Raw genomic sequence first — 70,104 nt, forward strand, 5'->3', positions numbered from 1 at the left:
ATCCTCCTCATACTCTTGTTACTTCCCCTTCTCACTTCCCTTGTGCTGACCTCCCCCATGCTGACCACAGGGAACCTCCCTTTCAGGAAAGAGGAAGGTGGGTTAAGTCAGGATGCAGAATGAAGCAATTATTTCAATGCCCATTCCACCCCATGAGGAGGGACACACTGAGCGTGCCACACTCATTTCACCCTTGTTGATCCTGTCATGGTAGAGAGTATGCATTTTTCAGGTGAAGAAACAGGCTCAGAGAGGTTCAAGTGACTTGCCCAAGGTTACACAGCTAGGAAGTTCATCTCGCTCCAAACTCCTATACTCCATTTCCCCTCAGAATTTGTTCAAAGAGCATTGATTGAGTGCTGAAGGGTTGCTGGGTGGGGCATGGGGTGCTGGGGATACAGTGACAAACAAAACAGGACCAAGAGTGAGACAGGAAGTAAGGAGGGGTGAGTAGAGGAGGTAGCTCATGGGCAGGCAGAGGTGACAAGGGTGAGGTGGAAGCTGAAAAGACCTGCCCTCCTCCCCCCTTATTACTCTTTGCCCTCCCAGTTCCTCCTGGCCCTGGTTCCTCTTTTCCCACTGACACCCAGAGCAGGTCAACTCACATAAAGCCAGGCGGGGCTGCAGAAGTGCAGTGCTCAACATGCCTACTCCAGCACAGGCCTCTTGGTTGCTGCTACTGCTGCCACTGCTGTTGTTACTCACCCTGCCAGCCACAGGTGAGTGGGTGAGCCTAGCTGGCCACCAGGGGTGCCCGGGCCCATCACACTCCTGACCATACCCCCTTTTACCCACATTGTTACAGGCTCAGACCCCGTTCTCTGCTTCACCCAGTATGAGGAATCCTCGGGCAAGTGCAAGGGCCTCCTGGGGGAAAATATCCGTGTGGAAGACTGCTGTCTCAACTCTGCCTACGCCTTCCAGGAACCTGGCAGCAAGCTCTGTCAGTCATGCAGGTTAGGGGGAGCCTGGGGTTGGGGGGAGGCAGAACTGTACTCTTTTCTTCTCTGGGATTCCCAAGGGTGATTCTGAGACCCTGATCACAACCATAGCTCTGGGTTTCTCAGCCTTGGTTCTATTGACATTTGGGGCCAGAAAATTATTACTGGTTTGGGGCATGGGGTGACCTGTGCATTGCAGGGTGTTTTGTAGCATCTCTGGCTTCTAATTAGATGCTAGTAGCAACTCCCCACACCAGTTACAACCAAAATGTCTCCAGACATTGCTGAATGTCCCCTTTGCTGCAAAATCACCCCTGGTTGAGAACCACTGCTATGGCTTACATATAATGAGCACTTCCTACATACTGGAAGCATTGAGGATGGAGTGTAGCTCGGGTATTTCTGAAGGTGACTCATGTCCCCTAATTGTGATGACAGCTTGTATTGAGTGCTTACTGTATACAGATGCATTTTGGAGGCTGGAGAGTTTGGGGAATTCTGAGGGTAGCTCCAGGCCCCTAATTATGGTGACACTTCACATATATTGAGCACTTCCAGCATAACAGATGCATTGCAGATGTTGGGTGCAGCAGGAGGATTTCTGAGGGTAGCTCTAGTCTCCTAATCATGATGCCAGCTTACATGTATTAAGCATTTACTGTATGCCAGACATATTTTCTAACTGCTTTATTAAGTACTTCCTGTTTGTACAGTGGTTGCCCAGTGGGTTTCTGACAGCAGTTCTGGGCCCCTAGTCCTTATATTTGCTTACTGCATGCTAGGCACTGTCCTTGGGGAACTTCAAAGGGTAGCTCCAGGTCTCTGATCATAAAAGTAAATGATGTTTATTAAGTGCTTACTGTGTGTCCATCTCTTCCCATTCAGTCCCCCAATATCCTTAAGAGGTAGGTATTCTCATTATTTCACACATATTTATCCCACACCCACGCCTATGCCTGCCCACATTCTGCAGTTCTGTACACTATCCTTGCCGGCTCTCACCAGGATGGGACATATATGCTTCTCTCTGCAGGTCCCCACGGTGGTCACTGTGGTCGAAGTGGACTCCCTGCTCAGTGACCTGCGGTGAGGGCTCCCAGCTGCGGCACCGGCGCTGCATAGGCTGGGACGGACAGTGCCCTGAGAAAGTGCAGCCTGGGGCCCTGGAGTGGCAGCTGCAGGCCTGTGAGGACCAGCCATGCTGTCCTGGTGAGAAGGATCAGCAAGGCAGATGTACACTGCCTGTTACCTGGCACTGGGAACAATCGGGACAGAGGCCCTGAGGGTGGGACTGTGCCTGATGTTTGTGAGGCTCTAAGGAGGAGGCAGAGTGTAGCTGGAGGATAGTGGTAGGAGGTGAGGTCAAAGGGAGCCTAATCCTTGTGGACCATGGTGAGTATGTTGGCTTTTACTTAGAGTGATATGGGTTATGGGCAGAGGAAAAACGTGATCTGACTTCGGGTGTGACCTCCTCACTGTCAGGAGGAAGACAAACTGTGGTGAGGGGTGAAGCAAAGAGATGAGTGTGCAGGTTACTATAATAGTCCAGATGAGCAGTGGTGGTGAACCAACTGTGACAGAGAATGTAGGATAGGATTAGCTGATGTGGGGTACAGGAGGAAGTGAGGACCCCTGAATGATACCCCCACCTCCATCCTTTCCCCTTCTCTCCCACAGAGATGGGTGGCTGGTCCGATTGGGGGCCCTGGGCGCCTTGCTCTGTCACCTGCTCCAAAGGGACCCGGACCCGTCAGCGAACATGTGATCAGCCTACCCCCAAGTGTGGGGGCCACTGCCCAGGAAAGGCAGAAGAATCAGAGGCCTGTGACACGAAGAAGGTCTGCCCCAGTGAGTGAGGGCAACCACAGGGCACTGATGCAGGCACCCAGGGTGGATCTGAGGGTTATAGCAGGGGACTGCGAGGGTAGGAGGACTTCAGCACGCATGACCACACTTGGCCTTTTTCCACCCTACCCCAAAACAGCACATGGGGCCTGGGCTGCTTGGGGCCCCTGGGGCCCCTGCTCAGGCTCCTGCCATGGTGGACCCAACGCACCTGTGGAAAGACGAAGCCGCATGTGTTCTGCACCTAAGCCCTCCACAGAGCCTCCTGGGAGGCAGTGCCCAGGGACAGCCTATGAGCAGCGGGACTGCAGTGGCCTGCCGCCTTGCCCAGGTACATATGGATAAGGCCTCTGACACTCTAATCTTAATTTGGGCACAGATGCACTGCCATTTCATGAGATAAATCTTAGACCATGTCACCATGTACCTCTTCATTTGGGGACGGTCTGCCTCGGGGGTCTAGGAGGGGCTGAAGCAGGGAGATTGAGGTGGCCCTTCCCTCACTTCTATTTCCCCCAACAGTGGCTGGAGGCTGGGGGCCATGGGGCCCAGCGAGTCCCTGCCCGGTGACCTGTGGCCTAGGCCAGACCATGGAAAAACGGACATGTGATCACCCTGTGCCCAAGCACGGGGGCCCCTTCTGTGTCGGTGATGACACCCGGATCCACGTCTGCAACACAGGCGTCTCCTGCCCTGGTCAGCAAGCACCTCAAGATGCACCATTTCCATGCCTAAGCCCATCACCCTTCTCTGCTGCCCTGTTCCTGCTGCTAACGCCCTGGTCCTGCCTCAAATCTGTCCACTCCTGACCCTGATGTCTTGGTTCCATCTCTGATCCCCCATTCCCACATCTGATCACCGCCATTTCATTCCCCAGTGCTCATTACTTCTTTTCAACCTCCTTCCTGGCTCCCTTCTTTATTGTGAGCCCCTGCTACCCTGTCTCTGCAGTGAATGGAGAGTGGGGGCCCTGGGAAGAATGGAGCACTTGTGTCCGCCCGAAGATGAAACAGATCAGCTGTCTGGAGATCCCAGGCCAGCAGACACGTTCAAGGAGCTGCAAGGGCCGCAAGTTTAATGGACATCGATGTCCCGGGGATCAACAGGATATCCGGCACTGCTACAACATCCAGCGCTGCCCGTGTGAGTGCTCCCCAGACTATGCAGTGAGGACGGGCAGCCCATGAAGCGATGGGGGGTTCTGACTCTCTACCCTGGACCCCATGTCCCTGCAGTCTCTTTCTTACCAACCTCCTGAGACCACTAATTCTGACTCAGTAACTACCTCTTCTCATTGCAGGGGAAGGCTCATGGTCAGAGTGGAGTACCTGGGGGCTGTGCACACCCCCATGTGGACCCAACCCCATCCGCACTCGCCAGCGCCTCTGCAAGGCCCATCTCCCCAAGTTCTCGTGAGTGAAGAGGCAGTGTCCCTAAGAAGGGGCAATGATATTACTATGTCAGCTTTCAGGGCGGAAGAGTCAGCTACCCCCAACCACTAAGGTGCCTGCCTTGGCCAGTGCCATTTCCCAGCTGTAGGAAGTGGGGGGACACTAAAGAAGAAGCTGAGAAAAAAGATATATCGATGGGAGAGCTAGTAGCCTTTGTGCCCTTAAGTCACTCATTCAGTCACTCAGCCATTCCCCCATTCACTCAGTCTTTCATGTGTCCATTTGCTCTGCTCTCTCAGTTGCCCATGCTTTGATTGGCTTTTTCAGTCACTCAGTCTCTCATGCCTCCATTCACTTATTCCTTCAGTCACCCATGCTTCCATGGGTGGCTCGGCTTTTTCAGTCACTCAGTCTCTCATGCCTCCATTCACTTATTCCTTCAGTCACCCATGCTTCCATGGGTGACTTGATGTCTCATTCAATATCTCACTGCCCCCAGGCACTCTAAGGCCTTTTTGGCAACAGTTGTAGGCACACACAACCCAGATCCCATGGATCTCCCAAGAGATCCACTTAGAGCCCTGATAGAAAGCATGTGAAGAATGGTTGGTATGTGGAAAAGGGACTGCCACCTAAACCTGGGTCTAGGAAACTGGGCCTCCCCTGACAGGAAGGGGTCAAGACTGTGTACACAGAATTCTGGACACAGATGATTGATCAGCCACTCAAAGTGTTTTCTGGTGGCCAGGGTAGCCCAGGTGTGAGAAAGGATTAAAATGCCCACTCATCCCTTCTTATTTCCACATAGCATACATCAAGCTACTAGATTAAATGGCTTTTCCCCAACTCATGGAAGGCCTACAGTCTGGAAAGTGGTTTCCAGCTGTGGGGTTTACAATGGGTCCTGAAGATGAGTTAGGGGTGTTAAGTGGAGTCATGAAGGACTTGACAAAATGAAGGAATGAATGGAGAAAGGGCTGATTAAGAAAATCAGGATGTGAGTGAATGGAGGGCTTGCCTAGTGGGAGAAATAACCCAGGCAAAGACCATTCTGGACACAGGACTGAGTTTGGATAAAGAAGAAGAGAGACTGATTGCCTTGAGGCAGAGATTTGGTCACAGCAACAAGGCCTTGAATGCCAGGGCAAAGCATTTGTTTTTTTTCTAGTGGGCGATGGGGAGAGAGATGTAAAAGGTTTTGGATGTAAGAGAAGGTAGCTTATGTCAACTAGTAACAATCACTGGCATTTATTGAGTACTTACTGTGTACCAGACACCACTCTGAGCAGCTTACCTGAATTAACTCACTTATCCTCACTCAGCCCACTGAGGTGGGTATTATTATTATTTCCATTATTACCATTTTTCAGATGAGGGAAAGTGAGGCATAGGGAAGGTAAAGAAATTGCCCAGTATCTCACAGTTAAAAAATAGTGTTGGGCACATAGTATGCACTGAATAAGAGTTTGTTGAATGCATTCTTGCCTTCCCTGAGCTTCTCCCCTTTATTCCCTCCTAATGCCTCAGGCCCACTGTTACCATCGTTGAAGGCCAAGGTAAGAAGAACGTGACCTTCTGGGGGAAACCATTTTCAGTGTGTGAGATGCTACAGGGGCAGAAGTTGGTGGTGGAAGAGGAACGGCCATGTCTACACGTGCCTGCCTGCAAAGACCCTGAGGATGAGCTCTAACACCTCTCTTCCACTCTAATACCCTGACTTCCCAGACCTCAATAAACCAGCCTCTTCCCCAAGAGTGGGGCAATTGCATCTTCTAGGCCAAAGGGTACAGCACAGGCAAAGTCGCAGTGGCCTGTTGTGGAAAACTGTATTTTCCACTGTGGCAACATTTTGGCAGGAATGAAGGCAAGTATCTATCCCTGCCGGAGCCCACTGTCTCCCCCCTACCCCCACCTCCCAGTGCCTGGGCCCACGCAGCACGTCCCTCTGCAGAGCTCTGAGTTACGGGTTTCCTGTTTGGCTACTCGCCCTTCCAGGCACTTTCTGATTGGCTGGCATGCTTGTTATCTGTTTCTCTGCCTCCTAAAGCTCCCTCAGTTCCCACCCGCCAGAGCTGCTGGGCTGGCAGATTCCATTTCTATCGTGGTTAACAGCAGCAGGCAGCAGAGGCGTGGCAGGGTTGGGCGCCCTGCTGCACCAGCACCTGCACCCACCCACTCCCAACAGCCCAGTTCCAACGCTGCAATTATAGGCAACAAATAGCTTGGATAGGGAGCGGGGGGGGGGGGGGGGGGGGGGCTATGAGGTGCTCTAAGCTGGGGCGGGGGGCAAAGAAGCTAGATTCAGCATCTTCCAGGAGGAGCCCAACCCAGAGACAGATTCCTGTTAGCATCTGTTCAATCATTCAACACTTATTAGCATCCACTGTATACTAGAACTAAGTCTGGGCATCTGGAGTGGAGAAGGGCTGGGTAGAAGGAGACATCTGAACAAGGGAACTGACTCAGAGTAGGTGATCCTTTCCTTTGAACATTTATTCAACACTTATCAACACCTACTGTGTACTAACAATAGTCCTGGACACCGTGGGGTATAGGAAAGAAGAGTCAGAGTGGTACCTGTCTCCACAGTGAAGGGAACAAACCCAGATACTAATGCCCACTCATTTAGCACTTAGGAATGCTAAGCCTCTTGCAATGAGACAAAACATAAGAATCATAATTATAGTAATAGCTAATACTTAAGAGAGTAACTACTGTGTGCCTGGTAGTATTTTAAGCCTCCATAGCATGAATTCATTTAATCTACAATGAACCTATGAGTGTCAGTATTGTCCCCATTTACCAAGGAGGAAATGTATATGAAAGGTAATGGATTGAACATTTCAGAAACACCATGTGAGGAGCAGAGTTTAGAACTTAGTGCTGTGAATGGAAGGACACCTCTGTGGGAGGGTTCGGATGGAAGATTTGTGACACCCAGAGTCTGTCAGGATACTTAGTTCTCTGGGTTCATCTCCTCTTGTGTAAAATGGGCCAGTTGATGGGTTGAGATGAAGACAAAGTTGATAAATGGTCATCTTGGGAGAAATAAGCTGAAGTGAGGGGTGTTGATTGCTAATACAGGGTATGAGAGAGGTATGTATGTATTTCTAAGAAAAGGAAGTTTGTGTGTATGCAGTGTGAGGCACATATCTTTTTGTATGTGTGATACACAGACCTATGGGTCTGTGCAAAAATTCAGGCTGTATTGAGTGTATGTGCAGTGAATGTGAAGTTACAACTGTGTGTGCGCCATAACAATGTTATAGGGGTGTGTGTGTGCATACACATTAGGGCAACATGGATGTGTGCGTGAGTTAGAAACATAGGTACACACAACAAAGAAAAGCATTCTTAGAGCCCCTTTTAAATTCCTGCTGGAGAAGATGGAGACAGTACAGAGGAGCCTTACCTCTGCCTCAAGGAGTTGAGACACTCCTGGGGAAATCCTCATTCTTCTGCAAAAAAAAATCTACAAAAAAATTAACTTCTGGAAATTAAACCACCTGGAGAAATGGAATGATACTGGGGTCCACAAGTACTAGGAACCTGGAAATGGGGCCCCTGGGAAGAGGCAGTCTGACGACAGATTCCTAAGGAGCCAAAAAGGTCTGTAGACCTGCAGCTGCTTTTTTTCCCCAGAGAGGGCACCATATGCCCAGCATAATTTGTTTGCTTCCGTTATTGAGCAAAAAACTGGGGAACACATACTTTGAAATGTTGGGGAATACCCAATCCTTGGGGAGTCCCCCAATGTGGGGAAAGCAGAACTGAAACGGCAGAGAAGGCATCTAGGGGCGGGGCAAGGAATGGCCAAAGCAACAGCCTGGAGGTAAGACAAGCTGGCTTGAATGGAGGAGGAAGTAGGGGACAGTTTGGAAATATTTGGCTTGAGGACTGTGGGAGCCTAGGGGGAGAGACGGATTCTGAGTCCTAGAGGAGGGGACTTCCTGAAGACTTTGGTTAAGGATGATCCTTGAAGCAGGGTGGATATTCCTAGCAGAAGTCATAGAATATGCAAAAGTGGAGGTTGTCTCTTCCCCATCCCCCTCCCTTAGACGAGAGTGAAGATCATTTTAAGTTTGAGGGTAGGAATTCTGACTCCAGAGTCCACACCATTACTACATTGTTTAAACAGGCCAATGAATAAAGAATGGACACGTGAATAAGTGGATGATTCACCTGAAAATCCTGCAGGCAGAAGAGACTCCACATCTGCCTACTTTTTTTTTCTTTTTCCTTTTATTGATTTCAGAGAGAGGAAGGGAGAGGGGGAGAGAGAAAAACATCAATGATGAGAGTCATTGATCGGCTGCCTCCTGCATGCCCCCTACTGGCCCTGACTGGGAATCAAACCGTGACCTCCTGGTTCATGGGTTGATGCTCAACCACTGAGCCACACTAACCAGGCTACATCTGCCTACTTCTTGCCATATCTTCTACCTCACTTGGTCTACCATCATCACTCACTATGGCCCACAAAGCCCTACCTATCTGGTGTCTGCTAACCTCTCTGACCCTATCTCCTGCCACAATCCCCCTCCATCAATTTGTTCCAGCCACACTGCCACCTCTTTCCGGAGCGTTCTTAAAAGAAAAAGAAAAAGTATGGATCACATAGTGAACATGGCCCTTTAGGAGTGAATTGGAATTCTTGGGTTTCTTCATCTGTAAAATGGAAATGATATTAACCATCCCATAGGATTGTTGTGAGGGTTGGATAAGACAATACATGTAAACAGCTCAGTTAAGCATTGGGTACAGTGAGTCAACAAATGATTATTTTTAAATGGATTTGTGCTTTCATTGTAGTCAAGATCTTAATAGGAGCTGACAGAATGGCTTTCACAGCCCACCTCTGTCCAGACTCTAAAGGTCATTTGCTCATGTGGCAACCATTTGGCACCTACTATGTATATGTCTTAGGATGAGTCCACCTCTGTGGAAAGTTCTGTGGTGCAGAGGGAGACAGCCATGGGCACTGATGATACCAGGTGATTATTGTGGGTTTTGGCTGTGTCCAGGACAGATGATCGAGGGGTGTACAGACCCAGTGTGTGTGTAGATGGGGATAGATGGACACACATCAGGGATAGAGTTCAGGGAATGTGTGTGACTGATCTAGGTCTGTCCATCATTGTCTGTAGGTATGTGTTTTGTCTGGTTGTGCATACTCATGTGAGTTTCCCTAATTCCCTGTGTGTTGGTGTGGTGCCTATGTGCATGTGTAAGTGTATGCATGTATGCATGTAAGCATGCATGCCCATGTGTGTTACCCTGGGCTTGCATGTGTGTATAGATACCTACATTAGTGTGTGTGCTCTCTATATATTACTCTGTTTCCTGTTGTGTATGTATATATGTATTTCCAAGTATGTGTCATTCCCTGTGTGTGTGCCTCCAGTACCCCCTCCCGGGAAGGGTGTGTACCCTGCTCAAGTGTCCACCTCCACCTGTCTAATACTGTCTAGGCCTCCCCAGCACCTCTCTGCCTAGCTGAGCCTGTGTGTGTGTGGGAAACTGATCTCCCCGCGGGGTACTGCGTGTGACCCCCACCCCTCGCCCTGAGGGCATTATTTCTCTACTTTTGCGTCTCCGGGTGTGCCTCCATTCCCACCCCCACATGCCTTCTGTGGTAAATATCAACACTGGAAATTGAGTATCTGCGAAGAGTCCTGCATGTGGGTGAGACTGGGTGTGAAGACCAGAATGGGGCGAGGTGGGGAGTTTGCCTGACCACTCAATCCAACCCTCCGAACAAACACCCACCCCGCCCCCACTCCCCAAATTGCGCATCCCCAATCTGAGGGGGGGAAGGGAACAGGATGCGGCGTGGCGCGTGCGCACTGCCCCCTTCAGCACCGCGGACAGCGCCTTCGCCCCCGCCTGCCGGCGCGCGCCACCACCGCCCCAGCCCTGAAGGCGCGCTGACGTCACTCGCCATTCCTCCTCAAACTCCCCTTCCCGGTAGCCTTGGTCGCGTCCGCGCTGCCGCCAGCCCAGCCGGACTGCACCACGCGAGGCGAGAGATAGGGGGGCACGGGCGCGACCAACCGCGCTGCGGCGGTGGCGACTCAGCGCTGCCTCAGTCTGCAGCGGGCAGCAGAAGAGTCGCATCGTGCCTGAGAGCGCAGCTGTGCTCCTGGGCCCTGCGCGGTCCGCCCCCGCGGCTCTTGACGACTGCTCCTAGGACCCCCTGACCCGCGCCGCAGCCATGAACTACCTGCGGCGCCGCCTGTCGGACAGCAACTTCATGGCCAATCTGCCAAATGGGTACATGACAGACCTGCAGCGTCCGCAGCCGCCCCCGCCACCACCTGCTGCCCCCAGCCCTGCAGCCACGCCGGGTCCCGCGACCGCCACTACCGAGAGGGCCTCCTCGGCCGCCCCCGTGGCCTCTCCGGCCGCCCCTAGCCCTGGGTCCTCCGGGGGCGGTGGCTTCTTCTCGTCGCTGTCCAACGCAGTCAAGCAGACTACTGCGGCCGCAGCCGCCACATTCAGCGAGCAGGTAGGCGGCGGCTCTGGGGGCGCAGGCCGTGGGGGCGCCGCCGCCAGGGTGCTGCTGGTCATCGATGAGCCCCACACTGACTGGTAAGCCACTGCTGCGCACATCTCCCTGCAAGCCTGGGTCCCCAGATGGTTCTATGACGAGCAATTATCGAGTACCACTTGTGTGTCCAGCACCTGACCCCCACCCAAACCCTTTTTCTTAAATTATTATGCTGGGTGCTTCCTGTGTGCCCCACCCCACCTCCCCCCACCACCACCACCAAGGCCTCCTCGATCCATACAGGGAGCAGTTATCGGGCGCCTGGTGTGTACCTCCTTCCCAAAAGCCTTGGCTTCCATGTATCCTATGAACATTTGAGAGCCTAATGTGCCCTTGCCTGCCCCCAACCCTCTCGTCAAAAGCCTGGTCCTCTAATGAATCTCGTGAGCATTTATCAAGTACCTGCAGTGTGCCTCAACGGGAGCCCTTCCCCACGGCCTTTGGCTTCCATGAATTTTGTGAACATTCATTGAGAGCTTGACATGTGTCTTGTCCCCCTTCACCCTTGTCCTAAGGCCTTCTCTCTAATAGATCTTGTGAGTATGTATCCAGAGTGAGTTGTGTGCCCCACCTCAGCCCTCTCCTCAAAGACCATTTAAACTATTCAGTGAACGTTGACTGAGTGCCTGCTGTGTATCCCACCCCAGCTTCTCACCAAAGGTGTTGCCTTTATGGATCTTGTGAGCCTTTATTGAATACCCTCTGTGTGCCCCAACACCAGGCCCCCTCTCCAAGGGCCTATTTCTCCAAAGAATCTAGAAAACATTTATTGCTTGATGTATGCCCCATCCCCAAACCCCTTTCTCAAATGTATCATTTTCCTCAAATAAGTTCCATGAGCATTTTTGAACCTTCTGTGTGTGACTCATCTTTGGACTCTCTTCCCAAAATCCTTTTCCTACAATGAATCTAGAAGGCATTTATTGATTGCCTCCTTTATCCCCCATTCTCAAGCTACTCCTTCAAAGACCTTTCCTTTGGTAGACCCACCTAGCACTTATCAACTGCCTTCTCTAAGGACTCTTTCCTCCAGTGTATTCAGCAAGCATTTTTTGAGTGTCTGCTGCTTACCCCATCCCCAAACCCTTTCCCCAATGCCTTTTCTCCAGTGGCTTCAGTCTGCATGTATTGAGCACCTTCTGTATGATCCAAACTTAGGCCCTCTCCCTAAAGACATTTGCCTCCAATTAATACAGTAATCAGATATCCAGCACTGTGTGCACCATTTCAATCTTTCTTTCCAAAGACCTTATCTTTTTAATCACTCCTTGGAGCATTTGTGGAGCACCTGGTGTGTGCCTGATTCTGTGTCTTCCTCACAAAAGTCTTCCCTCCCCGTGGATGGAGGATCAAGCTTACATAGACCAAGTTTCTGCATCTCCACTCCCCTTCCCCAAAAGATTTTCCTTCAATGATCCGGTGACTATATGCCCCCCCTTAGCCATCCCTTCCCAAATACCCCTTCTCTGAATGTATTCAGTGTTTATTTATTCCCTGTCTGCCAGGTGCTTAATTCTAATCACCTTCCCCCTAAGGCCTTTCCCTCCATTGGGTCCCATGAGCATGTATGGAGTCACTTCTGTATGCTCTATGTTCACACCTTCTCCCCAAAGTCCTTTTCTCCCAGTTAATCCAGTGAGCATGTATGCAGTGCCTGTTGTGCGTAGGGAGCACACTCCCCTTCATTATCCCTAGGAGAACCTGCACCAATCATAAAGCCTCTCTCCAGGGTCCTTCCTTTGATAAGTCTAGAGCCTTCAATGTCCTTAGGATTTTCTCTCCCACTCTTAAGTTTATGCCCCAAAGGATCTTCCTTCTATTTAAGCCACTAAACATTTATTGAGCACCTACTCTGTAAAGGTCTTTCCAAGTCTGGAAGTTTTGCCCTTGTCTCAAGTACTCCCTCCCTAGGGGTCTACTTCAGCCTAAATATATTGACTACCAGTTCTTTACTGGTTAGGTAACCACACACCCCAGGAACCCTTACCCAGCAGCCTTTATATTCAGAGCCATTTATTCATTCTACAGATATTAGATGCATACTCTTCATGTGCCAGAGTGTGGGAGGCATTTATTAAGCACTACTATATACTAGGACAACCCCTCCTTCAGTTCTTCTTACTTCTAATCCTAAACACAAGCTGGATTTTCTATATCTTTTCCTCCATTTAATGCCACCATTCTTGAATGAGCACTTATTGTATACTACTAAGAACCCCTTATTCAATGCCTCTTCTCCCCCTCTTGTAGCCCTAATTCCCCTTTCAATATTCTTCATCCTGCCTTCCACACTACACAATCCTGAAAGCCCTTAATGTGCACCTCCTATATTCTGGCCAGGTTCCTTCCCCCACTTAGTAACCATCTTCTCAACTGCCCCTTTCCCCAATTAATCCAAAAGTGATTTACTGAGTTCTGTTCAATCACATTCCCATCCCTACAGCAGGCCCTTCCAGTCTTTTCTCCAACAATCCATAAAGCATTTGTTGAACACAGGCTATAATTCCTTCACCAACACCCACTCACACAGATGCCATCTTCCTGGCTAAATTTGCTCCATTGACGTCAACAAACCTTCATGAGGCCCCTTCTGAATATTGGTAACCACCCTCCTTCAGATTTCCCTTCTCCACTCTGACCCTCCAAGTGGGGGCTTTGCTGCTTTTTCCTCATTCCAGCAAGCATTTATTAGTTACCTACTGAATATTGACAAGACCCTTCCCCTTTCCATAATCACAACTCCAGTGTTTTACATTTTTTCTTCTAATTTGTCCAGTAAGCATTTATTGAGAACCTACTGAATTCAGTAAAAGATTCTTCTCTTCCCCTTATGCATCCCAGAACCAGCCCTGCTTTATCCCAGCAGCTGCTCCAGTCTTTTCTTCCAGTCAATCTAGCAAATATTTATTTAATATCTGCTATAGGTGGAGTAGAATGGATAAAGGGAGAGAGCCTGTGTACACCAGGCTCAGTGTGGGGAACAAAGACCTCTGCATCATCAACTTGCAGACATTCAGAACTATGCAAGTTTTAGGGATCTCAGCCTGAAATAAAGGAGGAGTTGTGCAAACTCTAATGGATTATACACCTAAGTACAGTCTGACACACTTCCCACCAAACCTCATCGCTCTCATTCCTTTTTGGGTATGAGTCCCTCGTGATTTAAAGTTGTAAATTCTGAGTTGAGACTCATCTACCTACCCTTTTTAGAAATAATTTAGTCCAGTGTTTTCTAAACTGTGGGCCACCTATTGGCTTGTGACCAGCATTTCATTTGCTTCATGAAGTAGGATAAATAAAAATAGAAAATAAAATAGTATATTGCACATAGTAAGTGAAATTATTATTTAGCAAAACTGGTACTCCAAGAAGAAATACAATCAATAATATATGCCATGTATTATATGTGACATATACTATATAATACACTTATTATATAATGGGTTTATAGTGTATAATATATATATGTGTGTGCTTTTCTTCATGAAATGGAATAAAAAAGAAAAGGAAATTTCAGACTCCATTATACACAGTAAAGATAATTATTTATTGAAACTTCCATTCTAATTATGTATGTATATTTAAACACATTCTACTATACATTCTAGATATAGCTACACATAATATGTAATATACCATATATTGTACGTTATATATTATATAAGACATCCTGTATTATATTTGCTGTATAACATATTATATGTGTCTTATATAATATATATTACATATATAGGGTGGGTTATTATGCAAATATGTATATAGTGGGTTATATAAATTATTTTTCTTATCATGGCTTCTTTTCTGAGACTTCCCTGGAAGCAGACCTTGAGACTCTGAGATCTGAGTGCAGATTTCTTGGGGAGAGCTCTGGGAACAACACCTGTTGCGGGGGAGGAGTAGGTGAAGCAAGAGTTGGCAGAGGGAGAGGTTGAGCTATGATGCAGCATGACAGAGGCCTCAGCCAATCCTCTGGGGAGCTCTGGTGCTGGGAGGACCCTCCAGAGTTATCCCAGTGGAATTGGGGTAGCCATGCCTCTGAATTCCTGCATCAGTCAGTCATTGACCGCAGGCCGCCCCCTGGGAGGAGGAGCAATCTTGAAGAAGGCAAATTTGTGCTTCAGAGGGCAATTCGCAGGGCAGGGCAACATTGTGAGGCTTCAGTAACAGCTGTTCCCTGAAGCTGGGGGATAGATGTGAAGGCCTTGGGGGGGGGGGGATAAGGATCTGGGTAGAGCACACAATCCATCCCTTGTACTGCTCAGATTCACTTGCTTCTTAGAGTAAGTTCACCCCATCTAGGAACAGCATTTCCGGGATTGTAATTGGCCTTGTTTTCTGGAAGAAACTTCAAAAAGCATGGTTAGTGGGATTAAATATAGCCTTTACTGCCACAGTTGATAAATGCAGCATAAATATGTGTTGTCTTCTTCTTCTTCTATACATTCTAGACCCCCCCTCACCCTCAGCTAACACCTCTCTTGGTCTTGGTGGCTTACCTGGTACATGATCCATTCCCTCATCCTTGAGAGATCCCTGAGCCTTTGGTCCCCATGCTCTCCTCAGACTGTGGCTGCTGTACTTGTCCTTTTTGTCACCAAAGTTTAGCAAGGAGTACCAACAGGTACCCAAGCAGATCACCTGGATGCTTCCCTGCCCCCACTGTAACAGCAGCCCTGCCCCTTCTGATGACCAGGGTCATGTACCCCTGCCCAGACAGTGACTCCTCTTCATGTCCATTGGCATGCAAAACCTGAAGTGTCCAGGTAGCATTCAAAGCTTAGAATGTAATGGGATTCTTGCTGTGTCCCCTGGTAGCAGTCCCCTTGGAGAACCAGGACCTCTAACCTTGCAGAGCCCTGAGGAAACAGGAAGCACACATTCCAAAACTGGATCACTGGGATTGATGGTAAGCTGGGCCACTCCTACTTTCACCTCTGGGTTCCCAGACCCGTGTATTTTACATATTAGAAACACAGTACAGCCTGTCTGGGCATGGCTCAGTGGTTGAGCATCGACCTAGGACCCAGGAGATTGCGGTTGGATTCCTGGTCAGGGCACATGCCTGGGTTGTGGGCTCGATCCCCAGTAGGGGGCATGCAGGAGGCAGCTGATCAATGACTCTCTCATCATTGAGGTTTCTATCTCTCTCTCTCTCTCCCTTCCTCTCTCTGAAATCAATTTAAAAAACATATTAAAAAAAATAAAGAAAGCACAATGGTCATTGATTTAAGGTGTACACTGGGTTTTGGAGGATGGTGCCCCATTCTTGCACGGTATCACCTCTAAGCTGGCATCTTAGCTGTGGCTACAAGAAGTTGTTCCACAACTCTATCAGGCCAGCAGCTTCTGAATGGTGTGGTATATAAGATCATCTGTTGATTCCATGGTCATGGGCCCACTTTTGCACCTCCTTTGATGCTTGATGCAATGTCATGTGGGATCCCATACTGGTGGATCAAACACTGTGTAAGCCCTTGAGCAGTGACGCTGCCTAAGGTCCTGCAGTCAGGGAAGGCAAACCTATACATAGAATATTCCAGTCAATTGCCCGGCCGGGTGTGGCTCAGCGGTTGAGCATCGACCTAGGATCCAGGCGATCAGGGTTTGATTCCTGATCAGGGCACATGCCCGGGTTGCAGGCCCGATCCCTTCGGGGGCATGCAGGAAGCAGCAGATCAGTGACTCTCTCATCATTGATGTTTCTATCTCTCTCTCCCTCTCCTTTCTTCTCCCTGAAATCAATAAATATATTTTTTTAAAAATTAATCATTACTCTTTCCAGGGTGGAAAAGGCCACAAAGTAGCTGGTTGGCCTTCTTGAGGGATGGTGCTGTGTCACAGACTCACTATTGGTCTCTGTCGCGGGCAGGCTGAACATTCTGCAGTAATTCTGTAGGCCCCCACATGTAGCCTCTATCTCTGTTACTCTTGCCAGTTCATACATGTGCTCACCTTCCAGCACTAGGGCGACTGATTCAAGAGGCTGGCTGACTCATTCTGTCTACCTGGTTGCTTAGTGCCACTTCTGTGATGGATGCTGTCTGGTGGGTGTTAACATACAATACAAAAATTTTTGCTCCTCATTCTACTTCATCTCCACTCCTATATGTCCACCCACACTTTTGTGTCCCAGACCTCTTTGTTCTAATCTTTCAATATTTTTCTTTCAAAGCCTTTGACAAATCAGCCAAGCCATTCACCACTGCCCATCAGTGAATATATATTCTAATCTTGGACCACTTCTCTTTCCCCACAAAATAGGTTGCCAGCTACACAGCTCAAAGCTTTGCCCATTGGGAGCTCTGCTTTTCAAGGCCACTCTGAGTGGGGCTATAGTGCAGCCACTGTCCATTTTTGGCTTCCACTCACATACCAAGGCAGTCCATTTGTGAAGCAAGCTTAGGCTTTTTCTTCCTTTATCCCCTGGTTGTAAGGAGTCCCTTTAGTGAGCTGAGGGAGGCAATAGCACAACAGCATGGATGACATGGGCGTCCGGGTTACCTGCTCAGGCAGCTTGGTTGGTTTTGCTTGGGCTCAGTCCTGGCTGCTGGACCGTCAGACTTTATTACTTGGCAGGCCTAGCCTGTAAGGGACACTTCTGGATGCACCGTTACTTGGTACCCCATGGTCGAGCACTCTGTCTCTGTCAGGGCCCAGTACTACACCAAGATTTGTTTCCCAAAAGGCATGTAATTCTCTGCTGCAGATGGCATGGCCTTGTCCAGAACCCCAGGGGCCTCCCACTTGAGCTTCTCTTAAGCTCCACACTGTATCTTTTCCCTCTATTGACACCTCCAGTATCATAGGATCTGCTGTATCATATGGCCTGAGTGGCAGGACTGCTTGCATCACAGCCTGGATGTGCTGCAGAACACTTTGAGTCAACAGAGCATATCAGGAGCTATCTGTGTTCCACCCCTGACAAATAATGGTTCCTTGTTGCCTGCTGGGTGACTCAGCTCCAGAAAGGCATTAGAGTCTTCTTTGTAGTTTGATGTCGTTCTCTGGAAACAGGTTTGGAAACAGAAATTTGCATCTTGGAGGCTTATTGGGGAGTGCCTTTGGGATAAAGACCTGTGAGGAGAACAGGGTTGGGCAGAGAGAGAAGCTGGTCCACAATGTGGTTGCATCAGAGGCCTAAGCTGGTCCTAGGGCTAGCTCTGGGGCTGGGGCTGGTCCTTCAGTGTCACCCCACATTGGGGCAGACAGTTTGGCCTTTGTACTCACTCAGACAAGATCTAAGCCATGAGCTGCCCGAAGGAGGTGTAACCTTGGCTAAGGCAGTTCCCTGTGATATAAGACTATTACCAGTTGGACACAGCTGTGAGCTGTGATAGCTGATATTCAGAGTGCATTGGCCCTGAAGAGATCTGAGCCGACTACCCACTACACTTATGGTAAACAAAAACAAAAAAGTTTGAAAAATAGTGATATAGTCTGCACTTATCATTTTATTTAAAAAATGCACAAGTCTAAAAAAGATTCTCTTCCACCACTCATGAGGGCTCATTGTCAGTAATGGAGTGTGTGTGTGTGTGTGTGAGAGAGAGAGAGAGAGAGAGAGAGGGAGAGAGAGAGAGAGAGAGAGAGAGAGAGAGAGAGAGTGAGTGAAAGATGAAGGGAGAGGGAGAGAGAGGAGAGAGTTAGGGGGAGAGGGAGAGAAAGAGAGAGGGGTGGGAGAAGGAAATAACTGTTTGAGGTCTTCGGGGTATGTCAATCAAGTCACAAGAGCCCATTTGTGCTGCATGCATGTGTCAGAGACCCTGATTGTGTGCATGTAGGTGATCCCCAGGAGTGGCTTCTCCCCTCATCCCCTTCTATGAGAAAACTGATTGGGGATAAGCTTCTGCCTGTGGAGAAGCTTTTCAGGTAAGAAATCCTGGGCCTGGAGGAAGAGACCACTGGAAACCTAGCCCAGCTAGAGATGGGCCTAGGGACAGTGACATAGCTGTTCATGATTGGCCTACCGCTGCTCTTACCCTTCTTCCCTCCTATGGTTTCCATTCGTCCTCAGATGCACTCTTCCCCACCCCCATCATTGCAGTCTCCAGCTTCTGTAGAACCACCGCCAGCCTGTGCCCCTCCATCTGCTCCTCCTTTTCTGATACCTATGCCCACCCATGGCTGTCCTGTCCCTCACAGCACACAACCACACATGGTGAATGGCTCCTCCTTAGGAAAGGGCCAAAGAGCAAAGAGATGCTTCAGGAAATACAAGCAGAGACAGGCACAGAGACATACCCAGGCATACTTCATATATTTGTATTTTCTAAGGTTCTTTGCCATTTATAAACCTCCATGCAATTTCAAAATATGTTACAGTTTACAAAGTACTCATTTTTCGAAGCTTTCCAAAAACATTTATAATAGCAGTGTGATTAGCAGACCATACTTTAAGAAATACCTGCTCTCTGAGTTTTAAGGTCTTATTTTAAAGTTTACAGTGTTTTTTGACATTTACACACCTCCAGGAGGAATACTTTATTGTTTATTGTTTTTTTATTGTTCACAAAGCACTGTTAGAGTTTTCAAAGTGTTTCAACAATCATAACAATCACTTTATGGTTTCTCTAGAGGCACTGCAGGGGCAAAGGGGGCAAAGTACTGGCCTGTGTTTTGTCTTCCTGAGATTTGAGCATTGATGGATGTGCTCTGCTTTTCCTCTACAGGGCGAAATACTTCAAAGGGAAAAAAATCCATGGAGAAGTTGACATTAAAGTAGAACAGGTTAGTTGGAGCAGGTGGACCTGGGGATCGATTGTCCAGATTGCAAACTGAATGGTCATTTTTGTGTGATATGAATAAATCACTGATTTTTTTTCCCCTTTCCAGGCTGAATTCTCTGATCTCAACCTCGTGGCTCATGCCAATGGTGGATTCTCTGTGGATATGGAAGTTCTTCGGAATGGGGTGAAGGTTATGAGGTGAGTATAAAAAGGGTACCTTGGTGTTGTGGGAGAGGTCTAAGGACTCTCTTAGATGTGAGAGAGAATTTCTGCCTCCGCACCCATCCTTCTGTGTGTAAGAACTTAAACCCATTACAATAGCCAAGCTATGGAAACAACTTAAGTGTCCATGGATGGACAAATGGATAAAGATGATGTGATATGTATATGTGTGTGTGTGTGTGTGTGTGTGTAATGAAATATTATTCAGCCATGAGAGAGAAGGAAATCCTGCCATTTGTGACAACATGTAGGGACCTTGAGGACATTATGCTAAGTGAGATAAATCAGAGAGAGAAAGACAAGTACTTTATGATATCATTTATATGTGGACTCTAAAAAAGCCAAACTCATAAAAACAGAAAGTAAAATGGTGATTACCATTGGCTGGGGGCTGGGAGAATAGGAGAGATGTTGGTTAAGGGCATAAACTTGCAACTGGTAGATGAATAAGTCCTGAAGATATAATTCACATTATAGTGAATATAGACAAAACTATTATATCATAATCATCAAACATGCTAAGAGACTAGATCTCAATTATTCTGCCACAAAAACGAAATGATAATTATGTAACATAATACAGGTGCTAACTAATGCTACAATGGCAATCATATTACAATATATAAATGTATCAAATAAGCATGCTTTGCACAATGCTACCTGTCAAATATATTTCAATTTTTAAAAACTTAGGCACAGAATGTGGGAGATAGCATTTCTTCTGAAGAAGAGTCAAGGATCTCAGCAGACCACAAACCAAACTTTTTAGTTACTGAGTCAACAAATATTTATTGAGCATCTACTGTATACCAGGTGCTGCTCTCAGCATTTTACATTCAACAAACATTTATTGAGCACCTATTGTGCACCAGGCACTGTTCTATGTGCTGAGTACCTGGCAGTGAACAAAACAGGCCCCCAAAAGACAAAAAAAACAACAAAAAAAACCACAAAACCCTCTGCCCTCATGAAGCTTACATTCTACTGAGGGATACACACAATAAACAAATTTAAAGTGTAAAAGTGCTAAGAAAAAATATATAGCAGCAAAGATATATAGGGATTGTTGGCTGATGGAGAAGTCTGCATTTTGGATAAGACAGACCATTAGTGTAAGAGACATTTGAGGAAAGAGCTGAAGGAGGTGAAGGAGAGCTACATGCAGATATCTAGGGAGAAAATGTTTCAGGCAGAGGGAACAGCCTGTGTAAGGCCCTGAGGCTGGAATTTATTCTGGGCAGGATCTTTTGAGGACAGCTAGTAGTCTGAGAGATTGTGACCAGGGAGCTGCCAGAGCTGAGTAGGTAAACTGGAAGCTGACCTTGGTGAGGAGATGAGCAGGAAAGGCTTAAGGGGGTCACTAGATGAAGAAAAGGTAGAAAGGGTGCTTGTAGGGGAAGGAACAGCTTGTGCATGTACGCTGAGGTGCGAGACCACTTTACAATTTTTAGAAGCTGTGGAGATATGGAAACTTGCTCTTTGTTCTAAGGGTGGTGGGAAGCTTCCGAGGGGGGATCCTCAACACTCCTAACCCTGCACTGCAGGTCTCTGAAGCCAGACTTTGTGCTGATTCGCCAGCACGCCTTCAGCATGGCACGGAATGGAGACTACCGCAGTTTGGTCATTGGGCTGCAGTATGCTGGAATCCCCAGCGTTAACTCTTTGCACTCTGTCTACAACTTCTGTGACAAGCCCTGGGTGGTAAGTGACAAGAAGGGTGTTATTGGCAGAGGGACTATCTCAGGCATGCATGTGGGAGGTCAAAATCACTGCTTTTTGGGAACTGAGGAAGTTTGGAAGCTTGGAACCTCAGCTTGGAGACTCCCTCCAGGCGAAGGACTTGCTGACTTCTCTCTCCTGGCTCTCATAGTTTGCCCAGATGGTTCGACTGCACAAGAAACTGGGGACAGAGGAATTCCCTCTAATCGATCAGACCTTCTACCCCAATCACAAAGAGATGGTGAGTCTGGGGGAAGTAGAGTAGGCAGGAGGGAAAACATCATGCCTGCTGCAATAATATTGCCAATGGATGTGTTTCCAATGGTACACTATCAGAAAGTGCAGGTGGTATGTGCTTGTGGAGAGTGAAGTTGCTTTGGGAAGGGTTTATTAATACTGCAAATTTACTTATGAGGTAACAAGTGTGATTTATATCATTGATCCTGTTATGTATAGTATCTATTCTCACCGGTACTAAAAATCAATTTCTAATGTAAATTGACAGAATACAGTGAATCAGATTATATTACATATAGAAATTAAGTCATTGTTACTAACATTATCAAATATTCCTCTTAATAGAAATGTTACCAATGTTTCAAATTAGGATTGGCAATAAAAAATGATCGGTAGCAATTAAATTGCTTACAAATAGCAATTGAATTGTTGCTTACTATTATCATAAAATATAATCACTAATATTATAAATTATCACCAATACTGAAAATTATTGTCATTGATGTAAATCATGAGTACCAATGTTATGAATTAAATTATAGTTCCTAATAGAAATTGAATAATTATAATTAGTATCATCAAAGATTATAAGTATTATTATAATTATCAATATTACAAATTATGCTCTAATATAAGTTATAAGTCCCTGTTTTGAATTACATTATACTTAAAAATTATATTACCATTACTAATATCAAATTTTATAGCTAGCATTACAACTTATTTCCAGTGTTGCAAATTGAGACTATCAATATAAGTGATTAGTGCCTATGTTGTGAATTAAGTTATAATTACTAAAATATATTAAACTATTAATAAAATGTAAAATATTGTTACAAATTATTGTCAATGTTACAAAGTAAGATTACTAAATAAATTATGAGTAACTGTTTTGAATTATCTTATACTTACTAATAGAATTATTAATATAGTTAACATTCCAATTGTTATTATAAATAATTACTAATATTAAAGTTATGATTACTAATATAAATTATGAGTACCAAAATTATGAATCAAATTTTAGTTACAAATAGAAATTGAATCATCATTACTAATGCTGTCAAACTTTAAAACTAATTTTTAAAAAATTTAACAATGTTGCAAATTATGCTTACTTATATAACTAATCATTACTAGTTTTATGAGTTAAATTACAATTAAATATCAATATTGACCCAACATTACCAATTCGGTTAAATAACATTGGTACTACCGTTAAACATTCTTACCAGTATTACAAATTATGGTCACTGATATAAATTCACAGTGTTATACATTAGTTTTAAGGAAACCCAATTTGTTTATCATTATAACAATAATTATAATATCATTATAACAATAATTAATATAGCTGACTGTGATTAAGAGCATGGACTTTGTAGCCAGAATTTCTGTATTGGAAACCTAGCTACACAACTTATTAGCTTCCTAACATAAGAAACATCATTTAAATGTTTTGTGCCTTGGTTTACCCATCTGCAAAATGTAATAATAGTTCTTGCATCATAGAGTTGGTGTAAGAATTAAATTATTTAATGAATGAAAGTGATTAAACAGTGCACCTGTTCTATAGTAACTGCTACCCAAGTGCAGACAAAGTTCTCTTTTATTCCTAGTTTGTTGAATGTTTTTATCATGAAAAGATGTTGGACTTCGTAAAATGCTTTTTCTGTGTTTATTGATATGATCATGTGGGTTTTGTCCTTTATTCTATGAATCTGATGTTTACATTAATTGATTTTCATGCAAGTTGGGCCACACTTGCATTCCTGGGTCAAATTCCACTTGATCTGATATATAATCTTTTTACATGTTGTAGGATTCAGTTTATTAGTATTTTGTTGAGAAATATGGTATCCATAATCATAAAATATATTGGTCTGTAGTTTTCTTATGCTGTCTTTGCTGGTTTTGGTATGAAGGTAATAGTAGCCTCATAGAATGAGATAGACAGTGTTCCCTTCTCCTCTATTTTCGGGAAGAGTTTGTGAAAGATTGGTGTTAATTCTCTTTAAATGTTTGTTAGAATTCACCAGTGTGGTCCTGGGCCTTTCTTTGTATGAAGTCTTTTTTTTTTTTAATACATCTTTATTGATTTCAGAGAGAGGAAAGGAGAGGGAGAGAGATAGAAACATCAATGATGAGTCATTGATCAGCTAGCCCTGACCGGGAATCGAACCCTGATATCCTGGATCCTAGGTCGATGCTCAACCGTTGAGCTACACCCTGCCACGCTGTATGAAGTCTTTCTAAAATTATTATTTCTAATTCATCTCTTCGCTTATTATAAGTCTATTCAAATTTTCTATTTTTTCTTGAGTCAATTTTAGTAGTTTGTGTCTTTCTGGGAATTTGTCTGTTTCATCTAGGTTTTGTAATTTGTTGGCATACAATCATTTGTAGTACTGTCTTATAATCCTTTTTATTTCTGTAAGGTTAGTAGTTATGTCCCCGCTTTCATTTGTGATTTTAATAATGAGTTTTCTCTTTTTTTCATAGTCTAAAGGTTTGTCAGTTTTGTTGGTCTTTTCAAAGAGCCAACTTTTAGTTTCATTGATTTTCTCTATTGTTTTTTATTCTCTTCCTTCTTTTATTTCCACTTAATCTTTTTTTTAAATACTTACCCAAGGATATGTTTTTAATTATTTTTTTTTTTTTTTTTTTTCAGAGAGAGAGAAAGAAACATTGATGTGAGAGAAACATGCCTCCCTTATGTGCCCTGACCAGGAATCAAACACACAACATTTTAATGTATGGGATGATGCTCCAACCAACTGAGCCACCTGGCCAGGGTTTACTCTAACCTTTATTCTTCTCTCCTCCTGCTTGCTCTGGGCTTAGTTTACCCTTATTTTTTTAATTTATTAAGATGGAAGACTAAATTATTGATTTGATATCTCTCTTCTTTTTAAATATTTACATTTACAACTATGAATTTCCCTACTGGCACCACTTTAGCTGCATCCCTTATGTTTTGGTATGTTGGTTTTTCTTTTACATTCATCTCAAAGTATCTTCTAATTTCCCTAGTGATTTCTTCTTTGACCCATTGTTTATTTAGGAGCATGTTGTTACTTTCCACATATTTGTGAATTTTTTCCAAATTTCCTCCTGTTATTGGTTTCTAATTTCATTCAGTTGAGGTCAGAGAACATTTATATGACTTTAGTACTTTTAAGTTTATTAAGATTTGTTGTGTGCCCTGGCCAGTGTGACTCAGTTGGTTGAGCATCATCCTGTGCACCTAAAGGTTGACAGTTCTACTTCCAGTCAGGGCACATGCCTGGGTTGTGGGCTTGATCTCCCATAGGGGGCATGCAAGAGGCAGCCAATCTATGTTTCATTCTCATATCTATGTTTCTCTCTCTCCCTCTCCCTTCCTCTCTCTAAAAATCAATAACAAAAAACTTAAATTTAAAAAAAAGATTTGTTTTGTGGCTTAACATATAGTCTGTCCTGGAGATTATTCCATGTGTCCTTGAGAGAGTGTGCATTCTGCTGTTGTAGGGTGGAGCATTACATAGATGTCTGTTATGTCTAGTTGTTTTATAGTGTTGTTCAAGTTTTCTCTTTCCTTACTGATCTCTGTCTGGTTATTTTATGCCTTATTTAAAGTGAGGCATTGCCCGGCAGGGCGTGGCTCAGCGATTGAGCATCGACCTAGGATCCAGGAGATCGGGGTTCGATTCCCGGTCAGGGCACATGCCCGGGCTGCGGGCTAGGCAGCCGATCAATGACTCTCTCATCACTGATGTTTCTATCTCTCCCCCTCCTTCCCTCTCTCTGAAATCAATAAAGATATGTTTAAAAATAAAATAAAGTGAGGCATTGATGTCTCCAATTATTATTGTTGAATTGTTTATTTCTTCCTTCAATTCTTCCTGTTTTGCTTTATGTATTTTGGGGCTTTGTTGATAGGAGCATATGTGTTTATCATTGTTATATATTTTTGATAGATTAACTCTTTTTTGTTTGTTTTATTTTTGTTGATTTTTTTAGAGAGGGGAAGGGGAGGGGGGAGAGAGAGAGAGAAACATTAATGTGAGAGACAGATTGGTTGCCTCCCACATGCACCCCAACCAGGGATTGAACCTGAAACCTGGGTATGTGCCCTGACCAGGAATCTAACCTGCCACTTTTTGGTGTACGGGATGATGCTCCAAACAATTGAGCCACACCAGCCAGGGCTAGATTAACTCTTTTATTAGTATAAAATGGCCTTCTTTCTCTCTAGTAACAGTTTCTGTTTTAAAATCTATTTTATCTGATGTTAGTATAGCCATTCCAGCTCTCTTTTGGTTACTGTTTGCATGGTAAATATTTTTCCATCCATTTACCTTCAACTTATTTGTGTCTTTGAATCTAAAGTGTGTCTCTTGTACACAGCATATAGTTAGGTTATATTTTTTATCTATTTTGCCTACCTCTGCCTTTTAATTGGAGTGTTTAATTAATTTACATTTAATGTAATTAGTGGTAAGGTAGAATTTATGTTTGTAATTTTGCTATTTGTTGTCCATATTTCTTATGTCATTTTTTGGTATTCCTCCTTTAATATATACTTTTATGTTGAGTAGATATTTTGCACTGTTTTTTAAATGAGTTTTATTATCAAATGTAAGTATTCTACAAAAACTCAACAGTGTTATAAATGTTATGGCCTATCAAAGTCTTTCAGAGCTTTGGGCAGACAGCTACTTAAGGCATCAAGTATAAATAACTTTTTTCTGATCTTAAGTGCCAGTTGTCACCAATTTCCATGTTTTTTCAAAAAATTATTTCCTTAGTAGTTTCCCTGGAGATTAGAATTAACATCTTTATTTATACCACTCTCACTTGAATTAATACTAATTTAATTTCAATAATATATATATTTTTAAATATATCTTTATTGATTTCAGAGAGAGGGAAGGACAAGGAGTGAGAGAGATAGAAACATCAATGATGAGAGAGTCATTAATCGGCTGCAGCCCACAACCCGGGGCATGTGCCCTGACCGGGAATCGAACCCAGATCACCTGGATCCTAGGTTGACACTCAACCGCTGAGCCACGCCTGGCCGGGCTAATTTCAATAATATTTTTAAATTTCCTCTTCCTGGACAGGTAGCTCAGTTGGTTAGAGGGTTGTCCCAATATGGCAAGGTTGCAGGTTTGATCCCTGCTCAGAACACATACAAGAAGCAACCAATGAATGCATAAATAAGTAAAACAACAAATCTATGTTTCTCTTTCTCACTCAAATCAATAAATAATTTTTTAAATTTCCTCTTTATAGCTTTTTTTCTTACCCCTCCTTTGTGCTATAATTGTCATACAAATTATATCTTTACACATCATGTACCCATGAAAATAGACTTATAATTATTGCTTGATGCAGTTGGTGTTTAAATTAGATAGAGGCAAAAACTGTTACAAACAAAAACATGCATTCATACTTTTTTTAATATTTACCTGTATAGTTACTTTCATGGGTGCTTTTTATTTCTTCATATGCATTTGAGTTACAGTCTAGTGTCATTTCATTTCAGCCTGAAAGACTCTTAGTATTTCTTGTAGAAATGTGCTGGTGATGAATTATCTCCGTTTTTGTTTATCTGTCAATGTCTTAATTTCTCCTTTATTTTTTTACATTTTTAATTTTTTTATTACAATTTAATTTAATATTATTTTGTATTAGTTTCAGGTGTACAGCATAGTGGCTAGATAATCATATACCCTACAGAATGTTTCCCCCGATATTTTCAGCACCCTACTGGCACCAGACATAATTATTACAATATTATTGACTATATCTTTTATGCTGTACTTTATATCCCCACGACTATTTTGTAACTACCAACCAGTACTTCTCAATTCCTCACCTTCATTTTTGAAGTATAGTTTTGAAGGATATATAATTCTAAGTTAACAGTCTTTTTCTTTCAGTGCTTTGAATATGTTTCACTGCCTTCTGGCCTCCAAGGTTTCTGATGAGAAGTCAGCTATTAATCTTACTGAGGATTGCTTGAATGTGATGAGTCACTTCTCTCTTTGTCTTTGGCCTTTGTAAGTTTGTTATGATGCATTTAGATGTAGATCTCCAGGAGTTTATCCTATTTGATGTTCAGTGAGCTTCTTGGATGTATAGATTAATATTTTTATAAAATTTGGGAGGTTTTAAAGTCATTATTCTTTCTAAGATTCTTTATTGCACCTTTCTCTCTCCTCTTGCCTTTTGGTACTCCCATTATGTGTGTATTGGTATGTTTTATGGTGTTCCACAGGCCTCTGAGGCTCTGTTCATTTTGTTTATTTTTTTCTTTCTCTTCCTCAGATTGGATAATCTCAGTTGCCCTATCTTCATATTCACTGACTCTTTCCTCTGCCAGCTCAAATCTACTGTTGAGCCCCACATTTTTCATTTCGGTTATTGTATTTTTCCATTCCAGAATTCTATTATTTATCATTTCTATCTCTTTATTGATAATCTCTATTTATTAAAACACCATTCTTATACTTCTGTTTACTTCTTTAGACATGGTTTTCTTCAGTTCTTTGAAAATATTATAAATATCTGATTTATAGTCTGCCTATTAATTTCAACATATGGGCTTCCTCAGGACATTGCCTACTGACTGCTTTATTTTTCTGTGTTTGGAGCATATTTTATTGCTTCTTTGTATGGCTCGTAAATTTTTGTTGAAAACTTAACATTTTAAATAGTATAACGTGGCAGCTCTGGAAATCAGATTCTTCTCCATCCCCAGGGTTTGTTTTTGTTGTTCTTTGGGGGTTTTTTTAGTGGTGTTTCTGAATTAATTCTGTAAAAAGTGTGTTCTTTGTCATATATGGCCACTGAAGTCTCTGCTTCATTAGTTTAGTGGTCACCTAATGCCTGGACAGATATTTCTTTAAAAAACTAGAACCAGTAAGTCTCCAAGCTTTTCTTAATGGATTCTGTGTGCATGTTGGTGCATGCCTTCAATGCTTAGGCAGGCTATTTACAACTTTGCCTTAGCCTTTACTTCCTATTTGAGCAGAGTCTTGAGGTCAGCCAGAGATCCTGGGCATGCACACAGCCTTATGCAAATTTGTGGCTTTCTAGATTCCCAAGAATATGTCAGAGATTTTTCAGAGCATACTATGGAGATCTCATTACCCAACCTTTTTGTAAGGTTTTTTTGGTCAGCTTGTTGTTTGTCATAGCTGTAATCACTGCCTCAAGCACCTGCTATGTTAAACAGTTGCAGCTGATTGTTTCTACAAAGTACCTTCAGGCAAAACTGTTCACACAAGGTGAACTCTGAGTCAGATCAAATAGACAAGTGCTGTGATTGGAGTTTTCTAGGAAAGTGCCAGACAGTTCAAAGACAGTCCTCTGAGAATGGAACTTTGAAGGGTCTCCAGCCCTGTTCTGCCTCCTCCTGTGATTGCTAGGCTGCTGGTTTACATCAGGATTGCAAGGCTCTTGATTTTCAAGGTTGTTGTGGAAGTGGGGAGAAGGAGATGGGAACAGGAAAAGTTCAAATGCCACAAAACTTACTGTTCTCTCCCAAGCCGGTTTGACTCAATCATTAGAGCAAGAGAGGAAGGGAAACGGATAGAGAGATAGAAACATCAAGGAGAAAGAAACATTGATCAGCTGCTTTCTGCACATCACGTACTGGGGATCAAGCCTGCAACCCAGGCATGTGCCCTGACCGGGAATTGAACCAGTGACCTCTTGGTTCATGGGTCAGTGCTCAACCACTGAGTGCAGAACCAGCACTCAACCAGCTGGGCACAGCAAATATTTAAAGAAGATTCACAGGTGGAGTCTACTTCCATGGTCTCTCTAGATACAGTCCCTTCTCTGTATTCATAGTCCCTGTGCAGTGAGGAAAGAGAGAGTGCTTTGGGGTGGGAATCAATGGAGCCATGGATGCCAGGATTGTGTGAAAGAAAGAAGACAGTAGTGAGTGAGGAAGTGAAAGGCAGCACAGGAGAGATATGTCATAGTGTGGGAGGTTTTCTTTTGAGGGGCCAACTTCATTGAGATATCATAAGTATGCAGTTCATTGAATTTTTACAAAACAAGCACACTCCTGTCGTCTACACCCAGATCAAGAAACAGAACATGACCAGATAGATTCTCCAGCACAGTTAGAAGTTGGTAGTCTTTGGGATGATTGAGGGGACAGTTGGGGGAAGTTGGTGGGCTTAGGGAGGCTTAGAAGTTTGAGGAAGGTAGAGAGTCCCCAGCTCACTGTGGCTGAGTATAAGTTTGGGTCTAAGGCAGGAGTCTAAAGATTCAATAGCAGATATTGGGTCACTAGGGAAGGTAGCCAAGTTGATGGCTTCATGTTCTTCTTGCCAGTGCTCAGCCAAGCTCATGTCCCTCAATGGACACTGCAAGGTTGGATTCAGATATGTGGCTTTGCAAGGGTGGCAGGGAAGCACCTGGAGGTGGTTGGCGGAACATTGTTCCACATGCTTCTCCCCATAGTTTCTGCTCTTAGAAGAGAAAGGCAGCAGGGACTAAAGAAGGGCAGAAGGGCCAGGAAACTGGAAGGGAATAGTGAATGGTGAAACAGGGAGGAGTGGGGAGCAGGGAGGAAAGAAGACAGCAAGGAGAGGGGAGCAGGAGCAGGGAGAAGCAGCAGGGGGCAGGGAATAGGGAGCAGGGCAAAGGGCAAGGGACAGGAGAAGAAGTAGGGACTGACAAATAGGAGCAGAGAACAGAAATAACAGGAAAGAGCTGGCACTGTGGATGTAGGCATACCTGAGGGGCACACTCAAGGCCCAGTGGCATCCTTTCCTGTAGATATTCAAGAAGCCTCCCTGAGCCACTTCTAAAGATACACCACTCATTCCCAGAAGTGCAGAGTCCCATCATTCAAAGAGCCTAGAGGGGACAGATACCATGCCCTTATGGTCAGTAAAGTGTGACTAGATATCCTTTGGTTAGGACAGATTGCTGACCAAGAGGTCAGTCCAAAAGATTCAGGACACTATGGGTCAGGGACAGAATGTGCTGTGTTAGGCCTGCCGAGGAGGAACACTCGAGGCCAGATGAGAAGGTAATGGCAAGTTTATTAGGGCATCTGAATACAGATGGTTAAAGCATCTGAACACAGGTGGGTTGAGCCCCTAAAGGAAGTCTCTTTATAGGGTGTAAGGAGGGAACTCTTTGGCACACATGTGGTTTTTCTGAGCGGGAGTGGAGAGTTACCAAGCATACGAACAGGTTGTTGAGTTCATTTATAAGTCACTTTCTCATGCAGGGAAGGGGTGAGCCCTTAGGAACATTAAGTTTTTGTCGAAACCTAACACTGTGGTTGGCTGAAATTGGGAAACACAGTATCCTGGGGTGGGGGGCACTTTGTGGGACAATGCCCCAAGGAGGGGACACTATTCCAGGGTTGGAACAGAGGGAGACCGGAGGATGAAGAGTTCATGCAAGGTGAGGACAGACTGGCTGACCTGATGAATTCCCAAAGGGGAACCTCTTGGCATATGGTCACCAGAGCTGTTTTGGTGTGCGTGTAGACACAAACATATTGTTCTTTATATTCGGGTACTTCCATGAACCAGGGAGCAGCATAAGAGTACAGGGCAGCTGTTGGTACTAGAATTTGGTGAACTGTCAGGAGCTGCCAACCTTTTTTTTTTTTTAAATTTAATCCTCACCCAAGGGTATGTGTTTTTGTTTTTTTAATTGATTTTAGAGAGAGGGGAAGGGACAAGGAGGGAGCGAGGGTGGGAAGGAGAGGTGAGAGAGAAACATTGATTGGTTGCTCCTGTATGCATCCTGACTGGGGATTGAATCCACAACCTGGGTATGTGCCCTGACTGGGAACCAAACCCATGACTTTTGGGTTTATGGGATGACACTCCAACCGAGCCACAGCAGCCAGGGCAGGAGCTGCCAAACTCTTGTAAGCAGCTGAGGCAATAGTGACACGGCCACAAGGGCCAAACCAAGGTCTAGGCCCTTCTCTTACAGTTGTACCCATCAGTGAAGGCTGCCATTTACCTTTTGGTAGCCACGGTTCAGATTCTCCCCAGGGCATAACTGAGGTATACATGCTGACATAGAAATTGTTACTGCAAGGGGGTGTCCCCTGTGCAAGGGAGAAAGCACTGGGTTCTCAAAATCCACCCATCCCAATTTGGGACATACCTTGGGCCCTTGGGGAACCTCCAGAAATGCAAAAGGACAGGGCCACAGAAGATCCAGGGGGCCACGCTTAGAGGTCTAGAATACCCTGGAGGAGACCTGGGTTCTTACTGGCAGGAGAAGTGTGTGAAGGAGGCATGGGCTGATGTACTTGGTTCTAATTTTGAACCCTTACCTGCACTTCACTGCTGTCAAAGTTGATCAGAGAAATGAAGGGAGGAGAGGTAGGAGAAGGGGGAGAAGGGGATTTCCAGATCATACTTTCTGTCCATCTTTCTTATTCCCCAAACAACCACTTCCAAGGAATCTCTCACAGGCCAAGGGGGGAGGGGGCGCAAGGCTGCCCCTTCTTCCAGAGTCCCTGGCTGGGTTATGTGGGGGATGGGGGTCTAGGACCCCTGGGTTTTTCCCCTTTTACTCCAGTCAGACTCACAGTACAAAACCTAAGGGTGGGGACAGTAACACCCACAGGTGAGAATGGAGCAGGACATCCTCACTAGATGACATCAGGACAATGCCTGAGGTGAGGAGAGGTGTTAGCAATTGATAGGGCATTTGTCAATGAGCTTGTGGACTGGAGGGATTTGTGAATAGGGGAATTTGCCAGTGAGGTAGTGATTTGCCAGCAGTGTGTAATTTATGAACTAGAGAGCCCTGTGCAAATAGGATTTATAAATTAGTCTAATAAAATATTTTAAAGTATTGAGTAAAGAGATTATCCAGTAAGCTGTGGTTGATAACACAGGTTAAATTATTGACGTTGCAGATCACCAATGCTAATGCAATGTAGAGAATTCTTACCAATACCTCAAATTTTATGTAAAATATAAACATTTTGCACCCCTCATCCCCTCAGCATTGGTCCCTGGGTGCTCCCACCAGGTCATCAGTGACATGGGTTAGTTCCCAGACACTACACAGGGACACTGCCTGCTGAGTGGTAGGTCTTTATTTCATTGTCTTGAAGAAAAAAAGACAGGAGTGGGAAAGAGGGTGAACACTGTGCAGGTTTCGGCTTCTGCTGGGGGCAGGATTCAGGCAATCCGGGGCCGCAGGGACTGCCAGGTGCACATCCCTGGCTTCCGTGGCAGGCAGGCAAGGTGGCGGCTCTGGAAGCCCTTGTCAGAGCCTGTGAGCAGCTGGTCTGTCCACAAGCAGTGAGTGTTACTCTGCAGTTTGCAGGGAATGGATGAGCAGGGAAACACCTGGAAGAGAGCGGGGAGGCACATCTCTGAGGACTTCTTCTACCCCTTCCTCCCCTATGGAGAACTTTGCCCTCCTCAGCATTCAACATTGAGCTACTAGAGAGACCTCATATCATTCCACCTGGATACAGACTCAAGAACAGTCCCTCCCATTGGGGGAACACTCACTGGACTCAGTAATCCATTAAGTAATCCATTAAGTAATCAGTTCTTAATGGTTGGGGACAGTTGTGGTGATCATTCAGATGGATCTCCTGAGAACTGTCCCATAGGATAGGGAATAGCTAGTGGGTGGAGAACTTAAGCATAGGAAGGAGCTGTGGGGCTCTCAGATACAGCCACTGGGTCAGAGGACATTCAGGGACATCAGGGAACAACCCTGGAAGAGTCAGAAAGGCAATGCCACTTGCCCTCATGTAACAGTCACAGCTGGAGAGCAACAATCAGATGTGCTGAGAAAGAGTCAGTGGGTTGAGGGACAACACTTTGGGTTCTTGGAGAACATTCTAGGGAACCAAGAAGCAATCCAGGGGGAGGCAGTCAGGAACAAACATCAGGGACTACAGAATAGTCACAAGGGAGAGTCAGAGGAACAGAAAGCAGCCCGAATAGCAAATCCCCAGGTATGAGGCACGGGGCAAAGGAACAACCGGAATGTCCAGGAGAACAGTCTCAAGTTTGGGGGGACAGCAAGAAAAGCTCAGGGACAACACGAGGGGGTGTGGGGAGCACCCATGGGGAAAAGGAATAGCCTGAGGGAGCAAGAAACAAGCCATGAGTATAGGGAAGAGCCCAAGGAGCCCTCTCCAGATGGGAGGCAGGGACCCAGCACTCACCGTGCATTCTTCACAGCCAGCAGTGTAGAGCTTGGTGAAGCCCTGCCTCTGAGCGAAGCTCAGACTGCTCCAGGGAGCTACAAAACTGCAGGTGGTGATGTGCAGGTGCCCGTTCCACAGTTGCCCTGGAGGAGGGGATGAACAACAGGCAGCTTCTGATTGTCTGGGCCAGGGAGCTGGCGGGGGGCACCTGATTGGCATCCCTGGAGCACAGACCCAGCTGGAGGCCTTCTGATCGGCCAAAATTGGGGCAGTCCCCATTTCAACTGGGACCCAGTCTCGCCCAGTCAGGGCTGCCAGGCAGCGTCAGAGGGATGGGTGGTGTGGCCAGGACAAGGGAGTGGAGCCTCACCAGCGATGAGAAACACCTGGCTGCGGTTCTGAGACCTGTGGAAGTATCCGCAGACGCTTTCCATGGCTGGGGTGTAGACGAACTGGATGTCAGGGACATCCCCCAAGGCGTTGAACCCTTTGAACATCTGTGGATGGATGAGAAGAGTCTCTTTTACTGACATGATCCTCCCACTTCACCTTCTTCATATAGCATCCTGAGATCACAGCTAACTTCATGGCCAAACGATGGCCAAAGGCTTTTTTTTTTTTTTTGACTGGGAGGAAAACATTAGGAACTGCTGAGGAAGGGGCAGGAGGAATACCTTGATCATCTTGATCTCATAACGCTGATATAAGGTTGTCTGGTTGACTTCTGCTGTCCCTATGAACTTAGCCTTGATGACTGCAGGAGAGGAGGAGGAAAAATAAGTCAAATGGAATGCGTGAGCCAATAAAAAGAAAACAATTATAATAGTCATATTAGCAAGCGCATACCTAAATAGGGGTTGCTGGATGCCAGACAACACACTAAGAAATTTACACATTTGTTAATTGATTCACCCAGATACTGAGTGCCTACTCTTTGCCAGGCTCTGCTTTGAGCCTTTTTCATATATTCACCATGTGTTCATTCACTCAATGAATATTTTGGAGCACCTGCTGTGTGCCAGGCACTGTTCTGGGTGTTAGGGACACAACAGTGAACAACACACAGAAATCCCTTCCCTTGTGGAGCTCACAATCTAGCCAGGAGAAGACAGACTAAACACAAGCAAAATAGAGGTCTATGGAATGTTAGAGTTATTAAGTGTTATGGGGAACTTCAGAACTGGGTAAGGGGGATCAAGAGTACTAGGGGACAGGGGTTAAAATTTTGGGAAGGTAACATTTGAGGCAGTCATCCATATGGATACCTGGAGGGAAGGGTGTACCAGGGAGAGGGAGCAGCCAGTACAAAGGCTGTGAGGAAGGACCGGGCTGGAGTAATAAAGGAAGCAAGTGAGGATGCTGGTATGTCAAAGCAGAGTCAGGGCAGGGTTGAGTGGAATTGTTCTAGAGGTGAGCACCATCCTGAACCCCACTGGACTGAGAGGGAAATCAAAGCACAGTGTGGGAGCAGAGTGGGGTACACTCACCGATGTCGGAGCTGCAGAAGGCCATCTGCGGGTGGGGTGGGGCACAGGTACAGGCCCTGCTAGGGGCTGTCAGACACAGCAACAACAGGATGCAGGAGGCCAGGGACGTAAAGGGGGCCATGATGGGTTCTGCAAGGGTGGGGAGGAGGGGTCAGGGGGCTTCCAGAACAGCTGATCCAAGGACCTGGGAAGGCCTTCCACCCCATCCTGCCCTCCCCCAGCAGCCTGGACCGGCATTAGGCTGCCACACTTGGGCTAGAGGGGTTGGGGAGTTTGGGGATTTTAAGGGGGTGGGTATTTGAGAGCCCAGAGGATTTTAGGGGCCTAGGGGATTGGGGGAGTTTCAGGATTGTGAAGTTTGAGCGATTTAGGGGACAGGGTAAGTGGAGAAGATTATGGGGTTGTGGTGTTTGAGGAAAAGGGGTCTGGGGGAGTTTGAAGACTTAGGGGGTTAGGGAAGTTGGAAAGTGGAGGAGCTGGGGTAAGGAATTTGGGGTTTGGGGAACTGTAGGAGTTTGGGGGCAGTTTGGGAGTTTTGAGGTTGTGTGTATTGAGAGAGAGAGGGGGAGGGGGAATTGAGGGAGGCTGAGGAATTTGGAGGAGGTTGGGGGTTTAGGGAGTTGGCGCAGTTGGGGGAACTTAAGCGGGTGGGGGTAAAGGGGGATCTGGGAGCAGAGGAAGTTTTGAGGTTGAGGGAGTTGAGGATTTAGGAGCCTAGGGTATTCAGGGAGCTGGGGGAGTTTGGGGAGCTCCAGGGGTTTGGGGGTGGGGGACTTGGGGGGGAATGAGGGAATTTAGGGGAGTTGGCCGATTGGGAGGCATCTATGGTATTAGGGACTCATGAGCATGGGGGATTTGGGATGGATATCAGGAGTTTGGAGCAGATCCAGGTGCCCACACCGGCCCTCTCCCCCTTGACCAGCCCACGGTGCCTGCCTTTCAGGCTGAGCAGCCAGGTGTCCAGCAGCAGGAAAGCTCCAACCCAGGCCCAGACCCAGGCCCTGCAGCCGCCCAGCCCGCTGCCTACCTCTGATGTAGCCTCTCTCGACGCTGGGTCCGCGGCGATGGCGGCAGGGCCTGAGCAGCGGAGGATAAATGTCCACGCGAGGGGCGGGGGTGGCAGCCTTGCGGAAACCACAGGCCTCTAGGCTTCCTGGATGCATTACTCATCCGCCCACCGTCAGTGGTGGCCAAGGGGCGGGCCTAGGGCTGCGGAGACGGAGCTTCACCCCCCTCCTCGCCCTCCCCCTGGGCTTCTCCTTGGTCATCACCCTCCCCCATCTCCAAGTTCGGTCCCAGTCCTTAAAGACAGGCTCAATGGAGTGCTTAGAATCAGGATTCCCCCAATGCAATTCCCTAAAGTCTCCAAAGTCTCTCCATAGTCTATCCAATCACAGACCGAAAACTCCTCATGGCTGGAGCCGAATTAGCCTATTTCGTCAACAAACATTTCTTGTGCAGGTACTCTATACCAAGCACACACAAAAATTCCTCTTTGGTAGAGCCGACAAACTGGTGAAGGGTGGCCGAGGCAGAGACTAAGAGGAAGCAGTGGAGGGAGATAAGGCAGGTGAGTGGAGGAGGGATACACTGTGGGGTAACTGAGGCAGGGAGAGATTGACTAATTCAAGTTCACAATTAATAAGTGACAGAACTGGATTTGAACTTGGGTGGCCTGGAGCCAGAGCCTGGGTCTTAACCCTGCTCAAAAAACACAGGCAAATAGCATTTATTTAGCACTAACTGCTTACCAGGCACTCATCATAATTTATCCCGCTTAACGCTCACAATTTTCGAGACAACATAGGTGGACCTAGAGTGTATTATGCTAAGTGAAATAAACCAGAGAAAGACAAATACCATATGATTTCACTTATATGTGGAATCTAAAATGCCAACCAACCAACCAAAACAAAACAGAAATATACTCATAGATAGAGAATAAACTGGTGATTGCCAGAGTGGGGGAATGGGGTGGGTGAAATAGGTGAAGGGGATTAAGAAATACAGACTTCCAGCCCTGGCCGGTTTGGCTCAGCGGTTAGAGCATAGGCCCTCAGACTGAAGGGTCCTGGGTTCCTATTCCAGCCAAGGGCACATACCTCAGTTGCAGGCTCTTTCCCCTGCCTGGAGGCAATCAATCATGGGTCTCTCTCACATCCATGTTTCTCTCTCCTGCCCTCTCTCTCTCCCCCACCTTCCATTCTCTTTAAAAGTCAATGGAAAAATGTCCTCGAGGACTAACAACAACAAAACGATGGTTCTGAATTGTACCCCCTCCCATTTTTTTTACAATCAGTCCTTTAATATACAAATAAAAGGGAAATTAGAAAAAGAAGAAGTACAGACTTCCAGTTATAAAATAAATAAGTCATGGGGATGCAATGTACAGCACAGGGAATATAGTCAATAGTATTGTAATAACTTTGTATGGTGACAAATGCTAACTAGAATTATCATGGTGATCATTTAATAATGCATAAAAATGTTGAATCACTATGTTGTACATCTGAAACTAATATAATATTGTATGTCAACTATAATTCAATTTTTTAAAAATATATCTTTATTGATTTCAGAGAGAGGGAGAGGGAGAGAGAGATATATAAACATCAGTGATGAGTCATTGATTGGCTGCCTCCTGCATGCCCCCAACTGGGGATCGAGCCCACACCTGGGCATGTGACCAGGAATCGAACCCCGATCGCCTGGATCCTAGGTCGCTGCTCAACCTCTGAGCCACAACTGGCCAGGCTATAATTCAATTTTAAAAGCTCATAATAAGCTTCTGAGATGGGTACCAGTATTATTCCCATTTTACAGATGAGGAAAATGAGGCATAGAGAAATTGAAGAACTTCCACAGGATCACAGGGCATGGCTGGGATTTGAATTTAGGTTAACTGGTCCCAGGATCTTAATCCAGGCTCGGCAAGCGGGGAAGGTGCTGGTGAATTAATGAGCCCTGGGGGGGGGGGGGGGGGAGTTGAATGGTGGTGAAAGAGGCTAGTGAGTCAGGAGAAAACTGATACCCTCCCATCCTGCCCTGCCCCTTCCCCACCAACCCCTCCCTACCGTGCCCCTAGTAGGGGGTGGGGTGAAGCAATCCCTGCCTGCCAGCTTCCAGATGCTACCTGAATCTTCCCTAGGGTCCTGGGAAAGGGCTCTGAGGGCCGATTAACATCCTTTGTTGTTCAGGAAGGACAGGCCAATAATGATGGTAGTGATGATAGCAGTCACTCAGTCACAGAGCATTTACTGTATACTGTGCCCTGAAGTCTTTGTGTAAATTCTTTTATTCAGTCTCCATTACCCTATTGCTAATTAAGCTGGATTAACTCTGGGAGGTTAGCCCAATCAACAGCAACACCATCGCCACAACAAAAACTACCACCAACACTATGGAGTGCTTAATGGGTATCAAGCACTGTTCTAAAATCTTTGTAAAGTACTTTATCTCTCAGTCAATCCAGATTGCCTTCTTGTTAATGTTGGCTAACCAAGAGATGATAAACCAGTAATAATAATAGTACCCAGCACTTTTGGAGGATGCAGACTTCCTGTGTGCCAGATATCGTGGTAAGCATTTTCCCCCAACATAACTAACCTATTCCTCACCATATCTCTGTGAGTTAGAGACTGTTCATATTCTCATTATGCAGAGGAGGAAACTGAGACACACAAAGGGCTGAGTGACCTGCCCAAGAATGAGAGTGAAGAAATAACTGTTGGGGAGACAAAAACCAGGGGGGAGGACGTAAACCAGGAATTTGGAGAAGCTGATTGTGAAAGTGGAAGAGAGTGAATGAGACAGGGGGCTGAGTAAGCCAGTGGTGGAGCCAAAGGGAGAAGTGAGGGAAGGGAAAGTCTTGCTGCAGCCCCTCGCTCCCCCTGGTTCTGACGCCAGCTTTGTGACTCTGAAATCTGAGTCAGCACAGTTTTACCCACTGTCTACATGTGAGGGGTTGTGTAGATCCAGGTTATTGTACAGGTTTTGAAACTGGTGGGGTTTCGTGGAGGGGTGTCCAGGTGTGTGACCGTCTGGGGAGGTGGATGAGAGTTGGGGACCATGAGGCCCAACTGTGTGTGCAGAAAGTGCACCACGTTCTTGGGCCTGATTGTGCCCTTTGTACAGATCAGGAAACTGGGGCCCAAAGAGAGTTAAGTGAGCTGCCAGGGGTCACACATGATTTTAGGAAGAGGAGAGGCCAAGATTCAAAGCTAGGGCTCTCCAGAGGAACCGAGTGCAGAGCTCCACTCATGCATACATGTGTGGGCACACATACACATGTCCACAGTGTTGTGTTCAGGCCCAGGCCCAGAGGAAATAAGAAGGGTTTATAAAAAGAGGAGTCTATGGGGTGGGGGGTGCTTGTGTACAGCTCTCTGCTGTGTCTGTCCCTGAAAGTTGCCTGTGTGCCTTTAGGTGGTATGTGTGTGGTATATGCGTGGACCTGAGTGTTTTGTGTAGCCCTGTTTTGTGTTGCTTCTAGGAGTTGTGTGTCTGCCTCTGTAAAGCAGGTCTAGGTTGTACGTTTCTCCCCTCTGTGAGCTGTGAGTGTGTCAGCAACCGCCTCTGCAGTGTTTCCCTGCAATGCTATCTAGAGGATCCCAGTAAGCCCATCCCAACACGGTGCCTCTCAGCGTCCCATAGTGACGCCAATCATTTGGGAAATGAGGAAGGTGGGAGTGCAGAGGGAGGGCAACGCCTCAAGGTCAATCGGCCACCCTGAGCCTGCGGGCTTCCTGTGCCTGTCGGGAACCGGGAACCACTGCCGCCCCAGCCACCCCTCCGGGAAAGCCATCTCTGCCCTGTGGGGCAGCTGTCTGTGCAGCAGATGGAGGGCGTGGCCCTGCGCACATCCGTACTATGTTGGGGCTGGGGTTGCCCAACCTGGTCCTCTTGATCCTACCCAGGGTCAGGGGACACTTGACGTGTGTGCGTGCAAACTCCCAGGAGGGTGGTGTGTATGCTTAGGAGAGTTGTGGGGTCTCTGGTTATGTGTATGACTCTCTGTACATATGGCAAGGCATGTTGTGTCCCTAGATACACTTTTTGTGTGCCCAGGAGTGTGGTGTGGGTCTCTGTGTTATAGGTCTCAGTTGTTCTGTGAATAACTAGAAGTATGTGTACCTTTCTTTGTATAAGGTGTGGGTCCTTCTATTTGTTGTAAGTATGCCTAGAAGTGTTGCGTGTGCGTCTGTGTTGACTATGTGCCCAGTTCTGTTACGTGTGTTTCTCAGAGTTGTGTATGCTTCTGCATTCTGTGATTGTGCCCTGAGGTTTGTTATTGTATTACTGGGTAATCTTTCATGATGTGCGTGTCCTTCTAACTGTTGTGTGGATTTGGGTGATGGGAGGGGGCTGTGTGGGTGCCTGCACCCAAAAGTGTTGACTGTGTTCTGCTGGGCAAGGAAGCTGGCCAGAAGCTCTAGCCCCTACCCCACACCGTGAGCACCAGGCTGGCTGAATGACTGTGGGTGTCTACGCAGTGGAGAGCAAGATGTGCTCTGGAGCCTGTGTTAGTTGTAGGTCTCTCCATCTCGAGGGTCTCAATGTGCATGGGCATCTCTGGGTTTGCTTGTGTAGATCTGAGTTTTGAGAGTCTGTGTGTCTCTAGGTTGTGTCTGTGTGTGGACAAGGCTTACATACAAGGCCTGACTGAGGGGTCCAGTTGCTACATGCTCACCACACCTCCATGCACACAAATGCACATACTCACTTCTCTATCATCCAGTCACTATATAAACAAACTTTCCCTTTTCCGGAAAAGGCCCCCACCCTTATCCCGTGCCTCTGCTTGGGAAAGCAGAGGCGGGAAGTCTGGGGGGTGGAGGGAGGGACAGGCAGACAGGGCTCTGGGTTTGATTCTGAGCTCAGAGGTGCTGTGTGATCCCCGAGCTGCTCTCTGCCTGTCTCTGACCTGCCCCTTCTGGGAAATGGCTCCTAATATGTGGCTCCTGCTGGGTGGACTCCCCTCAGCACCACCCCCACCCCTGGCAATCAGCCCTCCTGCCCTGACCATTCTCTGCCTTTCCACCCTACCAGCTCAGCAGCACAACGTACCCCGTGGTTGTGAAGATGGGGCATGCGCACTCCGGGATGGGCAAGGTGAGTACTCGGGTTGGGTGTGTCCCTGTGTGTTTGTAAATGTATGTAGATGTATACTGTGTATTCAGTGTACACCAGTAATTCTGTATGATTGTGTGTCCTGGGGTGTTTTTATCTATTTGTATCTTTTCCCTCACATTTGTAGATTTTGTTGGCCCAGTTTTCTATCATGCACTTGGCCAGTTTTATGTGTCCTGTTATTTTGTTAGTGTATACAGCATTGTATCTGTGTATATGCATGCTTCTGTGTTAAACACACACTATGTAATCTTTTGTGTTCAAGGGTCTTGGGGTCCTGTGTGCTTTTCATCCCTCTGATTTTGTCTCTGTGTATGTAGAAAGCAGACTTGTAATTTGTATGTTGGAAGGTATCCATGCTTCTGTTTGTTTATTGTATGTACCACTGATTTCGTATCTGTATAGATATACTGCATATACACACAATTTTGCCACAGCTCTACTGAGATATAATTCACATACCATAGACCCAACTTTGTGTCTGTGCATACATGTAAAAGCCAGGCGGCCCAGAATTATGCATTCATGAGTGCCTTGGTGTGTCCACCAAATTTTTTGTGTACTCAGCTCACCTGTGTCATTTGTGTGCACCCCCCTGCCCTGAGGCACCCCCATTGCCACCCCGTCCTGCCAAGGCCCTGATCCCCACCCCACCAACAGGTCAAGGTGGACAACCAGCACGACTTCCAGGACATTGCAAGTGTCGTGGCACTGACCAAGACATATGCCACTGCCGAGCCCTTCATTGACGCCAAATACGACGTGCGTGTCCAGAAGATTGGGCAGAACTACAAGGCCTACATGTGAGTGGAGAAATCAAGGCCTAGGTAGGGGTCTCCTGCTTTACCCTGTGTGGTTCAGGTCCCCCTGAGCCTCTCTCCTCTCTCGTCTCCTAGGAGGACATCAGTATCAGGAAACTGGAAGACCAACACTGGCTCTGCAATGCTTGAGCAGATTGCCATGTCTGACAGGTGGGTGGCCTGAACTCCAGGTGGGGGGGAAGTAGTGAGGGTAGGAGTGTGGCTGCCCAGGCAAGGCACTGACAGGCTTTCTTGCCCCACATGTTGCCAGGTACAAGCTATGGGTGGACACATGCTCAGAGATTTTTGGGGGACTGGACATCTGCGCAGTGGAAGCGCTGCATGGCAAGGACGGAAGGGATCACATCATTGAGGTAGGAGTATCCAGGGATTTGGTGGGGGCACAGAGGGAGGAGCAGGTGCACAGCAGCAACAGTTCATAAACTGTGAAGCATTCCATGGCCCATAATGTCCTCAGCGAATGACAAAATGTTTAGTAAACTGTATAGCGCCTTGTGAACTGGGACACCCTGGCGAATGGCAAAAACAGGTGCTGGGCTGGATTTGGACCACAGTAGAGTACCTCATAAGCTGTTTAGTACCTTGTAGGAGACAAACCTTCCTCACACTATAAACCAGTGCCTCTCAAACTGAAGCTCATTTCCTTGGCAGCCACTGTGCCTTCTGCCAGTTTAAAGCACTTTGTCACTGTTACCCTCACATGCACTTCCTGCCTCTCCCCTCACTGGGCGTTTTCCTCCCCCAGGTGGTGGGCTCCTCCATGCCACTCATTGGTGACCACCAGGATGAAGACAAGCAACTCATCGTAGAACTTGTGGTCAACAAGATGGCTCAGGCCCTGCCCCGGCAGCGGGATGTCTCCCCTGGCAGAGGCTCCCACAGCCAGGTCAGCTAGTGGTGGGCAGGCCAGCCCTTGATCCTGCTGTGTCACAGAGCTAATCACCAGCAGGCTAAGGGTATCACCATTATGCATGTGGTTGCAATTACCAATTGTCTTAAAAAATTGATAAATAGCTGCTACCCTGACTTCCCTGAGTGCCTCCCCACTCCTCCCCTGGGGGTACCCACCCAACAACCTGATATCCCTTCAGCTCAGCCACAAACACAGCAACACCCAGCACACAGGGAATCCCTGTTATTCTGATTGGCTGATGCTCCATTGGCTGGTAACTATTTTTAACCTCTCCTGCTCCATTCCTCTACCACAGACTCCGTCCCCAGGGGCCCTGCCCTTGGGCCGCCAGACCTCCCAGCAGCCCTCGGGGCCCCCAGCTCAGCAAAGACCCCCACCACAGGGTAAGTGAGGGACAGACTTCCTGGGTGCCTACCATCTGGCAGCCCCCCTATCTCTCATTTGCTGGCTCTCACGTGAACTTTTTCTCTGTCCCTCAGGTGGCCCTCCACAGCCGGGCCCAGGCCCCCAACGCCAGGGACCTCCATTGCAGCAGCGCCCACCCCCACAGGGCCAGCAGCACCTTTCAGGCCTCGGACCCCCAGCTGGCAGCCCCCTGCCCCAGCGCCTACCAAGTCCCACATCAGCATCCCAACAGCCTGTGTCCCAGGCCCCACCACTGACCCAGGGTCAAGGCCGCCAATCCCGGCCAGTGGCAGGAGGACCTGGGGCACCTCCAACAGCCCGCCCACCTGCCTCCCCATCTCCCCAGCGCCAGGCGGGCCCCCCACAGGCGACCCGTCAGACATCCGTCTCTGGTCAGGCTCCACCAAAGGGCTCAGGGGCTCCACCAGGTGGTCAGCAGCGCCAGGGCCCACCACAGAAACCGCCAGGCCCTGCCGGCCCCACCCGCCAGGCCAGCCAGGGGGGTCCCATGCCCCGCACTGGGCCACCCACTACACAGCAACCACGGCCCAGTGGCCCAGGCCCTGCTGGACGTCCAACCAAGCCACAGCTGGCCCAGAAACCTAGCCAGGATGTGCAACCACCTGCCACGGCTGCTGCCGGGGGACCCCCACACCCCCAGCTCAAGTAAGGGGACCCCACAGCAGCCCTTGCCTTGCTGCTTACAAAACATGCTCCTGCACCAGGAGGGTAGCCCCAGCTCCCAAGCTCCTCAGATCCAGATCCTATCCAGGGGTCCTGAGAGCTCTCTCTCCAGGCTGGGCCAGACCCCTCCCACAAACTATCACCCCTTTCAGTCCACAGAGGCTCTTGCCCTCCATCCCAGGTTCTTTTCCCTCCATCCCAGAGATTCAGTGCCAGAATCCCAGAGACACCCCACTTTCAGTTCAGAGTCTCCCCAATATGCCCTGGGAAAGTCCCCTCCCCCAGCCCAGGCACCTCGCTGACCCTCTTTTAGTATTTCCCCACCCACCAAGTCCTCCTCCCAAGTCCTCCTCCCATCTCAGAGCCTTCCCGGCCAAACTAATGTTCCCTCACTCCTCCCAGTCCAACCTGACTCCTCCCAGCCAATGCCCCAAACTACCCCCACCTCCCCCACTCAATTCAGTCCTTCTATGTCACTTCACACTTTCCAGTCATCGGCATACTTTTCCTACAGCGTAGGCCAGTGATTTTCAACCTTTATCATCTCATGGCACACATAAACTAATTACTAAAATTCTGCGGCACACCACAAACAATTTTTGATCTGACAAAAAAAAAAACAGGTACAATTTTGATTCATTCACACCAGACAGCTATTGTTGTGTTGGCTGTTGTCTTTTTTTTTTTATTTGACAATCTAAGGGGAAAAGAGGTCATTGCCCCCTGACTACATAGGGTATTGCATATTTTACAAATTCTTGCAGCACACCGGTTGAAAATCACTGGTTAGGTTCCTTTCTGGTCTATCCCCAAATCCTTCTGGTCCATCTCAGTCTCCTCCCAAGTCATCACACCATCCTCTGCCTCTTCTAATTTATTCCAGACCTGCCCCCACCTTAGTTCAAAAGTCCTCACTGCCCCACCCAACTGCTCTCCCATAGATTTGTCCCTCCCAGCTAGTCCTTGGTCCAAGCCAGCGGGACTCCTTGCCTTTAGACTGGAAACCTCCGCGTCCATCTTTCTATCAAATTCCTCCCATTCTAGTCCAGATTTGAAGAGAAGATTCAGTCTAGGACTCTTCCCATTAATCCCAGACTTCTTTACCTTGGATCCGAGTGCTCTCAGCCTGGACCAGGGCTTCCCAACTCCCGTCTGAGAATCCATCAGGGTCCAGGCCCATGCTGATGGGGGTGGTGGTGGTGTCACAGGCACAGCCCCAGGACCAGAGGGGCAGGGCTGGGGCCGGGCCTGGGGTAACGTTGTGTTTCTCTCCCCCTCCTCCCTTCCTCTTCTCCCCTTCCTCCCATGCCTCCACCTTGTTTCTCTCTAGCAAATCCCAGTCTCTGACCAATGCCTTCAACCTTCCAGAGCCAGCCCCGCCCAGGCCCAGCCTTAGCCAGGACGAGGTGAAAGCTGAGACCATCCGCAGCCTGAGGAAGTCTTTCGCCAGCCTCTTCTCCGACTGACACCCCACCCTGAGAACCCCCCCAAACCCTGGGCAACCCCTCTCTGGGCCCTGAATCCATTTCTCACTTTTGGAATCTCCAACTCCCTTGAGAAGCCCTCTTCTGGTTCACCAAGATCCTTCTCTCACTCCTCAGAATGCCCAAGTCCCTAGGGAAACCTCATTCCTGGTCCTAAACCCATTTCTCATGTTTGGAATTCCCAAGTCCTTGGGAAGCCCACTCTTGGTCACCTCAAGACCTACTTCTCAGTTTTAGAATCTCCAAACTCCTGAAGACCTCCACTCCTGGTGGAGTACATTTTCTTTCCCAGAAGCTCCCAAACACCAGGCAACCCATTCTGGCCCTAACACCATGGAGTCCCCTCCTGGAGCCCTGAAATTCCTTGAAAATCCTACTCCTGGTTCCTGATCTCTCAAGCGCACTTAGTTCCCCAACAAAACATCCCAAATCCTTAAGAAACCCCTACCTTTGAATCCTCTTTCATGGATCTCCCATTTCTGGAGATCCACCTCTTCAAATGCTATCACCAAGTCCCACAAAGATTTCCCTTCACCCCCTCCCCCCCACACACTAACTTTATTCAATACATTGGGAGCTCCTCCCACTGCTAGGACCCCTCAGTTCCCCAGGGACCCCCTGCCCCACTTTCCTGCCTCTGACAGCTGTCTTTAAATATGCAAACTCCACCAATCCTCCCAGAATCCTCTGCACATGGAAGGCCAGTGGTCCCCCACTTCCCCACCTTTGCTGTGATGTCTATGTCTGTGACTGATGTGGCCTCCTCTCGTGCCGTGCTTGGCATATGTGGTCCTCGTTCATCGTGCCGCCTGTGGTGATGCGTGCAGTGGCGCTGTTTGTGTGGTTCGCACCTCCCCCCAACCTCCACTCCTTGCCTGGAATCACTCCCACCCCTCAGCGGCTCTGAACCCCACGAGAAGAGTCGGGAAGCAAAATAAACAAGCAAAGGCCCAGCAGAATTCTGTGCTTCTTGGTGAAGAAAGAGGGGAGTCCTTGAATGACGGGGAGACACAGAAGGGACCCCCAAGTCCACATGGGGTGCTGGGGACCCCAAAATCCAGTGGAAGGCACATCAGGCACAAATTCCAGAGAGGTTCTGAGTGGAATCCCAGCTACAAATCCCAGCCATTGGAGATGGAGGAGCTCCCAAATTTATAAGTATTCCCAAAGTCAAGAGAAAACCAAACTACGGATGAGGCTATGGTGTGTCTTTGGGAGTCCCTCAATTCCAGAGAAATTGGAAAAACACATGGGGACCCCCTCATCTCCCAGAGCAAAAATGGGGTATCCTGAGGCAGTATCAGGGCAGAGATGGAACATTGATTGGTTGGTGGGCAGGGCTCCTTGGTGGAGAAGGCTGAGATTGGCTCCCTGGTGGCTGGGGGCGGGGCCTAAGGCACAAGGCGGGCTGCGCTGAGTAGGCAGGCAGGCAACTCATCAGCCTGGGTGCGGTGCAAGGAGGGTTCGGAGGCACTCCGCTCAATCTTGGGGAGTGACCGCTGCAGCAGCTCAATCGTGGCCAGGATCTAAGGGTAGGGTCGCATGAGGAAGGGTGTCTAGAGCTACATGGGCACCCCAATGCCAACAGACCCCAGCCTTACAGAGAAGCGCACACATACACATTGTACACCTGAGCCTTGAACACTCATGGTTCACTTTCACACGTCGGAGTCTTCCTCCTTCTCAGAGTCTCCTCCCCAGGGTATCCAGCCCCCCTACCAGACCCACCTGGGGGAAGAGGGGCCGCTCTTCTCGCTGGAACTTGAGGCAGTCTGACAGCAGGCGCCGCATGGCCTTGGGGCAGTTGCTGGAGATTTTGCTGAGGTCCGGGGACAGATAGCCACGACCCACCATAAAGATAATCTGGGGTGGAGGGGGGAATGGCTGATCTAGGAATCTGGGCTGGAAGGCTCAGGGAGTTTGGGGTCTCAAGGAATTTGGGAGGTTCCTTTTGAGGAACTGGGTTATTCTGGGTATTGGGGTTCTGAGGACTGTGGTATCTTGTGAATCCTAGGACTCTGATGCCTTGGGAGGATTCTCTGCTTACAGAACACAGGGATTTAAGCTTGGGGAAAGTCAAGGATTGTAGATGTCTGGGGCCCAGAAGATTATGGGTCCATAGGTTTCTAGGGGACTTAGGGGACCTGGAAAGTACTGAGTCTGGGGGAAAAGTGAACTTCTGGGTCTGAAGGGAGCTAAAGGATTCTAGCCCTGAAGAGCTTGTATTTCTTTGGGGGTCTGGGGCCTGAGGACTATGGGTCCATGTGGCCTGTAGGACTACTGGTATCTGGAGTCTAGAGGATCCTCAGTTTCTGAGGGCCAGGGAGATTCCAAGCTTTGAACCTGGAGAATTGTGAGTCTGGAGCCTAGAGTATTGTAGGTGCCAGGGCCCCAAAGCCTGCCAGGCACCCAAGGCCTGAATAACTGGGTATCTGTACTACAGAAGCACAAAGGGATTCTGTTTCTGGGAGAAATGAGCTTCTGGGCTTTGGAGACTTGCAGGCTTTTGAGTACCCAGGCCAGAGGACTGGTAGTTATCAAGGGGTCCAGAGGGCTTCTGGGTATTTGGAGGCCTAGGGGGATTATGGGCATAGGGGATTCAGGAGATTCTGGACTTTGAGGACCCAGAGGATCGTGGCTGTGGGGGAAGAAGGGGATTCTGGGAGTTCTAAGCCCAAAAAATTTGGGGTTTCTGGAGGAAGTATGGCATTCTTGGTCTGTGCAAAGGAGATCTGGGGTTTAGAGGCTGAGGGGATCCCTTAGTTTGGGAAATTGCAGGTAAGGTGTGGGGCTCACCTGGTCACGGCTGCCAATGTGGCTATAAGGCAAGGAGCCAGTCATGAGCTCGTAGAGCACAACCCCATAGGCGTAGACATCTGACTGGAAGCTGTAGGGGTTCGGGTCCTGCATACGGATCACCTCAGCCGCCTTCAATGGACCAGACCAGTCAGGGGAACCATGGAGGTCAGCAAATGGCTGGTCCACAGTCCTAGATCCCACTAGCCACACTGGGTATAACTCAGAGCCACCCACATGAGGTGAAATGTGAGTAGTCTAGACAAACAGGCATCCCCATCCCCACTAGGCACCCCATGTCCCAGCCCTGCAGCCCATGTCCCTATATGCCCCTGGTCCAGATCCTGGCCCAGCTTGGCCCAACTCACCATCCATAGCACAGAGCCTGAGGGCTGCTCCAAGGGCTGAGCCCCGCTCCACCGCGTCTTCACTGTGGCCAGGCCGAAGTCACCGATCTTCACTGTGAGCCCCTCGTGTAGGAAGATGTCCACCGGGGTCAAGGGCAATTACATGGACTCCCAATAGCCACACCTCTCACTCTGACTGGGAGGCTCTCATTAACATCGCCACACCAGTCATGCCTCTAACACTGACCAGAAGTCCCCCAATGTCACATACAAACCAACCACAACCTTGACTTGGGCGGGGAGCTCCAATTAATGCCCCCTACACTTGGCCCCCTTGTGACTCCTAACCAGGAAGCCCCTCTAAGGGCACCCATGCCCACCATGCCCATGACCCTGATCAGAAACTTTGTAATGCCTTCCATAACTGCAACACCTTAGACTCTGACCAGAGTCCTCAAGAATAGCACCCAAATAAGTCACAACTCTGACTCCTGACCAAAAGATCCCATTAAAGGCTCCTCACCAGCCACAGCTCTGCCACCTGGCAAGGGCCATGTGACACGTATGCCCCCCAAGAGTCCTCGCCCCACCCCAGCCCTTAGACAGAGACAGGTAGATACTGTTAGACTTGAGATCCCGGTGGATGATGTTCTTGGCATGGAGGTAGCTGTGGGGATGGAAGCAAGTGGCAAATTGGCTGGGGGCTACCTCATCTCCCTCCCCCAGTTCCCCAGCCCCCTTCCTAGTCCCCAGGGCAGGAGGCTCACTCCATGCCCTGAGCAGTCTGCCGGGCCACGTCAATGAGCTGGACCATGTCGAAGCGTGTGTCAGCCACATGCAGGTGGTGGTAGAGGCTGGAGCCCTCGCACCACTGTGTGATGATGGCGAATCCCGGCCGGGTCATGAAGCCCATGAACAGCAAGATGTTGACGTGACGTGTCTTCCTGCAGGCAGGGAGGGAAAACAGCAACTGTCACTCACTTTCTGAGCTTTAGGAACGGAGTTGTTCACTGCTGCCTCCTGTCATCATTTCCACCCTGCCTTTCAGGAAGCTCAGGGCCAAACTGTAGCCAGACTCAATGAATTTGTGAGATATCTTTGCTGGGGTGATTCTGAGCTGTGGTTTATGTTCTGAGCTTCTTCATCCCAGTCTCTCAACAAAAGCAGGAGGGACGGATTACTACCTCCAATCCTCTGCCATTCAGTAGTGTCTTAATCATCAACACCTGCCATACCTCTGACCCTGACCATTACCTGGGCCTGTGACCATTTTACAGATGAGAAAGTAGAACACCAACTTATCAATATTATGCTGATATAGCCAGGTAAAAATATCAGTGACATGATTATATCCCATTAACCACCACAAGAGGCTTAGAAGTAAAGAACTTGGGGTTTGGACTCAAGTTAGATCCTATGTTCCAATACAGGCTTCCCCAGGTACTCACTGTGCAACCTTGGGAGGACACTTAACCTGTGTCTCATTTACCTCAACAGTGACAATTATATTAGCTACCTTAAGGAGATGTTGGGAGGAGTGAGTAAATAATCTATAAGGCACATAGAAGAGCACTGAACACAAGTAAGCCCTCTGAAAATTTCCCTGTCCTTGTTATTGCTCCTAGGTACCTGACTCTACCTCACGGAAACTCTATCACCTACGACTCGATCAGCCCTAATTTAGAAGAAAATCTTCATTACTTAAAGAAGTATTAACTACAGTTATGGTAACACAAATGTAAACACAGTTGATCCTTGAACAACATGGGCTTGAACTGCACAGACCCACTTATACACTGACTTTTTTCAATAAATACCTGTATGGTTTTCGATCTGAGATTGGGAGTCCATGGATTCAGAGGGCCGACTGTATGCATTGATCTACACCATTTTATAAAGGGATTTGGCCTTATCTGGTTTTGCTCAGTGGTTTGAGCATTGGCCCTCGGGCTGAAGGGTCCTGGGTTTGATTTCAGCCAAGGGCATGTACATTGGTTGCAGGTCCGATCCCCAGCCCTGGTCAGTGCGTGCGGGGGGCAACCAGTCAATGTCTCACATGGATGTTCCCCTCTCCTTCCCTCCCTCCCCCCCTCCCCCCTTCCCTCCCTCCCCCTTCCACGCTCTCTGAAAAGCAATGGAAAAATATCCTCAGGTGAGGATTTAAAAAAAAAAAAAGTATAAAGGGATTTGAACATTAGCAGATTTTGGGATCTGAGGGGGGGGGGGGGTGTCCTGGAACCAATCCCTCATGGGGACAACTAAGTTTTGGGGGAGTCAAAAGTTACACACAAATCTTCACCTATGCAGGGAGGTCAACACCCCTTACCCTCACGTTGTTCAAGAGTCAACTGTAACATCAATGATGTTCTGCAATTTTGCCATGTCAGATAAGGAGCACAGCACATAAGCATTCTTCATAGCAGTCATATTATGGTTAAAGTATTAATATAATGCAAATTAACAGCATGCTTAAATCATTGCTATTTCACAGAGAAAAAAGTTTTCTTACTGTGGCATCCATTATGAGGATAAGTATTAAAATAGCATAAGGAGTTATGACAACATGAACTCTGTAACATAACTGTGCCCATCTGTCAGAGCCCATGCTAACAACCCTAGCAGTAGTAGTAACTAGAGTGGCAAAAAGGGAACACCAGGGTTTCTCAGCACAAATGAATTAATATTAATGATATATTAAGTAGAGCAACTACGATCATTAATTAAAAAATGATTAAATTATGATTGTGACTATAGTTAATACTGTTGACCCTTGAGCAACACATGAGTTAGGGGTGCTGATCCCCCATGCAGTTGAAAAATCCTTGGATAATTTTCAACTCCCCAAAACTTAACTACTAATAGCCTGACCAGAAGTCTTACTGGTAGCATAAACAGTTAACACATATTTTGTATGTTACATATATTATGTACTGTATTCTTACAATAAAGCAAGCTAGAGAAAAGAAAATGCTATTAAGAAAATCATGAGGAAGAGAAAATACATTTATAGTATTATTGAAAAAAATCCACATATAAGTGGATCCACGTTGTTCAAGAGTCAACTATAACACTGTCCTTTAAATAATGGCATTATTATAATTAATTAATGACAGGAATACAACACAATAAACATAATACTAATGACACACAGAGTACAAGCAGAGGAGAAGGAAGGATACAAGCCTTCCTGGCAAAGCAGTTAACTGGCACTATGCTATTAATGTAAGTACATTCAATGACGTTAATGATGTCCTATGGCCATACGCATTTCACAGCAGGCAAACAAGACCCATGTTTTAAAGCCAGAGCTGTTAATTAATGTCAATATTAACCCAAACACAAACAATAACATCATCAGAGGTCCTCTAAACATACCTGTTTCCCAGAGGGGAAAGGGACACTCTTGATACAACTTAATGTTTATGGTTGTAACGACACAAGCACAGGTGATGTGCTGAAGTGCCCGAGCATGGCCTTTCCCTGGAGGTGCCAAGGCCATGCCCACTGCCCTCTCCCCGCTTCCACACACACGTGCAATCTCACCTGAGCACCTGCATCTCGTTCTTGAAGGCCTGGGCCTGCTCAGCTGTGGGTTGGGCCACCTTGAGCACCTTCACAGCCACATCGCCATGCCACCGCCCGCGAAACACGGTGCCAAACGAGCCCGTCCCGATCCTCTTCAGCAGCTGCACCTCACTGGGTGGCACCTCCCAGTAATAGCCCGAGTCCCGGTACCCCAGATTCTTCTGTGGGCCACATGGGCGGCATCTCAGGGGCCTGCCCACATCCCCTATCACTCAGCCTGCGGTGCCCCCCACAGGTTCCCCCTGGAGCTTACCACTTTCTTCTTGTCATCAGCCAAGGACTTCCTCTCCCGTTGTTCTGATGGAGACTTGGAATGTGGGGACTTCCTCCCCGAGGACACACTGGCCGGGCTGGGGCTCCCCCGGGGGGCTCCATCACCACCACCTCTACTACCAGCAGCTGTGGTTGTGAAGAAGATGTGAGTGGAGGCAAGTGGGGTTGGGGGAGGCTTGGGGCACAGGCAATGGGGGCTCACCATCAGTGCTGAAATTCTGGGCAGCGAGCTGGAAGAAGAGGGACAGGAGTCAGAGAGAAGATGCAGAGGCCAACAGGAAAGGCTCTTCCCTCTGCCTGGTGGTCCCCCATTACTGCCTCCCTCAACACCAACCTGGATGAGGCTGGAATCCATGGGGGTTGTGGTGCTGACCATATGGACGTTGGGGGTAGATGTGGAGCGTATGCGCTGGAGGGGGGCGTTGGCCGGGGCAGGAAAGGGAAAGTGCTCAGGGTCTCGGTGCTGGGTGCAGGAGCTGCCAGGGAAAAGGCTGTGAAATCGCTGTCGAATGAATGGGAGAACCAGTCAGGCCGCCCACCCCCAACCGCCCCATCATAAACGTGTGCTTAGCTCACACAGAGTAAACGTCTACTGTTAGTACTATTATTTATTTGTTCAAGAAACATTTATTGAGTACCTGCTGTATGCCAGATACCATGCTAGGTAGTGAAAATAAAACTGTGAGCAAAACAAATAAAAGTTTTTGCCCTCATGGGGCTGATGTTCCAGTAGGGAGAGAGAAAATTAAAAAAATAAAGAATACTTAATCTGTCTGATGGTGATAGGTGCAATAAAGGAAAAAATAAAGCAAAATAAGGAGACAGAAAGTGTCACTAGGTGAGGTCAGGAAGGGCTTCTCTAAAGAAGTGACATTTGAGTAATGACCTAACGGAGGGAAAATGAGCCACACAGATAGTGGGGGAAAAAGGAATATATAATACTTTATACCTACATGTACTAATCAAATGTATCATGTATTATATGATATATAACATATGATCTATATTAAAATGGCAATGTTTCCAAATATACATATTGTTATATGTTATATGTACATTATACATGTTATATATTACAAAAATATTTCTTAATGTTCCCTTCCACTATCCTGAAATGAAATTCATACATGCCCAGCCGCGCGTGGCTCAGCGGTTGAGCGTCGACCTAGGATCCAGGCGATCAGGGTTCGATTCCCGGTCAGGGCACATGCCCGGGTTGCGGGCTGCAGCCGATCAATGACTCTCTCATCATTGATGTTTCTATCTCTCTCTCTCCCTCTCCCTTCCTCTCTCTGACATCAATAAAGATATATTTAAAAAAAAAAAAAAGAAATTCATACATAATTCATCCACATGCACCCATATTTAAAATAATGTAATGCCCTAACTTTATTATTTTAGTTATTACATAAAAATATAAGATGTTCTACATTTTACAAAAATATTATAAATCTAACACGTGGTACATTAGCACATATCATATAGACATTATAAGATATAAAATAGACATATAAAATGCTTTTTTATAAGCTTTTGATATATTAGAGCAATAATGTATTTTAATACAGACATACTTCGTATTATAATACTTAACATAAAGGAGAAATAAAAGGGAATTTATAAAATAATATGTATTTCAAAAAGGAAAGGCTTGAGCATGAGTATACTAGAAGAATTAATAAAGGAGAAGTTAGATGCATATATATATATATATATATATATATATATACATACATATATACACACACGCATACATACATACACATATTTATAATTAATAAGAGCGTATACTCTGTACCAGATCTTCTTCTAAGCACTGGGCATGTCTTAATTTATTTAATCCTCACCAGAACCATATGTGGTAAAAAAGCATCATTATCCCTTCTTTATAGATGAGAAATCTGAGGCCTAGAAAAATTAGGTGACTTGCTCAAGGTCCCACAGCTCCATGCCCTTACTCACACTTGTACGTACTCAACAAATGTTTGTCAAGTAAATGAATGAAGAATGGCTTATGGTCGGTGTGCGCACTCTCTCTCTCTGGAACACACCCCAACCTTTCTCCCTCTTCTTCCCTCAAGGTGCATATCTTTGCTTTCTTTCTCTCCTAAGTTCCAAGGTCCCTTCTTTTACCTCTATAACTGGTTTCCTGAGCCCACACAGCCCAGCTGGCTCACTTTTTCTACCTCTGTGATTTAATTTTTAAAAAAATCCTTACCCAAGGACATGCTTAGAGAGAGGAAAGGGGAGAGGGAGAGAAACATCGATGTGAGAAACATCGATCGGCCCTAGCTGGTTTGGCTCAGCAGTTAAGAGCACAGACCCGCAGATTGAAGGGTCTTGGGTTCAATTCCAGTCAAGGGCACGTACCTCAGTTGCAGGCTCAATCTCCAGCCCCCGTCGGGGCATGGGCGGGAGGCAACCAATCCATGTGTCTCTCTCACATCAATGTTTCTCTCTCCCCTTTCCACTCCCTCTGAAAAGCAACGGAAAAAATATCCTCAGGTGAGGACTGAAAAAAAAAGGAACATCAATCGGTTGCCTTCCATACACACCCTGACAAGGGATCAAACCCAAATCCCAGGTATACGCCCTGACCAGGAATCGAACTAGCAACCTTTTGGTGCACAGGACACTCCAACCAAATGAGCCACTGGTCCAGGCTCTGTAAAGCTCTGTGAATTTCTAAATAAACTTTCGCTTGTATTTGGAAAAAAAAAAAAAAATGGCTTATGGTCTACAGGGGTCTAGATCTTTTTCTCCGGACAGCAGCCCTTTGGCTTAGGCATCCCTACCTGGAACCCTGAGGGGTTAGCGGCTCATTCAGAAGACGGTTCGAGGGAGCCTCATGCTGTCTGGAGCCTCCGGACAAATCCTGGATACTGTGGTAGTACCTTGAGGGCATTAAAGGTATAGAGCAAGGGGACAAGGGTCAGCTGTCTATAAGAGTCTTGTGATTGGGCATCTGTCTTCCCCATTCCCCCACCCACCCTAGGCCAGGCTCACTGTCGGCAGTTGGTACTCATGTCAACACAGACTGTGGGGACCTTAGAGGAACAATGCTGGTGGAACTTGTAGCCACAGGTTTGGCAGCGGAAGCCATGGAACAGAAACTTAAGGCAGAAGTCACAGAACGCCAGGCTGAAGAATGTCTTCCGTACCTGCTGCCACAGAGCAGGGAAGGTTGAGGCCTAGTCAAGGACCTGCCCCCCATACCCAGGGTCTGCCCCCACTATCCACCCTGCACTCACAAAATTGTGCATGGTCAGTGGGACGTCTTCAAGGACCTCAACAATGAGCTCCTCGCCATCCAGGGGGGCAATGGCTGTGTCCCAGGCAGTGACTGTCTTTCGCCTGCAGGAGGCATGGAAGGGAGAGAGTGGGAGGGTGGACAGGGGTTTTGGGAAGGCAGAGAACCCCTGAAAGTCCCTCCCAGTCTGCCATCCATGGAGTAATACCTGGCACGTTTCATTCTCATCACAGCAACCCTAGGAACTGTGGGTTGATAGTTACTATCATTGCCCTACTTTACAGATGGGGAAGCTGAGGCTCAGAGGGATAAAGTGACTTACTTGCCTAAGGCCTCAAGGGATTATGAGTGGCAGGACAGTGTGAAGAGTCCATGCTCTCAACCACAGGTGAGGAGCAAATGAGATGGTGAATAAACAACTAAGTCTCAGAAGTGCTAAGCAAGCCCCTGAAAAAACCAGCTGATGAGGCATTGAAACAACAAAAAGCAATGTGTGAATTGAATACAAAATTAAGGAACTCCAGAACAAAGGAATAAATGGAAAGCCGGCAAGGCCCAACTCAGCAAACAGAATATGGAAAAGCAGAGGTAAGAGAGAGCTGACAAATTGATGAATTAGTGAAAGAACAAAATAAATGAACAAAATAAATGGAGCAGGGTAAAGATTTGGGTACCAAGGAGAGAATGTATTGCTGACCTTATAGGCCAATGAACTAATGAAGTAATGAAACAAAAGCTAGTTGGACTCACAGACTCACTGAACTAAGGGAAGACTAATGGAGACTCCACAACAAAGTGAAAGAATTAGATGACTCTGAGGAAGGGATAGGAGACTGGGCACTCGAGGGGGGGGGGTCCCACTTACCCTTTGATGAGTCGATAGACCACGCAGCAATCCTGATTGAGACCCCGCACCTTGAGAGCCTTATCTAGAGAGTCATAGACACTCATGCCATCCCGGACAGTCACCTGTGCAGATGCCCGGGGGGCGGGAGCGGTCAGAACAAAACAGGGGTCCCAGCCAACTCTCCCATGCCTTTGCAAAATTCTCCACCCAGCCCTAAATACCCTTATTTTTAAAAAAATATATGTTTTTATTGATTTCGGAAAGGAAGGGAAAGAGAGGGAGAGGTGGGGAGAAGGAGTGGGGTGGGGAGAGAGAGACAGAGACAGAGACAGAGAAACATCCATGAGAGAGAATCATTGATTGGCTGCCTCCTGCACATCCCCTACTGGGGATCGAGGGGGAAACCTGAGCATGTGCCCTGACCAGGAACTGAACCATGACCTCCTAGTTCATGGGTCGATGCTCAACCACTGAGCCACACCGACTGGGCTCTAGATATCCTGCTGATCCAAGATTTAGAACTGGGTCTATCCATACCCCTGCCAGTTTTGCTTCCATCAGACTCACCACTGTGCGTTGCTTGTTGGGCAGGTACACTTTGACAGTGCCCACTGCCCGGGATGGCTCAGCCCCATTGGCAGGGGGGCCCCGTGGCGGCTCCATGGAGCCTAGGACTTTGTCAAGACAGGCTGAGGCGGGGCTGGGCAGGTGCCATGGGGCTCCTAGAAGACAGAAGAGGAATTCAGTGGTCCAATAATGACAGTCTGGAATCACAGCGGCAGGGGACAAAAAATTTCAATCTCCAGGCTCCATGTCCCCCTCCCCCCCAGCCTAATTTCCACACAGCAATCCAAGGGAACTTATGAACATCTTGAAGTCAAGCCCAGTTCCTCCTCTGCTTAGCTCTACCAAGATCTCTGCATGGAGCTAAGTGGGGGTGGGATAGATAACAGAATGAGATACAGCACACATTGTCCTGGGGGGCACAGGAGTACACAAGTCTCTGCTGGGGGCTAATGGGGAAGTCAGCACACACTGCACTGGGGCGTGCCAGATACATAATGGACTGCTTTAAAAAGGCTGTCCTGCCTTTTTAATGGAGAAGGGGGTTACCAGACACTGCTGAAGGAAGGGTCACAGACAGGGTGAAGGGGAATGGAAGATCATCAGATATTGCCCTTAGTTTGGGGGAAATGGGAATTGCACCAGAGTGATCTTAAGGGCTCTGTGGGCATCCCTAAGCCCAGGGCTGTAATGATGGTAGGCTCACAGACACTGTTAGGTGGCTGTGATGGGGAGTTCATAAGGGCTCAGTAGACACTATACTGAGGGGAGATGTTAACAAATGTCACTAGAGACTATAATAGGGAGAAAAGTGAATAATGGTGATCACCATACACTGTCAGGGAAAGGAGGGTAATGGTGAATCACAGTCATTGCTGAGGTGGGATGAATGAGGGTAAAGCAGGAAGGCTCCAAAATGATCCCGTCAACTACTGAAGGGGTCACAGACATATTTCTGGTGATAATGGAAGGAAGCTAGGGAGGGTTAAGGCGGAGTAATGGGGGAATCCTAAAACATTCTCCTAGTGAGTCAGACACTGATCAGAATAAGAAAGCGAGTAGCGAGCCGCATCTCCACGCACTCCACGCACTTGTTGGTAAAGAAGGGTCATAAGATACCTTCAGGAGGTTTAGAGGAGATTCCAGTAAAAGATTACCACAGCCCAAGACCCATTCGGCATGGCCCCGCCTACCGAGGGCCTTCCAGCTCTGCGCAGGCGTGCTACCACACACGGCGGGCGAAACCATCCCCCGAAGCCTTGCCCCCTTATTCCTGTCTACCCACCACTACCCCCCCACCCCGCTGTCGACGATGGTCTCGCCCCGGGTCAAACCACTCCTCCAGTTCCGGGTGGGGGGCGCTGGGGCCCAAGCGCAGCCACCCTGTAGCTAAGCTTTCGGTCGCGGCTCCCTGCCCAAGCCCGGCGGTCGCCCCAGAAACCTAACCCTGCCGGGCCGGCCCTCACCTGTCAGGCCGCAACGGCCGCCGCCGCCTCCATCTTGTGCCTGTCTTCTTGCTTCCTCGTACAGTCCGCCTCCACCGCCCCTCGGGCTTTCGCCATTGGTGCCACAGGACTCAACCCTCTACGCTTATTGGACTAGGATCACGTCTGTCAAGGCAGGACCAGCAGAATGTGGGGTGTGTTCCGGATTAGGAGGGGCTGCCTGGAACGTCAGGGTCTGGGGCAAATTCTCAAATCTGATTTGCGCAGGCGCAGTCAGGAGGAGCTCTGCGTGCTTTAACCCCAATCGTGCCATGGCCAAATAAAGCGGGCCTATCTTTCGGTCGCTTGGGGCTGACTTTAGGGGTTCCTGAATCTGGGCGGGGAATCCTTAAGTGCCCTTTTTGCTCCAGTGACCCGGAGCCCTAAGTAGCCATTTGGGATTTTCCTGCGTCTCGGTTTTACCGTCTTTGAAACTGGTGGGAAGCAGACCAAATATCTGCAACGTTTTCCAATTCTTAGAGTAATAGCCTTTTATAATAGCCCTTCTCTAGTGTGGCCGGGCTGGGGGTCTGGCCCTAGCAGGGGCAGCCTGCTGTTCAGACAGGCTTCCGTTAGGAATGGAGTTGATAAGGATTTTGAAAGTCTAGTCTTGGTTGGCCAGGTGAAGAGGGGAAGGAAGTGTGGACATGGAATGGGGCACACGCGCAGCGAAATGTGTGGAGGAATTGAAGGGTAAATACAATTTTTAAAAAAATGACTTTTACCTGGTGTCAGAAGTAAGACTTTCCACCCTCCCTTTTCTTAGAGCACTTCCTTAAAACAAAAACACAAAACAAAATAACCCCTTGAAATTAGTAAACTTTTTCTGTCCCTTTGAAATGTATGTAAATCTTTTTAAAAGCTAAATAGGCCTCCGGACAGTTTTATGACCCAAGAATGTTGTTCTTAAGGACCTTAGAGTCATCTCTTTGAAATGTAAACATCAGGGAAGATAGCGCCCCAATCTGAGTCTCACTAGGAATTTGATCTAGGCGGCTGGCTCCAGGTTGTTAGCTGCTTGTCAAAGATAACTGTTTTAGTTTTCCTTTGTATAAAGGCAGATGGCTACCTCAATTACCAAGTGAATTTGAGAGGAACTATGTGTAGCAAATGGTGCTGTAAAGTTCTCTTACTTGAGGACAAGTTGTTTTCTTCAGAGCATGCTTGTAATGGGTTGTATCTCCCTGGTTGTATAAAAGGATGGGGTTTTTCTGTCTTCGCACGCAATCTCTTTAGCGAATTGCTTGTGATGTGTATCACATTCTGGTTTAACACTTTTCAATAACAAAACTATTTCATTCTTTTCTATCTTTGTGGAGAGAATTCACCTGGTTGGCATGAGAGTTTAATTCATTCCCCAACGGTATGAATGGCCTGTTGTGTTTGAAGTGACTGCAGTCTCCCATTTGGAGCTGCAGCATCCCTCTGTGATGAAGGGGGGAGAATCAGAGAAAAGTCACTAGGTGAGGGGGCCTCAAGATGCTTCAACTTGTATTTATAAAGTGCTTTCTCTGCCTGTAAGAAGAGACACAAAAGCTCTGCTGTCATATAACCTCCATTTCCCTTAGCCCCTTTTCTATTCGCATCTTCATTCAATGGCTAAAATTAAAAAGACTGCCCACTGGGCGTGGCTCAGCAGTTGAGCATCGACCTAGGATCCAGGAGATCATGGTTTGATTCCGGATCAGGGCACATGCCCAGGTTGTGGGCTCCATCCCAGTCGGGGGCATGCAGGAGGCAGCGGATCAACGACGACTCTCTCTTTGGTGTTTCTATCTCTTCTCTCCCTCTCCCTTCCTCTCTCTGAAATCAATAAAGATACATTTAAAAAAAATAAAAAGACTGACAATAATTAGCACATATTGATGAGAATGTGGAGCAACTGGAACTTTCATGGATTGCTACTGTGAGTGTAGAATGGTACAACAATGGGATCATGGAATACTACTGTTAACCTAAAATTAAAAGGCAAAGTGAGAGGCAACTAGCATTTATTTGAGATCCAAAGAATAGCTATTTAGAAAGCACTGATTCAACAGAAACCCAAATACTGTTCAGATTAGGAGGCAAGGCAAGGGGTATTTATGAGAAAGGGAAGGGGAACAACTACATCAATAGAAAGAAGACATTTTATGAGTGCAGATAAGCTGTGATGCTAATTCTAAAGAATGTCTTTAATTTTCAGTCCATTAGTCATAATATTTTTTGTTGTTGTTATCTTTGCAAACAGTTGTTTGGGATGCAATGGTGCTTTAGGTCTAATCCAGAGGTTATTTTGCCCAGTTTACACATTCCAAAGTTTTGAGGAGTAAGACATGCAAGGCAGTTCCTCCCAGATGGCAGCTCTGACTCCCTTTTAAAGTGGCTTCATTAGCTGATCAATGACTCTCATCATTGATGTTTCTATCTCTCTCTCTCCTTCTCCCTTCCTCTCTCTAAAATCAATAAAGACATATTTTAAAAAAATAAAACAGTAAAGTGTCTCCATTTATATTGTTTTTTACCCTACTAAGCAACAAAAGGGAACAAACTGCTTCATGTGTCTATGTATCTTGTAGGGATAAGGTGGAGTGAAAGAAGCCAGACACAAAAGAGAAATACTGTATTATTCCATTTGTACGAAATTTCAAATCAGGCAAAACTAATCTATAGTGAAGGAAATTAGACTAGTTGTCTTGCTGAAGAATGACTGAGAAGGGCACGAAGGAACTTTTGGAGGTGACTGGACAGCTCAGTATACATTTATCAAAATTCATCGAACTCTATAGTGAAAATGGGTACATTTTATTGTATGTAAAATATACCACAAAGGTGCATAGCAAAAAAATGGCTTCAAACATAATTTTAAATATTTTTATTTCTTACAAATTATTGGTTAGAGAAATGTTTTCGAAAATTTCTTTTCTGAAATTGAATCCCTGGACCCCATCCCATCTCCCAGTGCAGGAGCCATAGCACCACATTAGGTCAGGAACAACTCCAGTTGGAGCTCAGTGAGGGGCTCCAAAATGCTCACCAAAACGAAGAATAATTTCAGGGTCGGCACAGTGCATTTTAAATTTCAATTCATTTGAATATTACTTGGTTTAACAACTTTAATTTCTAGACAGTGTTTGAAGACAGATTTCTGGCTCTGTTGCACAATGTTTACAAAAAGATGGGCAAAATTCGACGTGCTGTTCTGAGAGGAGGGATGGAGGGTGAAAGGCGGGGCACAGATCACTCAATGGCAATGCTTTCTTTCTCAAGGAGGACTCACTCCAAACCTATCACAACTGGCACAACTCGAGCCAGGTACTTCTTCACAGGGACCTGACAAACCATGAAGGTCCTTATATTGATTTGGATTTGTATCAGCAGCAGCAGCAGCATCGCCACATTAAAACCATCAGGTACACCATATATTAGAAATTAAAACCTGAACTAGCTGATTGTGGTTTTCTGACATCCCCCTAGAAATGACCCATCTAGAAATTTGAAAAAGTTTTAAAGTGGTTGTTGGCTTTTATTATTGCTGATTTTAAATTCTTAGAAACGTGTGGAACATACAAAATCTGAAGTGTTCACAGACTGTGGTCGTGATCCTACCCATTCTACAGCTGAGCAAACTGAGGTTCAGGCTGCCCTAACCGGAGGGACAGAGGAGAGAGAGCTCCAGCAATTCAAGTGTGGTAAAAAGTGTTCGAACAGGGTGCAGGCCCGGGGCACCTCCTGAAGGAATCTTGGATCGACCCCAGCAGTCCTGCTTGCCTGAGCCACTCCCATTTCCCCAACACCACCGCCCTCGCCCGCTCCCGCCGCCGCCTGGAGAACGCGACCTCTGAGTAGCCATCGCATAGCCTTCCTCTCAGCTACTCATTTTGGTTTAGATGACAGCGAACAAACCTAGATAAAGCTGCGGGTCCCACTGGCCTGACTTATCCGTCTCAACTACCGGCTCCATTAGGTCTCCGGCTGCGGTCTGCAGGGAGCCACTCTGCGCTCCAGGCCCCTGACAGGTAGCGAGATAAGCCAATAGCAATGCAGTGGAGGGCGGGCTTTGGGGTGCCACGGGCATTGATAGGTTCTACTTCACCCTTGCATTTAGAGTGAGAGAGGTCTTCAGACTCAGAGGAGTCACTGACAGACCAATAGCTACGCACAAGAGGTGGGCTTTTTGGCCCTCCCAGCCAATGGGAGGCAGTGTGGGCCTGAGACCTACTACGAACCAGCAACTTAAAATTACTTCCAACAAAATAATACTGGAAGTAAACTGTAATTGGGAAAAAAAAAGAAAAAAGGTACTTTTTAATGAGCGGAAGTGAAACTATTTTTTCCATCTACAGCAGAGTATGGAAGTTTCAACTTCTGAATATTTCTTGGAGAGCTTTTTAATATACAACCCTGGGGTCAGTGTGGGAAATTTACAAGTAAACCTAAGCTTCACTTTAGTAGTCCTTATTAAAAAGTCCTGCACTCCTCCTCCTGGGAGTACACCCATGCCTTTCCCTTCCCCCTTTTCTTCCACCACAGGCATGCATCTCCTAAACTCTAATGGACCCCTTGAGACTTGCAACCAGGAGAGCAATGGGAAGTAGCAGCTATCCAGGGCTTCCCCTCTGAACCTGTCTCCAAGGCCCCCTTTTCTCTGACTTTCCAGTGAGCTGACAGCAGCCCCACCTTGGTTCACTTCTTTCCTATAACATTTCTAGAGAGCCAAAACAGCCTCGCCTAGTCGCTGCCCTGTTGCCTCTACTGTCCTAAGCCCTTCCTTGTTTCACTGTCCCCAGCTTTAATAAATGTACTCTCAAAAAAATAAAAAGTCTTTCCTAAAAAAAAATGCATTGAACATAATTGAATTTGTTATCCCTGTAATCCAAATTGGTGAAAAACACACCATTAAACCAACAGATAAGGTCCTTTTTCCAAATTAATTTTTTAAAAGTTCATTATATACTACATATAGTATTTCCGTGTTTTCATGAAATTAAACAAATATGCAAGTTTGTACATTTTCACTTTCCAAACCCAAGGATCAGAATAATAGAAAAAAATAATTCTCACTTATTTCTCAATAAAGCTGGGAAGGGGGAAGAAATAATAATAATAAAACCAAATAATGGTTCTGTGATTCTCTGATGAGGAAATCCTTCGGTGAGTATGATTATTTCTTAGAAATAAAAAACAAAACTCAAGTATGAAAATTTTTAATAGTCAAGCAAAGGGATCAATATAAACCTACAAACTAATCAGTAGAGCCCCCTTTGAGATGCCATGGACAGTGACAAACACCTCTGGCCCTCCTTGGTAGCTCCCTTGTTAGGGAACATAATTTAATATGGTCCTCAATAATTTCTAAGTTTTATTTTTTATTTTTCTAAATTTTTTTAAAATTTTTTTAATAGAAAATATATCTTTATTGATTTCAGAGAGAGGAAAAGAGAGGGAGAGAGAGATAGAAACATCAATGATGAGAAAGTCATTGATCAGCTGCAGCCCGCAACCCGGGCATGTGCCCTGACAGGGAATCGAACACTTATTGCCTGGATCCTAGGTCAACGCTCAACCGCTGAGCCACGCCTGGAAGGGCTCTAAGTTTTAATTAAATAAACAGAAAACAATTTCCCTAAATCCTTCTGGGGCAATGCAGTAAGAGCCAGATGGACAGGCCTGTGTGTACAGGGGTTGGACTACAGGAGAGGAGAGTCAAAATTAGGATTCTGGGAGTTTGTTAGAATCGGACAGCTGCCCACCCTCTACCCTTCTGAGAGACAGAGAGAGCCCATTGCAAGTGATCCTAGTCCTTCAAAATCTTCTGGAATGTAAATAACTGGCTCTGGGTTTCATCTTACTTTGAAATGTGAACACATACATTTGGGATGGTAAATATCTCCCTATGGTCTCCTATTATCTAATCACCCTTTAAAATGTAACGAGAAAGAATCTTTATAGGATTTTATTTAAGCCAAACTGACGAAAATTGCCTGGAAGCAAGATCTCAAATGCTTCAGAGAATGACAGTTTTGCAGTTTCTTGTATGCATTTGAAATTAAGGAGGGAATGTAAGGAAGATTACATGATGGTGGAAGAAAGCAAGATGGGGATTGAATTACAGAATAGTTAACAAAATCATATGCTTTTTTTGAGGGTGGTTATGCTTATTTCAAAGGTGCGTTAAACTAGATGCACAAAAACAATGGACAGGGGTTGCTTAAGGCAAAGATAAATATTTAATAAAAAAGTTATATGCCTGGGGTATGGCTACCCACCATGACCTGCCCACATATTATACATATCCCCCCCAAATGTATACACACTTTAACAGCTGATAGCTCAATTTTGAAAATGAAAAAAATTTTTAAATGAAAACAAGTGGATCTTCCACCAGAGAGGCTGCCCTGTCTGCCTCTGTATTTCCACCAAAGCTCAGGCTGGGGTGGAGTGCCAGCTCTGCTCCCCCAGGCCAGGGCAGGGCTGGCTCCGGGGGTAAGGGAGATGGGGTGAGCCACCAGGGGGAAGCACCCACCAGGAAAGCAGAGGGAACCCCGAGAGGCAGCATAATGTTCAGCAGCCCAGATTCCGGTCTCAACTCCCTCTTACGTGCTGTGTGTCCCATGGCAAGTTCATTAACTTCTCAGAGCCTGTTTCCTGTCTGTGGTGGGAGGTACCAGGCACACCGTACAGGTTACAGGGAGGCTCACAGGACACAGCGCACATGGGCTGCTGCCTGTTTCACTGCCATGGCCCGCCCAGGATAGCCGGTGAGAGGCAGGGAAACCACCATAGCAGCCTGACCAGCTCCTCCGTACTTAATGTGCATCGTAAGTCCCTGGACGCTGTGCCCTCGGTGCTTCGTGTTTTCCTGCCACAGCCCATCCATCTGCATCCAATTCCTCAAGTCAGCTCATCATCCAGCAGATGCTAACGAGCAGCTACTGGATCCAGACTCCAGCAATGAGCACGAGGAAATCCTGCCCTTCTGAACTACATAACACGTGTATTCACTGACTCACACTCATTCACTCACTCATGCATTCATTCATCCACTCAACCACTCATTCAATCACTTACTCAATTGCTCAATCACTGAAAAAAAAGTTTTTATAGATTTCAGAGAGAAGAAGGGAGAGACAGAAACACCAATGAGAGAGAAACATGGATTGGCTGCCCCCTGCATGGCCCCTACTGGGGATGAGCCTGCAACTGGGGCATGTGCCCTGACCCAGAATAAAACCAGAGACCTCTTGGTGAATGGATAATGCTCAACCAACTGAGCCACAATGGTGGGGCTGAAATGTATTTGAATAAACAGTGCCTTTATAATTATTCAAAGTGCGTGTATACATTTGTTGGGAATGTATATATATATATATATGGGGAGAGAGAGAGAGAGAGAGAGGTGTATGATGAAAGAGAGAGAGAAGTCTGAAGCAAACAGGACAAAATGTTGAGTGAGGAATCTGGATGTAGAATAGCTCTTTATACTATTTTTGCAAGTTTTCTGCTAAGTTTGAAAACATTTTATAATAAACATTTAAGCCTGGCTGGGTGTGGCTCAGCTGTTGAGCATTGACCTAGGATCCAGGAGACTGTGGTTCAATTCCAGTCAGGGCACATGCCCAGGTTTTGGGCTCGATTCCCAGTAGGGGGCGTGAAGGAGGCAGCCGATCAATGATGATTCTCTCATCATTGATGTTTCTCTCTCTCTCCCTCTCTCTTCCTCTCTCTCAAATCAATAAAGATATATTTAAAAAACAAACATTTAAAAACTGTAAAATAAAATACAGTGGGCAAGAGAATAAATATTCCACCTTTGAACTAGGGAATGCTTACCAACCTACATATTCTATAAGTACAGTCCACTTATACGTACATGGGACTTCCAGGTTAGCAGGTTTGGCTCTAGAGTTTCCTGGCCCTTCTTTCCTGGTGCCATAGTTCAGCAGAAGACCTCCTGTCTGCAAAGAGTTTGATGAAGGTGTAACAGTGAAAAACTGTAACTCACCCCACCATTCTTTTGACATTGTTTCTGTAAATGCTGACTCTAATATGTCGCTTGTAAATAAACAGCATGTTTGTATAAGAGTCCTAGTATCTAACTTCAGAAGATACAGACTCTGACCTTCAGTCATCTTAATTCCAGATTTTCTGACCTTCAGCCATAGAACCAGTATGAAGAAGACCAGGGTGACACACACCAGACCATCACTTGATCAGTTTCAAGATCCTTATCAGAATGGACTTTGCTGGCCTCCAGGTAGAGAACTTTTCAACTCCCTCCCCTTGATTTCTTTGTTCTGCGTTCCCTCTCCCTCCTTATAAAAACCTCTCCTTGCACTGAGATGTGGAGATGGGCTTTGCAACAAGAGCCCCCATCTTCCCAGGTGACCCGTACTTAAATAAGCCTCTTTTCTTTTTTACTAGCATCTGTCTCACAAGTTTGGCATTCATGGCGGGAGGCAGCTGAACTTAGGTTCCGGTTACAAGGATGCCCATTCAAGGATACTGAGGAAGCAAATGCCCAGAGAGTAGAAGGCAGTTGGGGTAGGGGGAGACGAGAAGGTGTCCTTGAAGAACAGTTGGAGAACTAGAGAATAAAGGGGAGGTAGCCAAGTGACAGCTGGAGTTGGAGGATAGAGGATCTACCTAGAGGGGATGAAGTTAGTAACAGTGCTAGTTTCCTAATTAAAAAAAAAAAAAAAAGGCTTTTGTGATCTAGATTAGGCAGGCAAACCTTTTTTTTTGGGGGGGGGGGAATTCATGGTATGAAAAGTCCCTGGCACATAAAAGGAATCTCTAAATATTTGTGGAATAAATTAGTAAATAATCCTTTAATTCAAAATATATTTGAATGACAGAAAGTCATCAGAGAGGGTTTTTTCCCCTCTCCTTGAAATCAACAGCACTTCATGGTGCAGGTTTTAAAATTTATTTCTGGAAAAGAGATCCATGCCTTCAGCACATGAGTGAATTCTTCCACTTTTTTGCTGAAAGGACCAAAATGACCAATTAGATAAAGGCTAAATGAGCCATTTTCATGTATGTTCTTTTAGACTGTTCTAAAAATTCTTTTAATAAAGATTTAAAAAACTGATCCAAATGTTCTGAATCTTTTTGATAAACATGTATTTACTTCCTGTCTCTTGCCTTTTCATTCTTCTATTTTTTTGAAAATGGAATATTCAAGAACTCCAAAATAAAGGAATATTCAAAACAAAAGAACTGTCCTAACTGTAAAAATCTAGGAAATTTAAAAATGTAGCAAAATCAGCCATAATCTCTTAAGTAATAGCCATTGTTTATTACTATGATGTATTTCTTTTTAATGTATTTTTCCTGAGCATTTATGTTATATGTCTGTATATCTTTCATTTTACAATGAGAATAGAAATCTTAGGGGAATAAAAGCTGCAATATAAAATACTTGCATGGTAATTACATAATGGGGGTATTTTCCCAAGATGCTAGTTATTCTTAGAAACCATTTATTCTGCTTCCTTGATTAAAAGGAAGTGCAGGTTCATCTGTTAGTTGAACAGCTGTAAGTGGAACCTGATAGCCCTGTGGGTGGAGTGTGGGAGGTTAGGCACCCTCCTTCCTGGTTTCCTAACTGTTGTCTTCAGTGTCTTCTATGTATGCCTGATTGTGGCTTAGAACTTGGGGCCCTCTGCTGGGCTATGTGCAAAGTTCCATCCAGGGAATTTTCTGGAAAGAAACAAGCTATGGAGAATGGGGGGGGGGGGGGGGGATCTGAGAATCAAAGAAAACAATTAAGTATTCACTTGATTTTATATACAATTTGGAAACTGCTTGGAAGATACAATATTTATTTTCTTCTTTCTATTTTAATCCTCAGCCAAGGATATGGTTTTTTAGTGAATTTTTTAGAGAGAGAGGAGAGAGAGAGAAACATCAATTGCCTCCCACACAGGTCCCAACTGGAGATTGAATCTGAAACCTGGATATGTGCTCTGACCAGGAATCTGACCCACCACCTTTTGATGGGCAAGAAGTCACTCCAATCAAAGGAGCCACAAAGCCAGGGCGGAAGATACAATATTTAAGTCATTAAATTAGAAAACTCATTTTTCCTCTCCTCTTATTAGCAACTCCTAAGATGTATTGATGTGTTAAGTTTAACTTTTTAAAGTTAATTATTAAAATGATATGTTTTATCATCACTCTGGGAAACAAAACTATATGTTTTCAATATCCATAACTTTATTGTCTTTAGAATCTTAATTACTATTTTTTAAAAATATTAAACTTCATATCCACCTGGGGGTAGTATAAAAAAAACATATTCTGTGACTCAGTGGGATGTTTTTCAGAATCACTTATCTCCAGCCACACATTGGAGCAGTGACAAAGAAACCATTGGATTAGGTGCTTTGAAACCCTCTGATAAGAATCTCTAGGCGTTATAAGTGTTGGTGTAGGCTTACTCTCTGCTCCTTCCAGTTAGTTAAGATATATTAAAAAGAGAACAATACAAAAGATTTCCATATAATGAGATACTTACAAGTCCATTAAAATGAAGGTACTAATTTGGAAAGATGCCATTAGTTTATTACGAAGTGAATACAGATAAGTTGCAAAGCAATAATTATTCACTGATCTCATTTTTTGTTAAAAAAATTACATTTTTATAAGAATAGCAAAATGTTCCAGAGACACACACAATTATATTTTAGGAGGCCTAATTTATCAGTGTTTTTTTCTTAATGACATCTGATTTGTCAATTATAAAAATATTCACCCTTGTTTTAATTTAATATTTCCAATGTTTTTTTCTTTAGTTTTAGTTTTAGTGTGTTTTGTTTTTTTAAAAAACAATTTAAAGCTTCTATCCAGATGGAATTTATTTTGGAGTAAGGAGTAAGATTTTTCCCCAAATAACTTCTTGATGCCCTAGATATATTTGAAAATTATGTGGATTTGTCAGGAAAATGGTATATAAGGAATATGGTGAAAACTTTTAATGGAAGAAAAATTTTAGAATCCTTTAAATATCTGCAGTTTTATAAGTAGTGCGGTATAGAGGAAGAAAACGCCATAAAACAGGCAATTAAACTAATCACTACCAAAAACAGAATAGTGTCAGGACATTACTTGAATAGGGAAGAGCCACAGCACCTGGAAATTCTGATACATCCTATTTGCGCATTAAAAAATCTCCAAGTTGGTAAGACAGTAAAAGGCTTTCACTGCCTTCATCTTAAGTGTATAAGAGATGAGTGATTAAAAATAATTAATAGT

General features: G+C 46.3%; 4 protein-coding genes across 6 annotated transcripts; 2 read left to right on the forward strand and 2 right to left on the reverse strand.

Annotated features, from left to right (window-relative positions):
• The first annotated feature begins 601 nt into the window (after positions 1–601).
• On the forward strand, positions 602–6,299 carry CFP (complement factor properdin). The gene is made up of 9 exons (XM_016218419.2): positions 602–719; positions 806–956; positions 1,975–2,150; positions 2,619–2,789; positions 2,926–3,117; positions 3,309–3,482; positions 3,738–3,929; positions 4,087–4,198; positions 5,705–6,299. The coding sequence occupies exons 1-9, from the start codon at positions 644–646 to the stop codon at positions 5,865–5,867; spliced, it is 1,407 nt and encodes a 468-aa protein (XP_016073905.1). The 5' UTR covers positions 602–643; the 3' UTR covers positions 5,868–6,299.
• Positions 6,300–10,391: 4,092 nt separating this feature from the next.
• On the forward strand, positions 10,392–45,717 carry SYN1 (synapsin I). Of its 2 annotated transcripts, none has more exons than XM_087813322.1 (13): positions 10,392–10,768; positions 19,397–19,454; positions 19,560–19,651; positions 21,220–21,376; positions 21,546–21,635; positions 41,333–41,395; positions 42,074–42,216; positions 42,310–42,384; positions 42,485–42,587; positions 42,980–43,120; positions 43,443–43,530; positions 43,627–44,218; positions 45,567–45,717. In XM_087813322.1, exons 1-13 carry the CDS (start codon positions 10,392–10,394, stop codon positions 45,700–45,702), a joined length of 2,115 nt encoding a protein of 704 aa, XP_087669448.1. In that variant the 3' UTR covers positions 45,703–45,717. The 2 variants fall into 2 exon arrangements, with proteins under 2 accessions (XP_087669448.1, XP_016073884.2); XM_016218398.2 differs by having other exon boundaries at positions 45,605–45,632.
• Positions 32,709–36,462, reverse strand: TIMP1 (TIMP metallopeptidase inhibitor 1). The gene is made up of 6 exons (XM_087813323.1): positions 36,312–36,462; positions 35,285–35,413; positions 34,472–34,551; positions 34,168–34,294; positions 33,816–33,940; positions 32,709–32,979 (listed from the first exon to the last, which is right to left on the reverse strand). The coding sequence occupies exons 1-6, from the start codon at positions 36,445–36,447 to the stop codon at positions 32,809–32,811; spliced, it is 768 nt and encodes a 255-aa protein (XP_087669449.1). The 5' UTR covers positions 36,448–36,462; the 3' UTR covers positions 32,709–32,808.
• Positions 45,718–46,669: 952 nt separating the features above from the next.
• On the reverse strand, positions 46,670–58,917 carry ARAF (A-Raf proto-oncogene, serine/threonine kinase). Of its 2 annotated transcripts, XM_016218402.2 has the most exons (16): positions 58,849–58,917; positions 57,386–57,540; positions 56,837–56,940; positions 55,973–56,075; positions 55,728–55,882; positions 55,517–55,615; positions 53,056–53,197; positions 52,924–52,951; positions 52,702–52,847; positions 52,407–52,609; positions 49,631–49,807; positions 49,484–49,530; positions 48,885–49,003; positions 48,517–48,648; positions 47,449–47,583; positions 46,670–47,246 (listed from the first exon to the last, which is right to left on the reverse strand). In XM_016218402.2, the coding sequence occupies exons 2-16, from the start codon at positions 57,479–57,481 to the stop codon at positions 47,112–47,114; spliced, it is 1,821 nt and encodes a 606-aa protein (XP_016073888.2). In that variant the 5' UTR covers positions 57,482–57,540; positions 58,849–58,917; the 3' UTR covers positions 46,670–47,111. The 2 variants fall into 2 exon arrangements, with proteins under 2 accessions (XP_016073888.2, XP_087669447.1); XM_087813321.1 differs by lacking the exons at positions 57,386–57,540; positions 58,849–58,917 and having other exon boundaries at positions 56,837–57,378.
• Positions 58,918–70,104: the final 11,187 nt, after the last annotated feature.

This window comes from Miniopterus natalensis, chromosome X (genome assembly GCF_054644295.1).
Source record: "Miniopterus natalensis isolate mMinNat1 chromosome X, mMinNat1.hap1, whole genome shotgun sequence".
In the NCBI taxonomy this organism is placed as follows: domain Eukaryota; kingdom Metazoa; phylum Chordata; class Mammalia; order Chiroptera; family Miniopteridae; genus Miniopterus; species Miniopterus natalensis.

Bases quoted from the DNA above. Each gene is read 5' to 3' on its own strand.
- CFP (XM_016218419.2), top strand. From the start codon at position 644: ATGCCTACTCCAGCACAGGCCTCTTGGTTGCTGCTACTGCTGCCACTG. The intron at 2,151-2,618 runs GTGAGAAGGATC...TCTCTCCCACAG, and splicing joins GGACCAGCCATGCTGTCCTG to AGATGGGTGGCTGGTCCGAT. The intron at 3,930-4,086 runs GTGAGTGCTCCC...TTCTCATTGCAG, and splicing joins CAACATCCAGCGCTGCCCGT to GGGAAGGCTCATGGTCAGAG.
- SYN1 (XM_087813322.1), top strand. From the start codon at position 10,392: ATGAACTACCTGCGGCGCCGCCTGTCGGACAGCAACTTCATGGCCAAT. The intron at 41,396-42,073 runs GTGAGTACTCGG...CCCCACCAACAG, and splicing joins CGCACTCCGGGATGGGCAAG to GTCAAGGTGGACAACCAGCA. The intron at 44,219-45,566 runs GTAAGGGGACCC...GTTTCTCTCTAG, and splicing joins CCCCCACACCCCCAGCTCAA to CAAATCCCAGTCTCTGACCA.
- TIMP1 (XM_087813323.1), bottom strand. From the start codon at position 36,447: ATGCATCCAGGAAGCCTAGAGGCCTGTGGTTTCCGCAAGGCTGCCACC. The intron at 35,414-36,311 runs GTAGGCAGCGGG...CCACCCTTGCAG, and splicing joins CGAGAGAGGCTACATCAGAG to AACCCATCATGGCCCCCTTT. The intron at 34,552-35,284 runs GTGAGTGTACCC...CCTCTCCTGCAG, and splicing joins CTTCTGCAGCTCCGACATCG to TCATCAAGGCTAAGTTCATA.
- ARAF (XM_087813321.1), bottom strand. From the start codon at position 57,162: ATGGATGTTTCTCTGTCTCTGTCTCTGTCTCTCTCTCCCCACCCCACT. The intron at 52,848-52,923 runs GTGAGCCCCCAT...TCACAACCACAG, and splicing joins CCAGAATTTCAGCACTGATG to CTGCTGGTAGTAGAGGTGGT. The intron at 49,004-49,483 runs GTATCTACCTGT...TGACCCCGGTGG, and splicing joins CCGGGATCTCAAGTCTAACA to ACATCTTCCTACACGAGGGG.